Source organism: Camarhynchus parvulus, chromosome 2, assembly GCF_901933205.1.
Source record: "Camarhynchus parvulus chromosome 2, STF_HiC, whole genome shotgun sequence".
Lineage (NCBI taxonomy): Eukaryota > Metazoa > Chordata > Aves > Passeriformes > Thraupidae > Camarhynchus > Camarhynchus parvulus.
Window position 1 is genome coordinate 138,350,363 of NC_044572.1, and position 60,948 is coordinate 138,411,310.

At 39.6% G+C, this 60,948-nt stretch overlaps 1 protein-coding gene across 5 annotated transcripts; it reads right to left on the reverse strand.

Moving 5' to 3' along the window:
• Positions 1–2,014: 2,014 nt before the first annotated feature.
• On the reverse strand, positions 2,015–58,974 carry ENPP2 (ectonucleotide pyrophosphatase/phosphodiesterase 2). Of its 5 annotated transcripts, XM_030966349.1 has the most exons (27): positions 58,407–58,458; positions 58,007–58,109; positions 52,222–52,377; positions 50,065–50,190; positions 48,020–48,080; positions 46,660–46,757; positions 45,606–45,685; positions 44,275–44,394; positions 35,739–35,794; positions 33,492–33,557; positions 32,653–32,725; positions 29,714–29,723; positions 27,830–27,987; positions 24,523–24,634; positions 23,069–23,194; positions 19,504–19,535; positions 18,556–18,683; positions 16,508–16,595; positions 16,306–16,393; positions 15,176–15,348; positions 14,840–14,891; positions 12,306–12,442; positions 11,696–11,831; positions 10,834–10,911; positions 8,157–8,289; positions 7,424–7,580; positions 2,015–2,626 (listed from the first exon to the last, which is right to left on the reverse strand). In XM_030966349.1, exons 1-27 carry the CDS (start codon positions 58,437–58,439, stop codon positions 2,456–2,458), a joined length of 2,751 nt encoding a protein of 916 aa, XP_030822209.1. In that variant the 5' UTR covers positions 58,440–58,458; the 3' UTR covers positions 2,015–2,455. The 5 variants fall into 5 exon arrangements, with proteins under 5 accessions (XP_030822209.1, XP_030822177.1, XP_030822192.1 ...); XM_030966317.1 differs by lacking the exons at positions 27,830–27,987; positions 29,714–29,723; positions 58,407–58,458 and adding an exon at positions 58,548–58,974; XM_030966332.1 differs by lacking the exons at positions 27,830–27,987; positions 29,714–29,723 and having other exon boundaries at positions 14,840–14,888; positions 58,407–58,600.
• Between the last annotated feature and the right edge of the window lie 1,974 nt (positions 58,975–60,948).

A 60,948-nucleotide genomic window follows, 5' to 3' on the forward strand; every position in this document is an offset into this window, starting at 1 on the left:
AGTAACAGTTTCCTGTAGCAGGGTTATTCTAGTTGCACAACTACATTTGAAGAATTTTTCCCAGAGCAAAAGGACTTTGCCAGGTGTGCAGGACACCACAGCTTTTGTCATTGTGGCAGTTGCTCAACTGAACTGCCTCTAACCCATTGAACATGCCTCAGATTTACATCACCAAGTGCAAACAGTTATTACCCAAATCCTCAAAAACAGCATTTGCTTGACAGAAAAATTAAATGCTTGTTCTCCTCAACGGACCTTTTGCTGAAGCCAGAGAAATATCAAGAAAAGGCAACATGTAACAGAAATAAGAGGTATTTAATCCTTTCAAAATGGTCTAACAGGATTGGAAGGCGGAAGGGTTCCTTCCGTCTGCCTTAAGCTAACATTCACCCTGAAGACTACTGGAGGCAAATTACAAGTTTCCTTGAAAATACCTGTTGTTCCTGCAGAGCTAATGTTGCTCAGAGGGATTTGCAAGGCTTTAGCTTTGTATTAGAGCTTTTGTGTTGATAAGGCATCTTTCAATGGGAAAAGTACCCCATGCCATGTGCAAAAGTCACCACAAATATTTCTCAGCAGAGTTGTTTCTGCTAATGCAGTAAAATAAAACAGCAATACCATGCAGGAACGTGGAACCAAAGGCTGAAGAGAAGTAGGTAGGACAGAAGTAAATTACTAGTATTTACTGTCACAGTAAGAAACTTAGTCAAAAAATTGATGTTTCGCTATACACTAATCACCACTGTTTACTGAAACCAAGAGTTAAATTGTCTCTCCCAACCATTTTCAATCACTAGTGACATTTCAGAAGCAAACTTCTTTGAACAAAATATTATTTTTCCAATCTTAAATGTTCTTTTGGTATAAATTTCATGTTATTTTGAGAGAAAATAAAAGAGTTACATAATTTGTTCAATTTGATTAAAAACCCAAACAAACAGAGCCACAGATTAATGCCAAAGCAAAACAGCATTGGTGGTCTTTAGTTTATTTTATCAACCACCACATTAAATCATCACTAAAGTTCATGTTGAAGGAATTAGGTCTTAAAAGAAAGTTCTTTTAAATCCAAAGGAAATACCCTTTGTAGTACCTGTAAGAACATTAAGTTTATCATGGCAAGAAGCCCCACTGAAAGCTTACAGGAAAATATTTCTGTGCTACCAGACAACCACAAGAGACAATTTTTAAGTTGCAAGTATAGGATGTTTCCCATAGCTTTGTGCAGTTATTAGAATTTCCATCCTAATATTTTGGAAGTATTATAAAGTATTCAAGTTTTGTGCTTTACTAAATTAAACAGAATTAGGCAGACAGAATAATAAATTTTTGTCTGGTCACAAGAGCTTTATTATCTATGTTAACATGATTAATTCCAGTTTACTACTTTCTCTTAGATGGATACTACAGGGATGCAAGTTGATGTTGTGCTAGAATAATTTTATTTAGGAGACCTTGGCTACTCATCTGTGTACATGGCTGAGATGCTTTCCAGCCCTTCCCTCTTCCCTTCAGCAGCTGCAATCCTCAAGGAGAAAATAGAGCCAACTTTCACAGAGAGAAGGAAATGTGTAAGCCCAAATGAAGGCTCTACAATAGTGGCATTAGTGGGTTCAGCCTCAAAGGCATTCTAAACAATAACTTCTCTTTTCCATCATCTAGGTACACTAACACTAATGCTCCATAACATGTCTTCTATAAAAAATCCTTTCCACAGTTCTGAAGCAGGGCCAAGTGGTGTCAGGCATGGAATATCCCTGCTAGCTCATGACAGCAAGCATCCTCCCATCCCAGCTCTCCCCTATGGCAAAACCTAAGCAGTAATTACTGCTGTGGGTCTATTTTTTTATCTCATTGCTGAGTATCAGGGCAGGGCACCTGCACCCCTGGCAGTCCTCTTACCAGCAAACCTAAGCTCTTGAGAAGGGCTCTACCCAGTAAGAGATCTGTCAGCACTCAGCTGCCCACAAGCCCCTCTGAACATCCCTGTGAAAGGAAATCAAAACACATTAAAAAAACTGAATGTGTGGTTTATTATATTTAGGATGCTATTTGTCTATAGTGTTTAAATATCTCTGTCACACAGTTATCAGTAAATGAGTGTAATTTTACATGTTCAGTATTTTGATACACAGTACAGGACTACAAGTGTGGTAAAGGAGCATGAGAAATTAATGTTTCCTTGATGCATGCATCAAACCTTGCAGCACCACTTAAAAGCTCAGGGTAAGAACTCAAAATGCAGTATTACAAGCACTACTAAATCAACCAAGAGACATACCTATATTAAACATTAGAGAAACAAAACATATGACACAAAGGTTTAATGTTTAAGATTTGATACAGGATTAAAATACTAATATTTTTAATGTCCTGGCTTCAAATTAATAAATATAAAAACAATATAAAAATATACACCAGTTGATAAAAGGATGCACTGAGTAAGGTTAGAAAGCTAAATTTCACTTTCAAACGTATGCAGGTATGTCTTTAGGGAGAGGATCTCTGTGTAGCTGCGACTGGTCTTTCGGAAGAAGTCCAAGCTAGTGAGCTGCTCGATGTCACGGACACGCGCAGTGTGCATCTTAAGAAGATCTTCAACCCACTTTGACTCATCCTCTGAGCTCTAGGGGGGAAAAAAAATATATATATTTTTATCACAAGTCTTGTCAAAAATCATCTCCAAAACAAATGCAACTTGTCTACACATTTGTTCCAGATTTGAAGAAGAATCTCTGTGCCTTATTCAAGAATGAATAAGGTAAATGAATTCCGAGAAAATAAATTTGACATTTAACGTGCAAGATGATTCCTGCAGTTTTATTTCAGTACCCATTTTATGATGGGGTTGACACAATGACCATAATCATCCAGAAAAAGCTAGCTTCAAGTTGCAGGTGTTTCAGAAGAACAGCTATGGTTTTTCAGAAATCCACTGGACACTCCATGTTTTTCTGTCTCACAGAAAGAACTCCATATTAATCACTTTTGATTTACCAAAGGCCAAACTCTAAGCTGTTTGGCTTTGAATTCTACGCCTACACATTATTTTCAATTGACCATCACATCATCTAACATAGTAATATTTTAATATTTCCATTTTACTTTTAGGGGACCTTTACAATTCATTACACAGCTGGGACAATGGTTTATGTAGGTACCTAAAAGCTCTTGTGATTGGAACATACATATTATTCACTGATAGAAAAAAGAATTTCACCCAGCATTTCCTGATACTTAGAAAAAAATCAGGAAGATTATGCTGCCAGAGTTTTTGGGGTCAGGTTGTGTTCTCTTAGGGGATAGCTGCTGCCTCGTGCCTTGTGCCAGCACCAGCACATGTTGGAGTCATCCACAAACTAAGGTAACTCACAAACACATCAGAAAATCAGCCCTGCAAAACACTGCAGTGACTGGCTGTTTGTGTGCCTTAACCAGCCTAAGCTACATGTGCCACAAGCATTGCACCCAGGCCTGGGGACAGTACAGCGGGGCCCAGACATGGGAAAAGGACAAAGCAAACAGGACTTTTCCCCCTTTGGCCCCTCTGGCTGGTACCTGTACGCCACTGCTAGGGAAGTGGGTTATATGTCAGGTATTTAGACTTCATGTGTGTGGCAGTCCCTGGAAATGACCCCTTTCCTGACTGCCTCAGTCAGCAATGTCCTCCTACCAAATGATCCTCTCATGGATCAAGACTAAACTCCAGCAATGCCAGAACCTATCCAGTGCAGTAGCTGAGCCACAGACCAAGAAGTGGGTCACCCAACAAGAGGCAGGAGGGTGAGGTGATCGCTTGCACAGAGAGGACACGAAGTCCCAGACAGATCACAGCTGGCTGCTCTAAAGCAAACGTCCATGACCCAGTCAGCACCTGTTTGGTTCCAAGCTCTCAGCCCCAACACAGCTTTCCTGTCCTACCACTAACAACTTGAGGACCAAAACCAGATCTGGAACAAGAAGAGAAAGATGCAAATTAAGAGGGAAGAGGAGGGAGTGTGTCCTGCTCACTCCCCTTTGCCTGCAGTGCCGTGCTCTGGGGATGCTCCTGGCAGCACGTGACCGTGGGAAGCCCCTGCTCAGCCTTCAGCCACAACCAGGGGTCTGCAAACAGGCCTCAGCAGGGCTGCCAGTGCAAAGGCAGCCACTGTGACATTTTTCCTTTCTTCAAGCCTTTCTTCTGAGCAGGAAATCTGCAGAGCTCAAAAGGAAGTTATGAGCGAGCCACAAAGCTCACTTTTCTTGAATACAAGCAGTTTGCAAAAGATCTGCAACATGCATAAATCACAGGATGGGGAGGCTTGTTTAACCTAGTCCAGCAAGACAGCATTCCCATGACTCCAAAAAATCAACCAACTGATCTATGTTTTATTTTTTCCAGTCCACAACTGGCCCATGAAGCCTCAGGCCCAGCAGCAAGGATTTTAAATAGTGATCAACTAATACAGTATTACCACATAACAATGAACGAAGTGTATGCATTTAAAATGATGGTTTTCTCCAGCTTTAGTGCTTAGTCCCACCTCAAAAATAAGGAGAATTTTAGAAGGAAAAGTAACAATTGAAAACATGGAGAAAATAGGAAGAGGTGATCAATTAGGAGGCTAGCACAAAATTCAGTGGAAAAAATACCAGATATTCTGCACAAGAATCTCTCTGAATATCAATTGGAAAGCTGAACATGATGCATATAGACAGATGGGTGAGGAACTGACTTAAGAAAAGAAATTTAAATGTTTTGCTGAAAGAGAAAACAGTGGCCTGGAGGAATTTTCTAGTAGTTCCTAGGGTTCCTTCAACTTTGGTCTTAGAAAGGATTTTTTGTAATGTTTTCACACTCGCTTCTTGTGCCAAGGTCATTAGCTGCTAGCAAAATCCCCAACAGTTGAGAACTCCTGTCAGTGCAGAGAAAGGTGGAATAGCACAGTGGAGGATGCAGATGCAGGAGCTCCCAGGACAGAATGAAATTGGGTTATCCAAATTGACAGGCAGAAGAGAAGGACCTGAGCTGTGCACGAATGTGAACCACCATTATAACACAGCTATGGAAAAAGCAAATTATAGGTAGTATCAGAGGAGTTGTGTCCAGTGGAAAGAAAACCATTTTCATTTTGAGATCTAAGCTGCAGTACTTAATCTCATTCATGATCCAGGTGAAAAAAAAGATTGGACTGGATAAGATGCATAGGAAGTCTATTCTACCAACAGTCTCATCCTCTCTTACAAGAGCGAAAAAGATCCTGGGTCTTCCATGAATAGAGAGAAGTTATTTGCCTTGAGAATCATCATAAATCATCTCAAGGGCAAAACCCAGAGAAGGCTATTTAAGACATAGAAAAATGTTGACACAAGAATAAATGGGCATAACCTCACCACAAATAAACACAGTTTAGAAAAGGAACAAATTCAGATGAGAAGAGTGGTGGTGTTCTTCAACAGCTGTGTGAAGAGAATGTGTGTGCAGCTAAAGCAGAGCACAGGGAAAGCTAATATTTCTTCAAATCTTAAAAGAAAACGGTGGAGAGGTTAAGGTAAAATTCCTATATTATCCCAAGCATTTCATCCATGAAGTATGATGAGGTTTTATGCAATCACTTGAATCTTTGAACAAATCCATCTTTGAACAAATAAGATGGAACACCATGTGCAAAAGTAAGTCTGGATTGCAATGATGGATTTCAGTGGAAAAAATTTGCCTAACTGTATTTTCATTCAAGAGCAACATTTAAATATTTTGGAGTGATTCTTTGCTATATAAAATGCATGGACCAATATCTGCTAATGACCTTGCAGAAGCACTGAAGATTCTCTCAAACTGTAAATACATACACCATATGTATTTACAAATAGCATGACCTAGAGAGAAAAGAAACCTGGTTTGAAATGTGAGAAATCAAGGACTAAAAGAGACCATTATTGTAATAATAATTACAATAATGGTCTCTTTTAGTCCTCGATTTCTTATATTTCAAAATTCAAAAAGATTTCAGCAGTTTAAGAGAGCTATGACACACAATATAAGGAGGAAAAAACAAGTTACTTTTTCATAAAATTACATATTGGCAGAGTTACAGGGCAGAGACACTAATAACTACCAAAACAGTAATTTCCGGATCACTAACTGGATCTTGATTCAGAGAAAAGCAGTCCAGGGAAAAGCCACAATGCAATATATGTAGGACTTCCAGAGACTTCTGATGAAAGACATCTCTGCCCAAAACAGCTGAGATCCAAACAGGGCCAGACCTGCTCAAGAGAGAGGGATACTGCTTTAAAAGCATGGGCCCTGGAAGCAAGCAATGCTTGATGAAAGAAAAAGGAACAGTGTTCAAGGTCAATTGTGCTCAGAGTTGGAATGACTATTTCTGCTTGTAGCTGGAATAGGAGTCTTGGCTTTTTTCGCCAATACAAAATTTATAACCTTAATGCATTCATTCAGGAAACAGTTGTTTGACGAGTGAGAAAGAAACAGTGTTCCAGGTGAATTGTGTACAGAGTTGAAATGACTATTTCTGCCTGTAGCTGGAATGGGAGTCTTAACTTTTTTGCCAATACAAAATTCATAACATTAATGCGTTCATTCAGGAAACAGTCTCCTGGCAGCCCATAGTGAAGTGTCTGTGTGCAGGAATCCACCCAGCTGTGTAATGGGAGAATAAGTTCAGGCGGAAGGACAAGGCTAAATACAGCTGCCTGGGAGCTCTGCTGTCCTCATGGAGTGCCAGAGCCCACAGGGGACCCAACATCCTCCTGCCACACAATCAGCTGCCAAGTGTGCACTTTCTGCAGTGCTGGCCAGACCAAAGCCTTCATCAAGATTCTTACAGTAGAGGATCTTGCATCCTAATGGAAGATAGAAAAGAAACCAGGAGGGTATTTGGCCTTCTCTGTAATAAGAAGCCAAACTTTTCTCTTGAATCAAGGTGTTCTGGAAGCAGCAAGAATTGGCACTCTACCCTTGGCAGGTTACAGCATATACTTTTAATACTGTGTGGGTTGGATGCAATCATGCTGACTGATGCACCCAGACTGCTATAGCAGGCAGATTGCATTGTATCTGCAAATGGAAACTGACCTCCATAAAAACATCAGGCTGGGTGCTAGCACAGTATGTTTATGCATACAGACTCCCCCAAATCTTCTCTGAAGTTACACTGACAAAATGTCGAATCCTACAGGCAAAAAACAATACTGCCAACCTACTGTATGTCAGTTCTTCTGGACAATTTTAGGTGCAGTAATAGTTCCATACTTTTGCTGCTGTCATGGAGGAGTACTTTTATCTCATGAGCTAATGACACTTCAACAGAGGCACAACTGAGCTCCCATTCAAGGCATTAGTGAACATTTGCTTCTATAATTGGCTTTCACATGTCTCAGGGACACATTTACCACAGGGCTGCTGCAGTGCAGCTGAACTTACATTGCAGCTCTCATCGTTGTCAGGCCGGTGGGGAAGGATGTATGAGAGAACAGAGAGTGGTCCATCACACTTGTCAGCTGGCTGAGTGAAATCTAAGCAGCTGGTTATGATGGCATAGTAATGTGTTGGAACAGGGATTGCACTGCCTTCCACAAACCTGGGGGAATAAAGCAAATATTTACCCACAAAGGATGAACTTGTTTGGAAGAAGGTTGCACAAACAACATGGTCTTTCCTCTCCTACGTGTGAGGACACACATACATTGTTGAAATGTGTTTGATTCCTGAACACTATTGAAAGTGAGCATCCAATTACCCTACACTGTGCTACTGAAATACCTCATGCAGTGCTGAAAGGCTTCTTCAGTTCAGAGACATGGAAAGAATGCATTGCTGAATTAACAAAGACTTAAGCATGTAACTCAATAGCACAGCCCTTAAGTTCTCCTTAAGTAAGGAGAATTTTAGAGACAATAGACTATATGGAACCAAATTGAAATTGTTTTCATTCTCCAGACAAAGTTCAAAGGTGAATAGTTAAGTGCTGAATTGTCATTTCCTTATTTTAAACACTGTCCTACCTACGTGGGCATTCAGTCTCAATAACTTTAGAAAGAGCTAGAAAATGATGTCTCCTCACAAAAAATTAAATAATGTGCAGGTAATTAATTGTTTAAGATAAAGTCATCATTAAGAGAAGCAACAACAAAGCAATGTAAAGACAAGCACTTACTGTTTGATTTTGTCAGGTGTGTCATGTAAACCATCATAGTCATAGTCAAAGATTGGTCCACTTATAACATTGACTCCATTTCGTTCAGTGGCATATCTCTTCACCAAAACCCTTTGGAAATAGTTCCATACCTCTGCGGGGGGGGGGAAAAACCCCAAACCAACCAATCAACCAAAAGCAATAAAAAAACCCCAAACCCCAAAACAAACAGAAAAAACCCAACCAAACAAAAACCCCACAACACACCAACATTTGGATAAGTCAAAATATGTCAAGATTATAAAGTTTTTTCTTCCTCAAGATAAAAATCCAGAGGATATTATTCATATGACAGTAGGGGAAATGAAAGACTAAGCATTACAGAGTTACTGCAGCTTCATTCAGTTTTGTCAATAAAGCCTATTCAGACTTTGTTCTCTGTTGATTTTTTGCCCCAGCCAGTGATGAAGGAAATACATGCTACCACTCCCAGGACAGCATTGCCATAGGCCTTGCACAGAGATTCTGCTGTTCCTTCACCAAGCTGTAGAAACAGCTATTCACAGGTTTTTGATATCTCTTTAAACACTGCCCTTTGCCTTTGTTATCTGCTTACAGGGAACTCTGCTGGGGTGGTGTGTTTAGGGGGTTTTTATTAATCTTAAAAAGGATACAGTACTGTAATTAAAAGCTAAAACCAAACATTTTAAAAGAAAGAGAAATACAAATTCATTCAGTTAAATTCTCCTTCAATACAAAATGTTTAACTTTCAAACTAGGTGTCATCAAGGATGACCAAAGTCATGTTATTTCAGCAAACTTTGGGAAGAACATGATGCACTTTCTCCCCCCGTGTCCTCCTCAAAAAGTTAAGATTCTTGCAGAGATGGGAAACACACTGGAACTTATCATTCTTTTCTTCTTCTCCTTTTTATTTTAACTAACAGAAGTGTGGGTAAACAAAACTTCTCAGACTTGTGAGAGTTTAACTCTTGTCTTGCCAGCTCAGGCCATTAAGTCCATGGTTCCCTGGAGCTGGTGGCAACGACAGCCTTAGGAAGCCCCCTTGAACACCTTGTTCTAATGCTCCTCAGGGCCACGTGCCCAGCTGGGGCTGAGGCCCAGGGCCCCACCTGCAGTGGTCTAACAAGAACCTCAGCCTAATCACTTGGCAATACCATTCCTGCAGCTGCTCACCCCTCCTTTGCATGTGCTTTATCAATAAAAACAGTCCAAAACCAAAAGACTCTCCCCCTTGTCCCACTGCCTCAAGTTTTGTATCTAAATCAGATTGCAGCTCCACTTCCCACTGCAACCACATACAGAGCAATGCCAGGGCAATGAGGGGCCAGCCCAGGGGAGCTCCAGCAAAGCAGGAGCTGCTTAAGCCAGTCTCATTATGGAAAAAGTGGACAGAGAATTATTGCCAGTGGGGATGGGATGGGACAGTGAACTATAAACACAAAGCAGAGGAGGGGGCCTCTGCAGCCAGCACTACCACCATAGCTAGCACAGCGCAGCACGGCCACCTCCTATTCAACCTGTCATGGAAAAAGATCCATATAATGAGCTTATACTTGGCTCTCAGCAGTGCAACCTGTACACATGGAGTGATTGGAAATTCCCCAGCAATGACATTAGTACCAGAATTTTTTTGCAAGGAATCCGTCACCCACATGTGAGGAAGAAGACCACTAGACAAAATGAGGTGGGTTGTTCTCCTGTGATTAGCATTTCAGCCAAATACTTAGATTAACATTAAGAGCATTTTTATGAAGTGATTCAGGAGTGGGAAATCCCCAATAATTTTTCACCCTTTAATCAGTCAAGTGCTTTTGCTCAGATTTCCAGCAAACATCACCACTTCGTCCTACACAGAGGTTTTTCAGTTAAAAACAGTCTTTCCTGGTTAAAAAGGAGAAGTGTCCTTTTTAACCATAGGCTTTGATGGTTATCCAACCCTCTCTGGCTAAAATCTGAATTGGAAATCTTACAACATGCTCTTGAGATTCTTCCAAGGCTTGTCAATCCCTGCCAAGCCAAAAATGCCACCAGAATAGCCTGATGGTTTTCCTACTTCTTGGCAAGACTAGAGAGAAATGGGATGTGCAGACAAAAGAAATGTTAGTAATATAACCCTGCAGCACTGAAAGTCTCAGGTTTAAATCATCCCTCATTTTCCATAAATTGGTTTTCTCTTCTTTTTTTTTTTTTAACAGATAATAAATATGTTCAGTCTCCTTCCAAGGGCATGGATAGAAAAATGAAATGTAATCACTTGTCCCTGAACTACAAAATACCAAGGACACACTCCCAGGCTTGTGCACACTCTCAGGCTCCAGTTGTTGCCTAAGTATGTTCTGCACTAGCTTGGGCTACAGACAAGAAAATCTGCATGGTCTTACAGAAGGTGAATTACTGTGGCATGAAGAACAGCTGCAGACTTACAGCACGGCCGTGCCATTACTTTAACCCAGCACCAAGGAGATAAACCTTTCTTAAAACTTAAGCCTTTCTTGTGGTATTTTGCCTGCCCATACCAAGCACTATACAGATGTCCACAGGTACTAGCTGCTGGCTACAGGTAACTGAATTTAATTTTCTAAACTTCTCCTATCAATTCATTCCATAATCCAACACAAAGTTAGAAAAAAAGCTTGCTGGTAAAGAGAAGTATAGTCATGGAAAGAGCACTTACTTTTGAAGGCAGGATACATTGGAATGATATTTGTTATTAGAAAAGCATCGTATTTTGCTTCTGCAGAGGAACTTAATTCTGAAAACAGGAAAACAGAAAAATATTAATAAGATGAAAGATACGGATTTCAGAGAATATAGAAATGTTTTGACAATGGCTTCAGACATTAACCAAAGGGAATACCATAATCTAAACAGCAATCTGAGTGTTATATTCAGAAGTGCACACTGCATACACAAAATTTGTCTTTCATGTGACAGCTGAACATGGAAAGGAAGAATTTTATCTTTGCTTCAACTGTCAATCAGTTCAAAATATTTTCATATAGCTTATCTACTTTTGCTATCTTAAAATGCAGAGAGCTCTGCAGGCTTTTGTAAAAGACGCCAAGAATTTCTTGGGAGAGGAGTGTGGGATTATCTTCTAGTTCTGAGCAAGCCTCTGCACCTGTAATTCCATTTCAGAAATCCACCATAAAATATTTCAGCCACTGATTGAGGAAGACAGAGCAATGAAGTTCAAAACTGTGAGACAGTTGTGCCCCTTCAACATTTACTAATCCCAGAAGATCATGGATCCAATACCAAAGCAAAGCAAGCGCATCAGGAGGATTGAGGATGCTTGTTTGACACAGGTTTTCTACTATCACCGTTTCTATAGGATCGTAGAAACTTTTACAGTATGCAAGAAACTAATTCGGATTTATAAATTAAAGATATGTTTATCTTACTGGTGTTTGAAATCAAAATTAGTCTGTTTGTATCTGGTGGGGTTTGCCTGAAGTATGTTCACACCAAAGGTTTTCCCTAAAAAAACAAGAAAGCTACAAAATCCCTAGGTACAAAAAGCTATGTAAACTTACGAGGAGGAAAAAGGAATCCATAGGAGAGATGTTTGTCTCCTCTGTAGGCGGCGCAGCTCTGGCTGTTTCCTGGAGAAATGCGGAGGTCAGGCCTCACACAGCTGGCCAGGTGCTCCGGGACACCTGACACCTCTGCCTGCATTGAGGAACATGGAGACAACACAAAAATGTACTTTCAGCTTTTACAGATAAAAGGAAACTAGGTCATACTGTTGACAGACTACACAGAAGGCCTTGCGCGCAGTACAATAAACCACTTGGCTGTACCACCGAATCCTGCTCCTGCATTGCTGCACAGCCCCTTCTTCAGGGAGCAGAAATCCCCACGAGAGAAAATTCAAATGAAGTTGCTCATAATAAAACAAACTCACATTGAACAAAACTTTAAAATAAAACAGGAGAAGAAATACATAACCTTTCTCCTTGTAATTGTTCTCTCATTAAGGAAAAAAAAATAATTTGGGCATGGTTTAAAATGGTACTTTTACATAATTTCTGGTGTGAAAATTTCCCTGGGGAAGGGAAATTTTAGGACTTCAAGAACACAGATACCAAAGAAATTTTTTCCAAGATTTTTAAAGCACATTTCAAGAGTAGAGAGAACACTAACCTGTTTGGAAATAGTGTAGGATGTCCACAGAGGCATCAGGAATGTTTCACTGTAGCCACTTTCAAAGTCGTGGTGATGCAAGATATTGTATTTTGTGCGGTACAGTACGGCAGGGCGTCCATATAAAAGATGCTTCTCTAAAAATCAAAGGAAATTACATTTACGTTTATCACTGAAAATCTTAAGGATGAAAAAAGAAGAGGGGGTTGGCTTTCCATCAGATGTTGATTTTTTCAGTGATCATTAATGGGATACTGACCCCAAGTAACTACTAAGGAAATCTTTTGACAAAGAGAGTACAAGAAGTGTTAAACTGTTCTGGCTGCAGTCCCCATTCCAGGTTCACAAACACCCTTAGGGATTAAAAGTCCCTTCTACACTTGAAAGCTTGTTTGTGTCACAGGGTGGAGAGAGGATGTTTTCTTCAAAAACTGGAGACTCTTTAGCGATCTTTGTGCCCACCTGTCAGTCACACATGAGGTGATAAGGACTTTCTTTTTATCGCTTTAAATCAGTCCCTAGCCTATCAGTCCTGCCACTGTCAGTGGACTTTCTCTCCTTCCTATGTTTGGGGTTTTTTTTTGTCTCAAAAGGGGGGCAAAAGCGGTCACTCACTCAAAGAGTAGTTTTTTCCCACTTGGCTGATACAGATTTGTTCTGAAGACTGATGCGCTATTTTTTGTCGATAATATCAAAGAAACAAACGAAAAAAACCCTTTTCCTAACTTTGGCTACAAAAAGACATCTCCAGCTCTGTAAAAACAGCTCTTCTTTCTTGGTTATATGTTATGGTTAAATGTCCTTAGATAACTCTGAGAAGCTTGCTTACAAAAAGAAAAAAAAATTAAAGAGATAGAAGAAAAATAAATTTCCTGGACAATGTTGCATTGTCCTGTACAGTCCATTGAATTTGATAACCTTTTGGCAAACACTCTTGGCTTGCTTTTGGAAATTAAAACATAGAAACAAGGAAAGTGGCCTAACACAGTTCCCAGATAGGCATTTAACCTGAAAGAAAAGGGCATGTTTTATTAGTGCTTGAGTACAAACAGAGGATGTTTTTGTAGGGCACAAGGAAAAAAGTAGGAAATGCCTAGTCTAAGGACAAAGATGATAAACTTGCTTTATTCAGGAGAAGCTGAAGTCATCTTTTTCTTCTGCCTGTGAATATCGACATGGCACACCATGAAGGAAAACAAAACTTGCATGAAGCAGAACTGCTTGTTTAAATGACACATCATGCCATTTAACAAAGAATTGACAAATGAGCAAATGCAACTGGTTTAAATGCTTACATCTTAAAATACACCAAAAATACTATTTTTATATTACGACAGTGAAGAAGAATAAAAACCAGAAACCAAAATAAAGATGTTGAGATTCAAATTGCAACAGTGAGGGTGTTTTTTCCTGATGCCATAAATTGCCACAGTGAGGAGTAGCTCTCCATTAATTGAGAAAATCAGTATAGCAAGATGAAAGTTGCAGAAAGGCAATTTAACTCACAAAGAGGAGGACTACGGTCACCTTCTGAAACTAAAGGATAGACTGCATCGCCCTTTCACAACAGAGAAACTGAAAATACCTTCATAAGGGAATTAAAGCAAATCTCCTTAATCATCTTAACAATGCAATTTGAGGGACCTCAAAAAATCTATGCCTAAATTGAAAGCTTCAGAATTTGCTAATTTGGACAATTGTTATGGTAAGGGAAATGCTGTGAATTGTTATGCTGAACTTGGTCACCACTGTGAGAAGGAAAACTCTGCTTTTGTGAGCCTTTCAGTCACTAGAGTTGCTCAGAAAAGCAGTTCCCATCTCCTCCCCTCTGCTCCTATTGCTCCACTTAAATCTGGACCACAGCCCTGATGCAGCTGAGAGTGCAGCCACACAGAAGTCAGTGCTGGCACACAGCAGGAGCTAGTGGCCAGGAGAGCTGGGTATGCTTTCTCCTGGGAATAACATTGACTTGAACACTGAAGAGGAACAGAATTGCACTGAGCAGCTTGAACTAGCAGAGCACTTCTTTCACTGTGTAACCTGCACCCTTAAGCACCAAGCATTAAGACTCACTCAGGGATTGTTAAAGCAGCTGTAGCATCCTTTCTAGGTGAAATCTAAACCTGGATAACTATGGTAAAACCCAGCCTGCAAATACAGCCTGGTTTCTTCCCCATTTACAGCCTGTAGTTGAACAGAGTACTGCCTCATGCACCCTCTCCTTTCCTCTTGTCTCTGCCTTCACACCTGGGCTTAAAATTTCTCGAGATGGTGGAATGGAAACTCACATTGCTTTGAACAATACTTTAGTCCTGCTCCAGCAAAAGGTACTGTGTACCTTCTCAAGTGAGCATCACTTCACCTTGCCCACAGATCTCACCTGTGTCTGTGGGCTACCTTGGCAGGTACTTGAAAAGACAATTTACTACACATTACCTAAACCACATCAGGAGTTGCTCTGGTATTAATTATGCAAAGTAATTTACAAAAGAAAATTAAATCAGCTTTCATTAACTGAGGCACCAGGCTCTTACCTTCTGTTCCCTTGATATGAAAGCGCTTGTTGAGTTCATCCAGCTTGTTCTTCTCAAGAATAAAAAAAAAAAGGAATGAGATTAGGACCACTGGAGCACTCTAACATCTTGTTTACTAGCATCTAACAAAACAAAACTAATGCTATAAGACAGTGAGGATTTTCCTGTCTCCGCTTTTACAAAAACCAGTAATTTTTCCAAGGGGGCATAAAAAGACTTCACAGGGGGACCTGGGAAATTCTTACAGATCAAACCCTCTCAAAATAAATAAAATGGCTACAACTTTACCAAAACTACCACTAATAGTGGAGGCTTCCACAGATCCTACACACCTACCTTATCATCACATGTACATCCTATATCAAAATCTGATGCAGAAGGTAAAGCCACAGGATACAGCGGTTTAGCAACTTCATCTGGCACAGTTGGTTTATAAACATTGGCTCTCAGCAGGTGATTTAAACTTCCATGGGTGCCATTATTAGGAGCAGGCTTTAATCCAAGCAGATCTATGAAAATACCAAGGAAAAATGAATGGTGGTTACACTACAAACATATTTTCGAGCAGCAACTCTATTGAGCCAACATGTTTCTTAGTAATATTGTTTACACCCCACAGCATGTTACTGAAAGCTTTAAATGTAATAAAAACACTGATTTTTTTTGTCCAAATCATAAAATTGTAAATGTCGCACTAATAGTATCTTTGGCTTTATGACAAAGTGTTAATTTTCATCAAGACACTGGAAAAGTTTAAAACTGCAAAAAGTTATTATATACTATTTTATTATAACTACTCCTTCAGCTTCCAGTGCAAACCTATGTACGGTCCATGTGCTGACCTCACTCCAAACATCTGCAACACAGTGATTTCTAAATAAGGGCTAACTACCCCTTAGGTAGTTAAACATTTCATGTTTAGGGAAAAAAGGTGAATTACATCTTTGAAACACCTTAAAGTTTCATTGTGAATTACACCTTGAAAGTTTCATTGTTCTAGAAAATCAATACTAAAGAAAAGACCCTAATGAACATCTGTATACATCATCAGATTCTTCTTCACAGCTTCATTACAAATTCAGGAAACAATCATACAAAGAAATGCCATAGAAAACTAACTGATCAATCTGAACTGCTGCATGAGACCTGCAGATGCAGAAGCAGTCTCTGAACAGAAATCTCCTTCCTAGACTGCTGAGATGTGGACATCACACATTGTAGAGGTGTCCATTTAATCTCTGTCAAGCTGCCAACGTCAAAACTATTGTAACTCCCTTTACTGACCAGCTCCAGAGCAAACTGACACCCCTGAGAAGGGCCTTCAGCCCTCCTGGCAAGTGCTTGGGAAAGGGGGACTAGAAAAAAACAACACTGAAAGGAAGTCAGGGCATAAGCTCATGGGTGCCTAAATGAAGCCCTATTAAAATAAGTTGCTGCTTTTGCAATTTCTCAAGCAGGCAGCTTACCACACATGACATTGTAAAGTTCAATGTTTTCAAAAGGAGGCACTTTGGTCTTGTACTTGAAGGTAGGGCCATAACCTATAAAGACAGTCTTGAAAAAAGGAAAAAAAAAGAATATGAAAGAAGAGCATTAAAATTTAGGGGGCTTTCACTGAATATTTACATTTCAGAGACCTTCAGTGACCATCCCAGACATTGCTCATACCTGCATGCTGTTTATCTTGTTGTCATAGCCGTGGTCTCCATGAAAGAAACATTTTCCTGTTGGTTTCTTGTAAACATCCATGGCTTTCCTAAATTGAAAAAGTATTAGAAATTCTCCTCAAAGGTGGCTGACCTGACAATATTCTTCTGGGCAGGAAGGATAAGGTTACAAGGCAATGCATTGTAATAATTTCTTTCATGAGTAGCAGTAGTAGGGACTTGCAGGCTTATACAGCATCCCCAGGGTTCTCCCTCTACTCCCACTCTAAGAAACAACTCTTATTATTGATAAAACTTCAGCATCTATTATTTTCTCAGATTTTCTCATATCACATAATCTCCTGCAGACTGGAGGTGCTGGACCTCCAGTCCAATAGAGGCTGCTCAGAAAGCACTTTCGTGATGTTACAATGCTGCAAATGTCATACAATGATATAAAGTGCTTTCACCTGTTTGCCTTCAGCCCAATAAACAAAAATGGATAGCAGAAAAAAAGCTGAAAAAAGAAAGATCTTCACAAAGACAAATAGTTGGGAAAATAAGCGCTGTACCATAGGAATGTAATTATCAGCTTGTCACTGAGATGGGTTTTTTTAAAAAATATGTGGAAAAATAAGTATTGCATCATTGGAATTATAATCACCAGCTTATTTCAGAGTACTTCTATACAGTTTTGTAGGGCCACGTGCAGGGAATACATGCAGAGGACCACATTATCCTACAAATTAATTTCTTCATCTGCAATAAGATAATGCTCAGTCAAAGTTTGATTTTGGCCTTATAAATTATTAGAGTTACAGCAATTAGGGCTGTAACTACCATTTTCCTGTAACTACCAGTTACAGTTACACTAATGAATGAATTACTTGTGAATGAGATCTCTGAAAATTAATAAATAAGCCAAAGAAAGACTGATGTAATTAATAAGAAATTACTAAATGTAAATCAACCTGGGCAATCAATCCATTTCAGTACAATTCTTAACACTAAAGCTTTCATAGACCTAAAATTCAGAGTGTGATTCTTTGAAATACACATAACCCCAACCACGGGGCAGCCTGCCAGCAGCCAGTGGAGTTATGCAAGAAAGCAAATGGGGTTTCTCATTCACTGCTTCGGCAGAGTGATACTTGCATAATTCATGGAAAGATAAGCACAGATGTCAAAAGGCACTTACAACACACTGTGTGTTTGCCTGGCAGCTATATGGGCAAAAAATCCTACCATAATTTAAAGCTCATAACAGTCTACCATGAGCCAAAAGCTGTGTCATCTTCCAAGAAGCACTGAGTCAGATTCATGCAAAAAGAGCCCACCATTCTCATACTGTAAAACACAACACGTGGCAAAGTATATTCAAATAGAAAGCTGTGCACCACCCATAAACAAAGGCTACTCCTCTCCTGTTCACTCTATATGTGTATGTGCCAACTGGTTTTTCCTCATACAATTTTTAGTTAACTAATAAACACTGCCCATATTCTATAACCAAAAATTCAGAGTCATGTGGCTAAGAGCAACCCAAACCAGAGTTTTTGCCTGAGCTAAACCATCCTGGCTATCTGTGGATTTCTTTTTAAATGCAATACACTGTGAGCACAGCACTTTGATGGCCACCCTGTGACATCCTTCCACATGTTCTCAGACATTCACCCACTCTGCCAATATCTCTGTTTTCTTTCCATTCACCTACTGCATCCACTCAAACTCTTGTTCCCTAACATTCCTTCACCACATAAGCCTACCCCTTCCTCCCATATTCCCTGCTCCCCTGTTGGACTAAGCTTGCACCTCATCAGAAAAATTTATCAGCTTCTACATTTAAGCTAATCAGTCAAAACCACCAAGCTGCTTGAGCAAATCAGTCTGGGTTTCTACTTTTTATCCATCAACTGCTTTTCCCACACTTAAAAATACTTTGTGTTCTCAAAACTCCTCTTTCTCACAGGGTAGAGGAGCAGGATGTTATCAGACAGGGCCATCCTAAGTGTCCCATTTCTTCAGAAGAAAAGACTGGAACTCAGGATGGCAGCAAATAAAAGGATTTACCTTGCCACGTGCCATTTGCGATCCACCAGTAAATGGACATCCTCAATTCTTCGGTTGTTAGCATAGTGCAAGCGTTTAGGCAGGTGCTGTTTCAGGTAAGGCTTGAAGTGCTGGTCAGGCTTTCTACACTGAAAAATAAATGGTTACAAATAGCACGCTGTCAGTTAGCTTAAGATGCACACAAAAACTTTGACTACAGAAATCAAGCTGTTAAGGTCATCACTGATGGTGTCTGGGAAACAAAGTGTACACCTAGAGTATTTAGTCCAGTCATTTCTGTGCAGTATTTACATGCAGCCAAGGCCCAGAGAGCCATTCAAATATATATTTGGAAAGTTTCATTCTCGTGACAGTCTTTATAAAACTATCAAACAAAATATTACACATACTTAACTCACAGATGAATTATTTTATTAGAACCGAACCAAAGTTTAAGTTCCAGCAGAAACCTGAATGCTCAAAAATATACCTCATCTGCAGATATATTTAAAGCCATCTGATTACAAAACTTGTGGGATTTTGTTTTATTTTTGGTTTTTTTTAATTTTAATTTTAAACATTTTTCTTCCATTAATGGCAAGGTTAGAGTTGAAGGCTATCAAAAGCACTTTTTCAGCATCTTCAAAGTGCTAGTAAAATGTTTACCCTAAAAGATTACTTTCCAATTCTGAAGCAATGAATAAATAGACTCAATTCAGGCAGTAAAGACAGTCCAGGAGATTCTGTCTCTGCCCAAAAAGGTTATAAAAGCTACTAGAGCAGCAAACAGTGGAAAACATGACTAACATTAATCTGTGCTCATGAAGGGCAGCATTTAACATTCTTTATTTTTAATAATGGTTGGTTGATTTTTCTGTTAAAGAGTGAGAAAAGAAAACTGAATAATACCACAAATCAAGAAGTGAACAGTGAAGTACAGATAGATACCTCTCAGTCCTAAATACTTACTGTAAGGTTGGCAACAATCATTTTAGGATCATCTGTAAACAAAGGTAAAAAAAATAGAAAAGATTAAAAATTTCCGAAAGAAAACACAAGGTTTACATAAGCATACTTCCTAATACTTCCCTGACCTTTACTAAAAGTGTTTTCTATTTATCATAGAATCACAGAGTGATTTGGGTTGGAAAAGACCTTTAAGATCAAGTCCAACCCTTAATCCATCACTGCCAAGTCTATCACTAAACCATATTCACAAGTGCTCAATCTTCTAAACACCTCCAGGAATGGTGACTCCCCACTTCCATGAGTGGCCTATTCCAGTGCTTGACCATTTTTTTCATAAAGAAATTTTTCCTAATATCCAATCTGAACCTCCCCTGGTGCAGCTTGAGGAATTTTCCTCTTGTCCTGTCTTTTGTTACCTGAGGGAAGACACCGACACCCACCTGGCTACAGCCTCCTTTCAGGGAGCTGTAGAGAGTGACAAGGTCTCCCTTGAGCCTCCTTTTCTTGAGGAGAAAAACACCCCCAGCTGCCTCAGCTGTTCCTCTCAGACTTGTGCTCCAGACCCTTCCCCAGTTCCGTTGCCCTTCTCTGGGCAAACTCCATCCCCTCAATGTCCTTTTTTGAGTGAGGGGCCCAAACATGAACCCAAGATTTGAGGTGCGGCCTCACCAGTGACAAATACAGACAATTACAGGACCAGGACAGTCACTGCCCTGGTCCTGCAGGCCACACTGTATCTGATCCAGGCCAGGATGCCATTGGCCTTCTTGGCCACCTGGGCACACACTGGCTCATGTTCAGTCACTGCTCCAGCACCCCCAGGTCCTTTTCCAAGGGCAGCTTTCCAGCCACTGTTCCCAGCCTGTAGGACTGCATGGGGTTGTTGTGACCCAAGTGCAGGACCCAGCACTTGGCCTTGTTGTACCTCACACCACTGGCTTTGGGCCACTGATCCAGCCTGTCCAGATCCCTCTGCAGAACTCTCCCACCCTCCAGCAGATCAGCACTCATGCCCAGCTTGGTGTTGTCTGCAAACTGATTCAGGGTGTCCTTGATCCTCTCATTCAGATCATCAATAAAGATATTAAATACAACTGGCCCTGATACTGAGCCCTGGGGAACACTGGGCCCAACCATCTAGAGAGTTTTTTACCCACTGAAGGGTGCACCTGTCCAAGCCACAGTTTCTCCAAGAGAATGATGTAGGAGACAATATCAAAGACTCTACAAAACTCCAGGTAAACATTATCCACAGAAGCAGGTCACCTTGCCATAGGAGACTATGTTGGTCAAACAGGACCTGACTTTCCGAAACCCATGCTGGATGGGCCTGATCCCCTGGCTGTCCTGCATATGCTGTGTGATGGCTTGCTGACATGTAGTTGCTTAGGTAGTGTTCTCACTGTTTTATAATCTCAGCCTTAGATAATACTAATTCTGTTTTCTGCAAACACATACTTTCAAAACTTTTGTCTTTTTAAATTTACTTTAAAATAAAAAATTATCCCCAAACACAATGACTTTCCTTCAAAAAATTTTGAAAGCATACTTGAATGCAACAATGCACTCTGTTAGAAGGAGAAGATAAATATGTAGCATTTTTTGGTCACTTTTTACATTTGACCAGTTTCACAGGCTGCTGCAAAGAAAGTGAAAAGCAACAGTAAAATATTCTGGATTTGGTTTTGAGCTACTAAAGGGACATGCAAGAGGTAGAAAGCCCAAACCCAGTAACAGTCCATACTAACTGTGCTCTTCTTGGGGGTGGGGGAAACATTTTTCAGTTATGAGAGGAAAAATAGGCTAAAAGAACATTATGGGAAGTGAAATCTCTTGTTCAAATACTATTGTTTTGGTTGCTTAAGGCATGATCTTGCTGAGCTTGAGATGACTCTATTGCATCTCAAAACACAAGCTGCAGGCTTTTGCATTGCAAAGGTGTGTTTGCAGTATTGAGACAGTATTATGGAGCAATAAAGAGTAAAGAATTTGGTAATTTGCCATTTAAGGAGGTAAACCCCAGTTCTAAAGGTAGGAAACATGCTTCTTTGTTCCACATTCAAACAGTCAAACTGCTGATTTATAAGCAATTACAAATATTCAAACTAGGAAGCTGCACACAGAGGCCAAAAGAGGAAAACATTATTGTGGGAAAACCAATGGTGTGACTCAGAGGTCACACAGACAAGCTGATCTTTTTGAAACATATTGTCATTCATTCTCTAAGGAAAAATTATTTTTCTCAACAATTTGGAAAGACAAGGATTGAAAGATCTTTAAAAAAAAAAAGGCTTCTCAGAACTGAAATTTGTTCTCAGTAGACTGTGTAGTGTAGGAATTCAGTCTCATGCTAGTCTACAAAATTTGAATAACATGTGCACTATTTTCAACAAATCTTTACACACTCATCATATATTCCTTGAGCATAAATACCTAAGAACTGATTTGTGTATGCATTTATTTTGTTATAAACATTTTACCTGTCAAAAAAAGTTTATACTAAAAAAAGGGAAAAACCAGTATTACGGATGTTTTTCCACATTCTTAAGATTTTTGCTATTATTCTGGAAGTATTTAATCTTCAAAGATGGATCTTTCTATGAAATTTGTCCTGACCCAGAGCGTATTTGAAGTGTTGTGAGGGAAAATTTGGCTATCCCAGATGTCAGATCTTCCCCTCTATCAAAAGTTGTCACTCTTGGAAACATATGGTGCAAAAACCACAGGTACTTATGGGTTATTTATGAGTTACACAGTTTGCATGGTAGCTTAAACTGCTGGCAAAGCCAGGTTTGTCCTTGTACGCCGATCCAGAGCAGTCAGGGCGCTGGCACAAAGCCCTGTCCTGGTACTGCTGCCCTGGAGGCAAAAGGAGGGCAGCTGGTCTGAAATGCTTGAAATTACAGTTAGTTTCACCAGAGGACTCCTGCCTGAGCCCTGAGCCTATTGTCAAAGATGAGTTAATCTCAAACACTAAGTCAGGGTAAACTTCTAAAAGCATGGTTCAAAATAGCAACAAGTTTTACTGACAACATTGGCCCTGGATGCATGTGCTAATCTTCCTTATGTCCTTCAACATCTCCAGTCTGTTGCTGTTTAGAAACCCACATGATCCTCATCTATGCCAAAAGTATGATAAAACTACTGAATTCAAAATTAACAAGTCACTTGTTTCCTATTAGCTGATAAAATGTACCAGATGCTTTTTTTTTTTCCATCCAAGCTGTGCAGTGCTGAGATCACCCAAATACAGCTTTAGTTGACAGAGGAGAAAAGTGCATGAATAAACTCACAATGACATGTAAACTGGCATGTGAAACTGCTTGGAGCTCCCATTCCTCCATGATATAAAAGAGTGGTGTTTGACCCAGAACTTTTAAGCACTCCCCCGACCAGTTCTACCACTGTGGGGTCTGTGAAGGGCAAACTGGAAAGGGAGCGAACAGCTGTCTTCAGCGGGATTCCCTCTGAACTTCCTGCCAACACCCTGCAAATTTATACTCTGTGGACAGCATCATTTCAAGGAAGGAATAGAGTCTAGTTCTCAGGAATTAAACTAACTTACACTTTAGGTTATTACTAGACCTCGGGCGAATTCGCCCTAAAGATCCAGGCAGCAAAATTATATCATCCACATTAGTCAGATAGTTGCTTAAAAATTCAGTTCTTTCACAAGTTGTGTCTTCCATCCCTGCAGAAAGGAAATGCAAAATTAATCCACCCTGAAAATAAACACATTTTCCAGAACAGCAAAAAAAGGAGACCCCAAACACCCTATGTATTATTTCATTTTGGATGGCTAAACTTGTTCTTTACAGCCATCTAATTCCAACATAATACACTGGTGGGACTCCAACTAGGAGTGCCTATGCAAGAGAAATACCAGTCTGGGCATTGTAGAAACAGTCACCACATACAACATGTGTGCAGACTCAACTCCAAACTAAACTCATGGAAAAATCAAAGTCTGTTTCTAGTTTAATGTTCTGCTTTGGGGATTATTTCTTTTTAAACAAATGTTTTTAAGAGGAATAGCACACAAAAGGTATTGTCTGTTGGTGGTCTGTTCTAAGGCAGCCGCAGATAAACAATTTTCTCTTGCAGATATTTGTGGTGGGGAGGAATGTACTGCCAGCCACAGGAGGTTCCCAGCACAGAACTGCCACCCCTGGAAATCCTTCCTGACCCTTACCCTCCTCTACCGACATCCAGAAACGAGGCATATGCCATTTTATTGTTGATGTAGCAGTTCATGTGAGACTGTCAGGAATAAAGACCTCAAAAGAAGAGGACCTTTGGTGGCATCACTAAAAAGTTATGCAAACCCAGGTTTTCCTTTAATAAAACTTTTTTATCTTTGCTAATATTTACTATTTCATATATTGCAAAGTTTATTCTAATGTTTGAGGGAATAAGACCAACCAAATAGTATCTGTGCTTTTAGGTGATGACATTTGATCATGAAATATCTTTTATCTCCTTCCTCCATTATTTTGATTACTTTTCCATCTGAGTGGGGCACAGTCTTATATTCCACAGATATAACAAAGATATTCCAGTCTTTTTTCTAATAGGATAATTTGACCTACTAATTGCTATGGAAGTACCTCAATCTAAAGTCCTATTCTTGTCATGTACAGGAGAACAAGGCTATTAAATTTTTCATTCCGTAAAAACTGATGAGAAGATTACTCTAGGCAAATTATAGCCCTCCAATACATGCATGAAGAGCTACACTTGGATGTGTTATCAGAAACACCAAGATTTGAAAAGCTCTGAGTAAAGAAGTAAATACCCAGATCGCTGTTATGAAAGAAAAGTGTATCTCGATGACAATTAACAGGTGAGCTGAGTGGCCCGTCCACACCAACTGGCCTTTTTGGGGAGAGTTAAACTACCAGAAAAAAATATCAGCACAAAAATATCTTAAATGGAACTTTGATTTAGGTTACCTATTATATTTACAGCTACATTGCTTAAACATTTATCTTCTCATAAATATTATGGTTTAAAATTTACCATGATCACCAACAAATATGACATTGACACATCGATGTAGTTTCAATTGTTTCAGTCCATCCATTAGTTGTCCTACTGTCTTGTCAATCTCTCTCAGGGGATTCACCATCATCTGTATAAATATTCAGAAGGAAAAAAAAATTAATTGTCATTGCAATGTTTCTTCTTCTACAAATGGGGGTCCTTTCGCAAAACTCTGATGGGAAAATCATCCAGGTCAAGAGGCAAAGCCTTGGCTGAGCTATTACTCCTACAATTATTGTACCATTTCCTTTTGTATATCCACACCATGATTTCATTGTAAGAAAGCCTTGTTGAGATGCTGACAAGACAGCAAAGGGTCTTAATGGCTGATCCTAGGCCTCCCATGAACATGTATTCAGTTGATAAAACAATGTGTAGATAGCAGAAAAACACATATGACCTTGGGGTTCAGTTCGTTTTTTATAGATAGAAAGCAGTGCTTTAAAAGAAAACAGTATTTCATGTGAATGGTTTAGTCAAAAAATGAGCATGAAATGAAGTTAGACTTGGGATTCACATGCCAAGGCACTTAATGCAATTCACTTCAAAAGACATCTGATGCCAAGATGACAAGAGGCAGATCACTTGAGTAGCACATGGGGCTTAGAGTGAGTGTTCTTCAGCTTCAAAGCCAAGAGTTTCCAACAGCTCAAATGGCAGTTCTGGCAAAATTGTCAGCAGGCCCCAGAGGACAGATACTGAACTGTGATTTCTTCATTAAAGTTTCTTTTTTATATATTAAAAAAAGAAAGAAACAAAACAAACAAAAAAAAAAACCAACCCAAAGCCCCCCAAAAAACTGAAAAAAGCAAGACACAGGACTATGTTTTCAGCCTTAAGAAAATGAAACATTTTTTTACCACGTGACACAGAGAAGGGAAAAGTAAGATTTTAGGCAGAAGACTCATTTTTGATTTTGAGAATAAAACATTTGTTGTCACTATATGGCAACTTCTTCCTCACTTGTCTGTTTGATTTGGCTAGTTCAAGTATTCACAATAAAAAATCCTTCAAATGACAAAGAGAATGATAAATTCTGGATGAGAAAAAAAATAGATTTCAGCAGAATTTTCTAAAAGAAACACCATGTTAGTGTGACCCAGAAAGAGATGGTTCAGAAATTCTCCCTCTGCCTGAATCATTAAGGAAGAGATGTTAAATGAGTCTGCTAGGTTACGAGACAGGAAATATCAACTCTCATGTGGCACTATAAATACAGAGAAGGGACTTACAGGAGAAGGAATCACGGTGGGGAACAGGAGGAACAATTTCTGCAACATATGGAAGTGGTTCAGACAAAGGGTGAAATTTTGAAATATTTTAATTCAGGAAAGCCTAAGTAGTCATTTAAGTTAAAACTTTGAAACCTTCAAGTTCAGAAAAAAAGAAAATTCTCTGTTTCAGCGTTCTTTCACCCTCCAATACAAGGAGTTTCTTCTACAAATGGAAATTCCATATTTATGAAAGTCTATTTATATTGTGTAAATCATATAAGCAAATACAACTTTTACTCAGAATCCAAAACATATTCAAGGAAGCTGGAAATCCAGACAGATTTCCCAGTAATATTTTCTTTTGTCAGCAAGCTTGAGTCTTCTTTTAAAAAGAAATAATGATGATAAACAGCAACAATAATTCAAGGATTTCAAGTGATAGTTCTGTTTAGCTACCCTCTTCAGCAATCTGACCTTTTCTTACAGCTCCTCCCAAATGTAGATTTCTAAGACTTACTGGCAAACAAATAAAGCTGTAGCATAAACCTTTCTTCACCTATTATCAAGACTTTGGAAGACTGTACAGAACCATTTTATCTTTCAAGATACATGGATTTCTAGGATGGTGCTACAATAAAGAGTTTTGTAGCATTGTGAAAGTGCTGGGTGTGGTACCTGAAACATAAAAAAAATCCAGCTGGATTCTCTCACAAGTTTTCCCATAGAGGAAGTCTGATTAGAAGGAAGAAAGAAAGAAAGAATCTTACTTTTAATTTTTTTAAATAATTGATAGGATCCATTCTGTACAGCATTTCATGGCTGTCAAACAGCATCAAAAGATTAACTTGCAGATATGACGGCAAATATTACATAATAGTGGGGTTTTTTCTGAAATAATGGTGTCAAATTTTCACATCTGACTTATAAGGAAAAATTCTTTAGGGGTAAGTTTGGATGACCTTTTCATTCAGAGAAAGAAAGGCAAAAAAAAGAGCAACGTATGTTCACATCACTAGGAATTTTATTTCTACTCTATTTCATGTCAGAAGGGTATCTCTTGGAACAGCAAATTTGTGAGTAACAGCAATATCATCCATAGTAGTTATTAATTCTCCTCTCAAATAAACCTTAAAACGTTAAAAGCTCTCTGGAAAATTCCTGGGGTTCTATACGTGATTTTTTTTTTTTGCGTGTCCCTGTCTGCCATGTTTTTACACTTAAATAATGTGTCTCAAAATAACTCTTTAAAGTTGAATTGTGCAACAAGTCAAAAAACATTCCCACAAAAAATCCTTTGAGAAAAATGTTTATAGCCTCTTGTGGGATACTGTGGAGTGTAAAGGCTTTTGTTTCTAGCTTAAAGGAGAAATATGTAGAGTGTTAGTGCCAGGTGGATAAAGACAGTTCACTAAGGAATACTCTTTTCATCCACTTGCACTTTTTCCTAATCAAGCAATTTCTAATTGATGTTTTCCTTGTGAAAACAGACTTACACACCACCTCTTGCAAATACACCATTCAGAAATCCTGCAAGAAAAATTCCTTACCCTCCAAAGTCACAAAATGACTTTAAAATGTGTATTTTTAAAACAAATGTTCTTTTCCTTTTAGATTTTATTAGTCACATTTTCAGGATATTTCCACAACCATGATGTTGTGGAAACATAACTAGACACAAAACCTCAAATAATCACCATGGTCCCATGAGCTGGGAGGTACGGAGGCTACAACATATTGCAGAACTTGTAATAGTTCAGAAGGTTCAGCAGCAGTGGTAGTGTCTTCCCAGATTTTTCTGACATTGCCTCCAGCTGATGGCTGGGTTTTAAAAAATAAAGATATTATAAAGATAACTTTCCCTAATGCAAACAGTCTGAAACAAGAAAAACACTGCTCCCAGAAGGCTTGGTCTGGTTTGGCTGCTCTCCTTTGGGTCCTTCAGTAAATTTATAAAAGTTTTGGCTGCAAAATCCCAACCTGAAGCATGGAGAGAACTCCCAAATTGAAAAAAATAAAGACAGCTTAGTGCCTAAAAAGTGGCACTTCCATCATAAATTTTTGGAACTTACTTTCTTCCGACGAGTTTCCGTAGAATATTGATCCACTCTATGTACTTTTCTTCTTTTCTTTGGAGCTGCAACTGGTCTTTCCTGTCTCCTCTTAGGAGGAAGCTTTCTCTTAGGTCTCTTAGGCGGAGTAAGAGGGGAGCCATAACTACTCTCCTGTACTGGCAGGGAGAGATGTCTGGACTCAGAAAAAAAGCCTGTCTCAACTCACATCAGATAGTAAAGCTACCTGTGCCAGATAATCCTGAAGCATAAATGCTATGGCCTTATCAAATGTTTAGGCTTTTGGACAATTTAGGATCTACCCCTTTTTAAGGAGGAATTCACCAAATTGTACTGAAAGCAGAACAGCAGTTACAAGAGCAAACAGCATAAAAGCAAATTAAATTGATGTTTCTAAAGATAGGTGGGGTTTCTGTGTTTGAAAAGATATAGTTATAGGGGGTAATTAGTTATCAAATATTAATCCATTAATATTACTGAGATTTAAGTTAATTTCAATTACAGCAAAATTCACTGCACACAACTTAATGAGTGTCCAGGGTTGAGTACTGGTGGAAATGCAACATTTCACTTGAACAACAGTTCAGGTATGAGTATTAGAGGCTGTCCAGTCTCAATGACTTCTGCAAGGTTTCCCACACCAATGTTTTGGCTGAATTAGTGAAATCAAGTACCTTCATCCATAGCACTAGCAGGTACCACTACTGTGTGCCACACCCTGCACCTCACTGAAATCACCAGAACCCCATTTGCCGCTATTTGGGGTCTGCAGATCAGAGCTATGCAGCTGAGACTCGATTAACATGGAGCTTCAGATTAGCTGGGTGGGCACATTAGTGGAAGTGCCTGAGAAATCTGTGCTGCTACCTGCCTTATTACCAGCTTTATAGGCATTTTGGGAATTTAATTTCCTAACAGTTTCAGAGTGGCATCTCATTGGGTAATGGTATTGTTCCTAAATGCACAATTACCTAGGACAGACTTATGGGAGGAAAAATAAAAAATGTAGAAGGAAAAAACTAAGATATAGCTAGAATAAACTACTCTCCCATTGATCAACTTGCTTGTAATCTTAAACTGTCCCACTCTTGCTGACACAACTCGCAGGCTCTTGGCGCTGCTCGAGATAGTGTGAGAAGAGCTGACAGGTGACACCTACCAGGAGATAAACCACAATCTGCAATGGAGCACGCTGAGTGGGCTGGGGGAGAGTTGGAGATTTATGATGCTATTTAAGTTCTATGTACTTAGGCAGCTTCTCCCAGTTGTTGAGTTACAGAGCTCCATAAACAGGGAAGGGGAAGAAGGAGATGTTACCATCTGCCATGCTGTTTCAGTGCTTCCAACACAAGCAGCTGGAAAGGAGATTCTAGTCCAGTCTCATTCGTCTTTCTCCAGAAAGGCATTTTAATAAAGCAGCACCAGTTTTCTGTTTCTAAAATGCTTCAAGCTTTGTGCAGTCCTGATGAGAGGAGTGGCAGGGAAAGGAAGGACTCTCATTTCACTGTCTCTGAATTGGCTCAGACAGAGCTCCACAATGCCAGAAACACGCGAGCGTGGGAGACCGCGGTCTGAACACTGAGGTGACTGTCTCAAGACAGCATGTTAGAGGAGCAGCAGAAATGGCTTAGCACTGCCAGATTTTGATGTATTTCAGAGCTCTTATGGTAGTATATTTCTAAAATGTTTTATGTAAAAAAAAGTTAGCTAGGAAAAAAAATAAAAAAGCCAAGTTCTTATTAACCAGCCAATTCTTAGTCTTGCTTGAGAAGAGTCAGAACAGAGTTATGGAGGAGGGAACTGAATCCCTCCCCGCTTACAGAACATCACAAGGGTAACCAGCCAGCCAAAGCTTTGCTTCTTGACCTGGATGGACCAACCTACCAGAGTTCAACTGCAGAAGCACAGAGGGAAAGAAAAAAAAAGGCAGAAGTAAATCAAAAGCAAGCATATTATTTTATAACTTCCACAACTGCTCCTGAAAACATAATAGAACCCACTGAAATACCCCCTAAAATGTTTTTAAAGAAAAAACCCCATAAAATGCTCCCACCCCAAAGCAAAAAAAAAAAAAAAAAAAAAAAACCCAAAAAAACCCAAAAAAACCACCAAACCCCAAAACCTAGACAGCCAACCCATTTACACTGAAATTCATGTTAGTGGATATGCAAAGTTACACTTGTGGAGACTAGTTATAATATCAATTCCATTTATATAAAAAACACTGGCAATTCACCAATAAATTTTAAGTGTATCTAAGTCCCTTTGCTTCTTGCCTTAAGATACTCTGCACATAGGCTGCTGTGCATGTGCTGGGAAGATCTAAGAGCCATCTGGATGCCATTAAACTTCTAAGATTTAAATTTATTTAAAATAAATTTGGAACATTATTTGGTATAATAAGCTCAAATAAAAATTCCCTTCATTCTAATAAAGATTTGGAGGTTTTCAAGGTAAATAACTATTCCTCAAACTACTAATTGCAGTAAGAAAAATCAGCATGAAATATTCACTCTTCAAAAGAAGAAATAAGCCCATTGTAAATATAACACAGAGTTGTTACAAGCTTGTTTTCAAACTTTGTTTGGTTGATCTGCCTTTGCATGAAGAAAAAAATGGTCAGTAATACTCCAAATGTCTAACTGCTGCCAGTCATGTACAAGAAAAAAAATGATTTCACAGGGAAGTCATGCTCTTGGTATCAAGGAATTAGCTAGAGGGGATCCTTTTGAGGACTTTCTTCCAGATGATGTAAATTTCATAGCTTCTAAATACTGAAACCAGTGTTAAGAGAAACAATATAAAATGCTTCCTCTAGCTCTTCTATCCCGAAACCAGGCCCCTAGCAAAGCTCAGCATCTGTGTACTTACACAGCTGTATTCATTTACTTCAGTTTCCATTCACAAAGTTTGGTCCACTGTTTGAAATGCAAACCCATACATGCTCTTCTGCTTACTCATCTGTTCTCAATTTGCTAAAAATCAATTTCATGGTCTTCTTGTGTTTAATACAAATGACATGAAACGATCTATTTGCAAACCTTTCATAAGCTATTAATTCACACTTATCAAGAGCTGAAGCTTTGCCTTGCAGTTAGAGATCAACCTTCACATACCGATCCACAAGAGCCCCCCTACAGGAAGTGCCTTTGGCGGCTTTTTGCTTTTATAATGAGTTTTCCTATTTTGAGCACTTTATAATTAACCTGAAACTAGATTGCCACATTGGATGCTAAGCAGATTTGTTAAACACCACCAATTGAAAGAACATTTACAATGCCACTGTCTTAATATTCCCCTTTTAAGTCCATGGACAAAGCTCCATCATTCTGTTCAGAAGGAAGTGGCTGTATCCAGATAAATAAAATTAAAGTTTTCAGTCATAAGGCACATACAGTAATTGCAACATTTCACTAAGAGGAACTATAAAGCATTATTAAGAACTACATCATTAAATCAGAGAGCTCTCATTACCAGTACCTTGCCTGACTGAATCAAACACAACTCCTGAGCCAAATGACAACATGGGCACATATCAATGTCTGTCAATTTAGCAAGCTTTGGCAGATCTTAACCCCTGCTTATCCAGAAAAAGGACTGCTTCTGTCTATCCAACATGGTCCTTCAGTGCTGATTTGGAATAATTCCTCACACCCACTGCTTTAGGACCATGGCTCAAACTGCTCCAACAGGGCTCTACCCACTAAGCTCTGCAAACTGTTTAAACAGCCCAAATAACTCAACTATACTACAAAGTATTAATGCTGCTTCTCTTTGCTCTCTTCTACTGTCAAGAACTGCCAGCAGATATACACCAAACAAATAAGAAACTACTGCTGGGTGCCTGGCTGCTCAAACAGATTGGCATTGCCTTCCAGGGGGTAGGCATCTGATACACTCTTCACTTTTTGAAGATTGCACACATTTGTTTACCCTTTGAAAATCTTACATATAAACTCCTGCAGTCTTGTGATGGGTATCTGCAGGCATGCATTTGCACTGAAGCTAGGGGACCATTGCAAGATGTCAGACGTCATTGGTGTCAGATCCCAGCTACTCAAAGCAGGATATTTGGGTAGAGCATTTACTTTCTCTCCCCACATATCCCAGACAAGTGCCTTATCTCTAAGTTCTTGTCACCAGGACAGTGTTGTCAGGGGAAACAATGCCCATCAGTCCCAGCCAGCTACACAAAGTCAAAGAAGAGGGTAAACTACTGCAGAATGTTGCACATAATTTTTCGTTTAAATGCCTTATGGTGCTTTAAAAGTTTTTCCAAACTCAACAGTATGGTCCTGAGGGAACATTATTGGAAAAGCTTTCTGAACCCCTGTGGGGCCTATATGAAACTGGAACTAGCAGCTTTTTACATTTCCTGACAGACTGGAATCATTACTTTGGCTACTGCTGGCTGTCAGCTTAAAAGAAAGCTTTTTTCTCCTCTACATTTTATCTCAATATTTTCTGTATTATATTTTAATTACTTTTCAGAAGGATAAACTGTTAGAGGAAAGTTAAATTATGTTGTTGCACACAAATATACTTCTGTCTTCACCAAATAAATCTTTCCATTTGCATTATCGTATCACATCAAGAAATATCCTCCTGAAAGGCAGAGGCAGTTTCTTCTCCCAGAAGTGAATTTTACGTGATAAATCCTTTAGAAGATGACTTTGTTTTCTTTGGCAGAGGGGAAGCATACTGCAGAAACAGGTGAAAACAAACTTGCTAAAAATGTTACTCCCGAGCAGCATCAATATTTTGAGGAAAAAAAAAGTATTAGAGACACCTGCTTTTTCTGTAGGAAAAAAATCTGTGCTAACCTCTGAGTTGAAAGGACCATATCTGTGGCCAGCAGCATCTGGTTGCTCGGAGTAGAAGGCATAAACATAAGGCCTGAAAGAAAGAAAGGTCTCGTTCAGGTTAGCTTTCCTTTGACAACACAATAAAAACACGGGCTAGGCGAGTCAAGTCAAACAGAGTCAGCTTTCCAACGAGACTTAGCTCTGTGGAAAAGGAACTGCTTCTCAGTCATAGAATCCTACAATTATTTAGCAGTTCTCTGTTTCCATGGCATGATTAGTTGTTTTGTAGCTTTATTATACCCAAGAACACAAGCAAGGAGGCACATGGGGTACCATCTGAGGACGCATGCTCATTCTAAATCTTGTAGGAGAAATCCCAACAGCAGCTTGCCTAAGCCTTGCAGCAGCATGCGGGAACTTGTGCAGTAAAGCCCACTCATAATTAAAATCTCAACATTTTCCTAGAGCTCGGTGTCCAGTTCTACAACTGCCATTGCCTGTAATGTTGTTAAACCATATTAGGCTCAGTAGGATAAGAACAATGCAAGTTAATCCATGTAATTACATGCTTCTTGGTAAGAAATAAATTCATATCATACATTTATTTGGAAGAATCAAATTGCTGATGGTTTAAAGTTGATATGAAAAAACCCCAAAAAACCCAAACCAACAAGCAAAAAACCCCCAAATCCCAAAGAATTCACACTAAACAAAAAAGCCAAACAAATCCTTAAATCAGTGATGGCTTGTAACAGACAAACATAAATTTCAGAATTAAATTTTTGATTGCTCTTCCAGCTACTTATAAAGAGAAGGCAAACTAGCAGTTATCCAACAGCAGATAACAAGTGAATTACCTTTCATTGTCTGGAAGGGTTAACCACTGAAGTATTGTTAATATTCTGCGCTCATGGGGGATGACACTGGACCACAAAATATAAAGATATAACATGTTATCATGGAATACAAAAGGCATCAACAAAATGCTTGCTATGAACTGAATTTAATATTAATATAATGTATCATAATAGCATAATTTGCTTTTAACGTGCTGTATCTTCTTTGTTGCTTAATACTGATTCTTAATTTGCAAGCAGAATCACATCAGACCTCCTGAATGTTTGCATTCTCCAAAAGAAAAATGATTAAAAGTTTGCAAATGTAGTCAGAACTCAAAGCAGTAAATCTACCTCTTCAAGCAGGAGTGAAGAAAAGATCCACTCTGGTGGCTTTAACCCAGATGTACCTTTATCTGTGCTGCCATTGGATAGCTGGCATGGGTAAAATCCACTATATTGCCCACATCAGTACAGGTTTAAAAAACCACCCTGCTCTGGTAGTATTTCTTTTTCCTGTTTCCAGACACTGGAAAAATTTCATTGCCTTAACTATAGCCACTGAGGGCTGGGCTGGTGTGAATCAGAAGACAGCCATGTGAAACACCAGGCCAGCAGCACAGGGACTTGGGCCCTGACAGCTCCTCACTCTGCAGAACAGATCCATCTCACTTTGCTGTTTGTACAGTGCTTGCTTGCCATTCTCACTTGGCTGCTGAGGCCAAGTTCATGCTATGAGAATGACTAACCCTTAGAAAATGTTAAAGTTCCAAATATCTCATCTTAGGAAAGCTCTGCAGGTCAGTGACCACACAGTCATTTTAATACAATGGCACAGTCAGTCCAGAATCCATTAGCCCAATAGCAGAATCCCAAGGCAGGAATCAGACACCACCATCAGTCACCACAATAAACTGAATTCAGCACTCTTTGGAAACCTCTGGCAAGAGAAATAGAGATGGCAGCAGCCATTTGCAAATGCCTTCATTTCTAATGCCTTGTAGACAAACAGTAGTCCTCAGTCTCCAACTACATGGTGAACTTTGGGTTGTAAAAAACCATAAAAATGAGAATTTATTCTAAAATTTGCAGATAAGGCAAAATTTTAAACTGGAATAATGATTTTGGATACTGTCCAACTTTTGTATTTTTATTACTTGTGCAATATGAAAAAAAGAAAATCCATTAGTTCAATTAACTCATTTCTGACTAAAATATTTTGAAAATTCTGTTTTCCTGAGAAAGTCTGCCTGAAAATTCTCCCAAAAATATTTGTGTACTGAATGAAATACAGCTTTAAGACATACATATTTCAATCATACATAAATTGGCTGCCTCACTCCCTTACTAGTGCCATTCATACAACCTGTCCTTAGCCACCTTTTTTACATTTTGTATCCCCAAGCATACATTGGCCAGGGTGTTTATGTAGACTATGTAGCTATAGTTTAGTTTGTAGAGCACCAGAGTGGAGCTCTGTCAGATTTCATCTTGCAAGCGTAAACCTATCATCAGATTGTGGTGTGTTTTATTATTCCTTCCATGTGCTTTATGACATTTAGAACAGTAAACCATATTATTTCTAAAGTAATCACAAAAGAAAAATAGTCAAATCCCCTTATTACTTCAGTCTTGTAGCTTAAACATTTTCTTTACTCCTGCAATCCTGCCAGAAGCTGTAATAGAAAGACTGATCTACATTAATTCCTCAAAAATTATCAAAATTCATTCATTTTTGGTTGTAAAGATACATTTTAGTAGGAATAAGGGAAAATAAGTTGAAATCATTGAACAAGAGAACAAACAGCAGAGATCCTCAAGGCTGTCTCTTTGGAAAGAGAAATTTGGTATCTTGCTCAAAGGACAGACTGTATTGTAAAATGAATGAATCAGACCTTTAAGTAAATTAGACTGGTGATGTCAATTAACATAAGAGTACAATAAGAATTCTTCCACACTCAGAGGACTAAGAAACATTGCTAGCAATACTAAAGAAGCAAAAAAACACACTTCAGAATGAAAGACAGCATTTTTTCACATAGGAACACATCTTTTCTTTAGACAACTGTTAAAAGTCAGTGCATGAATCTAAAGCAGCAAACAATAGCATCAGTTTTGGTTATCAGAAACATTGCACAAATAGACGGTTACAGATAAAGTCGCCAACCTACCGAATGATTAGAGAAAGGAAAACAACTTAATAAGTACTTATATTGAATTAATTCTGAATTATTAGCTTAAAATCTCCAGAAAACAGAAGGTACTTACATAGACCAGAAGAACGTGCCAGCTTTCACCCCTTGCTTGGCTGCAGTAATCCAAATCTAATGAGGAAAATATAAGAGGATTAGAATGTGTTCAGCTCTCTAATTACTTTCTGAAATCAAAAGAAAATGTTTTCAGGACACATTCTTCTACCCTGAGCCTAGAAGTGAAAATTGCAGTTTTCAGCCTCGGCCCTAATTTGAAAACAAAGAGTGACAAACCTATGCAAACTCTGCAGCAATGGGTTAGCTGCTGTGCTGTAGACTTTCACCCCTAAATCTCTATGTTGCTCTAATTAAAAGCACTAAGTTTCATGGTCAGGAATTCCTTCAGTATTTAATTTCATTTTCAAAATCCAGCCACTACTCACCTGACCCTTTTAGCATTCAGGTTTTGGAGGATACTCAGTTAGAAAGGAACATACCTTAACACTAAGCAGCATCTGCATAAATGTCCCTCTTCTCAGTATCCCACAATCAGTAACCATCAGCAGAGAAGATGTGTTAGAAGAGAGCACACAAAAAAGGCCACAGAGAGTGACACAGAGGCGTTAAGTCTGCAGGGAAGGACACTTTCCTACACAGATGTTTAAGAGCTTCTTGAGCTCACCCGATGGAGTGATTGCTGGGAATGGCCAAAAAATCTCCATGAAATTTTCAAACCCTTTTTTCAATCCTTCAAGTCCCTTGTGTTTTTCTAGCTACAAATCAGGTTGCGGCAGAAAGTTCTGCAATGTAGTCACATCCTTCGTGAGTGTATTTTTAATATTGCTTGGTTTAAAACCTGCTGGTTTTCAGTGGGGTTAGGGTACTATTCTCATACTCCAAAACAGGTTATTAATCCTTTCACTTCCCACAACATTCATAATATTCCCCTCTATTCATTCCTTTTTAAACACAGGTTTATTTGATCTTTCTCAAATGCAATATATACCATACTCCTGGTTATCCTTACCACCCTATTTCTTCTGTCCCATGACTACACAAGGCAGGGGAATGAGAATGTTGGAAAACCAGAAAGGTTCACAATCAAGGAAAGCAAACAATATTTGTAGCTCTACAGAACTAAATTTCTCTTGCAAGGAACTATCCAAATTATCTCAAAACTCATTTCAAAAGTGGCACTGTGTATAGACCTAGATTATTTCCTTCCATTATTTATGCATACTGTAATGTATACACTTAATGAAGCATTAAGACAAAATGTAGCTCACTTATGTAATAATTGCAGGTTTTTTGTTTACTTTAAATCAACTCTTTAAAAATACTACGTCCCTGTACCTTGCTCAAACAGGCACTTATAGACTGTCATCTGGACATGCATCATTCAAATATCATGCCTGAATTATTCACACATCAGGCTTAATTGAAATTGATTTGGCACAGTAATGAAAGATCATTTGCACAATGAGGCTATAGTTAAAAGCAATTCGATTTGGATATTGTAATGTTATTTATGGGAAAATTGGTCATATTTGCATTTCCATTGCCCTGGACACAACCTTTACCTCTCATCTTCTATTCCACCAAATCTGACTGGACTCAGTCAAATTAAATTAAAATTACATCTATAAAAGGTCATTTGTTTTCATTTTATTCTAACTTTTTAGTAATGCTAGAAACCTCTTTTCCAGTGAAAACTACATCCAGAGTAACACTACAGAAAGGATGTTTTACTAAATTCGTGCAGCAAGATCAGAAGCAGAATGGCCACAGGTTTGGAGCCCACTCTTTGTTTTCAGGTGCTTCTCCTGAAGAATCTGACTTCAGGCTCAGTTCACATTTACAAACACTCAAGCTGCCACCAAACAGGGAGTCTCCCAAACATCTCCCCCAGCCTCTGCAGCCCCAGCCTTCCACCAGCAGCAGATGTTGCATGGTGACAATGATCACAAAATGATGTGGCTGCACAGTAACTGCCAAAAAAAAAAATGCTTTGAATTTATATTGGAATTTGGGGGTTATAGCTGAATATTGTTTTCAGTATCTCAGGATACTGAAATTTGAATATCACAGGATACTAGCTCTGATGGGATGGCACAGAAGGATGCAAGTGAACAGGAAAGGAAATGTGCCTACAACCCAGTGACCATGTCACTCAGCCCACACACTGCAGTCAGAAGAATGACTGCAATGCAAGGACGCTTGTTTGTGCCACGTAAGTCAGCACATCGGGGTATATAACCAGCCTAGATACTGTCTAATTAAGGCAGTTATTCATTACATATTCATTAGCGCCTCATGGTATTCACAGGTGAAAAAGGGCCCAGACTTAAAGCAATTTCCTTTGCATTGCAGATTTATTCATAGAGAAAAGCCCAGTCCTGGTACAGAAAGCTGGTCAAAGACACATTCAGCATGAAATGTGTGCCAGCTCCTACTGTTGTTATGCTTGGTCTTGCTCTACTTGGAGAGCCATTTTCCCCACAACAGATTTTTCTTTGAAAATGTTTATGTTCCTGCATATTCTAAATAATTTTGCAGATATCTTTGGGAAGGTACCAACAAACTAAGTCCAGAGAATTCTGTGTTTGGCTTTTACCATCTGCAAACTCTAGTTTGAATTCCTAGTACTTTGGTCCATACAGGCCCAAACTGTCCAGTCTGCCTGGCTGTCTAAATGAGACCAGCCAATTTCGACCCTCAGCAACTGAAGACATCCCGTGCTGCTCCTTATACAGCTGAATTCCCCTCTGACCCTGTGTATTTTAGGCAGGGATTTTAAACACGTGCCAAAAGACACTCTCCCTCCAGCCAGGCAAGTAAAACACTTGTCATCCTGACAGATGAATAACTGGATCATTGGTATATTGCCAAGTAGCAAGCACATCCGTGAGAAAGAGGTTGCTATATTTCTAGTCTCATTGAGCATAGAGTGTGCTTCATGAACATCACCTGAAAACAGCCTGCACTGGGGTAATGCACATAAATGGAGATCACTCCCAGTTGTGCAGTCCTAAGAGCAATAAGTGCAGCCTAAAGGCATTCAGCCTAAAGGCTTCAGAGAGGGAAGAGCTGCACCTGTCAGTATTTCACCTCAGGAATGCAGCCATTTACATTGGCATTAGCAGTTTAGATGAGTACATGTGTCTGCTGCACTTGAAATAAGATGAATTGCTAAGACAAGGATCTGTTGAAGTCAAAGATCAGCAAATCAAAGGGCCCCTATCTGTCTACAACATCTGAGTGAGTCTCAATGACTCCATCCTGACTTTGGCAGGCAGATCCTGATTCATCTAAAGCTTACAACAAATCACTACTGGACCTCTGCTCTCCTTTGTTTTTTAAAAGGAAGGGGAAAAAAAACAAAAAAAAAAAAACCCAGACAGCCCTTTGATTTATTTAAATCCAAATTAAGAAAATTCAACACTATCACCACAGTACCTAAAACTGCTACTCAGCAATATGTTTGTGGTTGTCTTTCAGCATGCAGAGAAGCAGCTGTATTGAGGTGGAAGAACTTCTATTTGCATTGATCAAGCTCTAAATAAAATACTCATCACGTTTTGGAGTTGAGACACTGCTGATGCATCTAGCTGCAGCTCTTTCTAGTAGAGATACCTTTGTTACCCAGACCCCTTAGTGGATAGGCAAAATTAGACAACAGACTGGAGCAACTGATGGGAGCACACAAGTTTATTTAGTACTTTGGCTATAGGATAATAACTTCAGTAAAAGTGTTGGCAGCAAACTCTTACTGTAGTCTTATCACCAGTGAACACCTCTCACTGTCTAAGTTAAGTTAATTAATTGTCTTTCAAGACAGTCTACAAGTTGTGCAGGAGGGTGGGATAGAAAAAAGTTACCAGATGCCCTCTCTACCTTGTCCATTCAAACCAGCTGAAATTAGGAAGCAAATAAGGGTTATTGTTCTGCAAGGTCAGTACTATTTGTGACCTTATGCAATTTATTTGCCATACATAATTTTGTTGGGTTTAACTGTTAATATGTTAGAATTTTATAGTCAGCTGTTTAACCATATCAAATGTCCTCTCCTGGCTTGCACAGGGGACAAGCTTAATTGTACTGCAAACTATATAAAGGACATATTTCTGAATTAATTTGCTTAAGCAGAGAGAAGGGGAATAAATATTTGAAAAATAATGAGATCAACCACTCCATCTTCCTACCATCCCACAGGAAACCAACAATATCCAGCTTTTCCAATATAGAAAGACCTATTAAAATATGCAATCACAAATTCAAACCTAGTACACTGTCATGTGTCCTGAAAAATAGTATACATGCTCTCCTAGATATATATTAAACATATCCTGTAAGTTTAATTACTTTTACTTTAATATCCTTTGTGTTGAATGACTACAATTCTTCTCCATTACTTATGGATGAAAGTAGACAAGGCTAAGCAATAAGTTAGATGTCATATGGAACACGGAAGTCCCAGGTTCTCCCTTCTTCTTACTGCTAGACACACTTGCACACAGGTGTGCAAGCACTTAATCCAGAGTTATTCAAGATAGCTGTGGAATGGTCTTTGAAAACCTGCACAGAAAGTAGGACACCTCCCTGGTTTTAATCTTCCATGAATAAACAAGAGCCCACAACTTCACAAAGGCTGACACATATTTGATGTGTCAGATTAATCAAAGGCTGATGTAGCAATGAGAAATCCCTTCCAGATCTAGGCAGAGGTGGGAAGGAGGAAATCACAGCATTTCCTAGTAAAGAAATGTGTACAAGACTGGTGCAAGCATGTAGAATTAATAACATTCCTGCACCATTTGCTATTTGTTCTGCCAACAAGGTAAAATGTGGAGTAGCCCCTTCCACACTTCTTACATGACAGAAATGTTCTCCCAGACTTGGCAACTGAGTATTGCCTTCTTGCCCAGACAGAAGATTTTTGGTACAAGAAGTCTATTAAATAGACAGAGTCCTATTGCTTGTTCATGGGTCAAGCTGGATAAAAAGAAGTACTTATAAAACAGAATTATAGACATCTCTCCTGCTTCCTCTACCAATCAGCAAAGTGATTGCAAGACCTGTTCAGGATGGAAAGGCAGATGACAGCATTCTGAAGCTCCATCTGTAATTATTAGACAAAATCAACAAAATTCCAAAATGGTTTTATTCTAAATACTGATATATAAATTCGGATGAATCAGGAATATCAAGTTAAGATGCAGGGTGATGATAGCTAATGTCCACAGGCATACCTTGAAAACTACCAAGATAGCTTCACAACATGCTGTCTGATACCTAGGAATGTCATGGCCATGTTTAAGGATTAATATCTCAAGATAGGCCTTTTTTGAGGGTTGTAGCCTTTAAAAGGTTGATAGTGAATTTAAAGCTACATACAAGGCACCCTAAACATCCATCAATACTTTTATAATTATGATATTTCTGAAGTGAAAGACATCTTTTGGAGCCAAACTCAAATGCAAGCCTGGTTACCTTGTGAAGGAGCCTCTCTGTCCCCTTTAATCAGCAGTTGTATACCTTGCCTCTTCTGACCTTGGAGAGGCTAATAGGTTATTTCTAAAGATGATGAAAGATCACTTTAAAAAACCCCAATATGTGCAGTGTAAGTTTAAACTCACTACATCAAACTAAGACATGGAAAACTAGTGCTTAACAGAAGCCAAAGACAGCTGGGGCCTAAATTTAGTGCCTAAAGTTACTTGGGATGAAAACAAGAATGTCAGTGTCATGAAAAATGAGCAGTAAACTTAGTTTCCCCCATGGGCCCTGATGCTCACCATTTCTGTGAGATGCTGTTGCAGTATGAGGAGTGGTTTTATGGCTGTTTCCTATGAAACACTTTTGTTTTGCAAACAAGGTTGTTTTAAGCTTATATAATAAATCAACATTGTATGCTAAATCAGGAAGTCCCATAACCAGCTAGGGTACCCTGAAACACTTCCAAGCTACTTTCTCCCCCTTCTCCCTTTCCTAATGCTATTAATTTCTCATAATTCATGGAGTAAAAGCATCCAGATATTCATCTGCCAAATCCCACTGATGTCTGGGGTAAACTGGCTGTTTTTCAGCAAAAGACTGAGTATTAGAACAATTAAAGAAAGAAGGAAAGACCACCAAACCCCTCTACATTTTCATAGAGCCATATGCAGTAGGCCAGTTTCCAGGAGCAAGAAAATATTTCAGAAATTATCAACGTTAAATTACATTATCTTCTAGGCATTTTAGCCATAATACAAAGCTGGGAATCTCAGACACTTTTTCTGCCTTGTTGCACAGAAAAATAGTAATTTCCAATCCTGTAGAAACCATATTCCACTCTGCAGGTTTTGAATACTTCAGTTTGAGACCCAGGACATAAAAAGAGCCAGCTGAATATGTGATATGACAGACAGGATTCCTTTGATACACAGACCAGGTATCCCTTTCTACCCCCTTAACTGAACTCTCTCATCTTCCAATACCCAGCTATTTTGGGCAGTCTATGTCAATGTCATTTTTAAAGAAAATTATAAAAAGATGTTAGAAACTGACTGTATCTAACCAATATATAGACAGAGATAACTTCTCTTATAAAAATCTGCAGTTCTCTTATCAAATGTGCAATTCTTGCACATGCAGAGAGAGTATAATTTATATCATATTTCTGCAAGAGATCTATCATCTCCTTATCCAGCTATTGTGGCCACTCTATCAGGTTTACCCAATTTATGTGTTTCCCTCATATTATTGTGTACAGGGATTGAATTATAGTCCTTCCTCTGTGCATTTGCTTCCAATTTTCCAAAGACATGTCCAGTTTATTACATGATTTGTGTGTTTCCTTTTTAACAATTCTTCAGAACAACTGGTTTATTTTATCATCCCTTCTTGGGTATGCAACACCCCCGCACACACACCCCATCCTCTGAGGATTTCATCCAGCATAAGGTCACCCACTATTGCATAACTTTCTTGAACTCTTCTGAGATGAAATTTTTCATCCAGAAAATCTTTTATTCCTGGAGTAGCATAGGTGTGGGAATTAACAATATTCCCTACACAACACAGCAGGTGATGAAGTCTTCATAGACTTAATATTGTACTTCTAAAATATCATATTTTAAAAGTAGACATTTGTACAAGCCCCAAAAATTAGTTCTCCACTAACTCCTACCTAAACATGATTTAGGTAAGATGCAGAATTAAATTTGCAATGCATAATTAAATTCCAACTGCTTAATGAGTTGTCACACAGCAGTTGAGCCACAGGATTATCTAGGAGCTCAACTCCAGACTGGAGCAGGTTTTAACTGTGTGGCTCTGGCTGTAGCTGAGATAAAGAGGTTACACACTGCTGCTCTTTCACTGCTCCTAGTTTTGATCCTGATTCTTTGCTTCCATCTGGAAAGGTAATAGCTATGTTCCTCACCCTGTCTTCTCATCACTCATGCCAAAAGCTAAGCCAGGTCATAGCTAGCTAAGGGAGTGCCTACACTCACTGACAGATTTTACAACAGCACAAATACCTCATTCTGGCTCAGCTACAGCCAGACACATCTGCCTGTCACACATCTGCCTGCAGCTCTAAATTACCTCATCTCACATTTGTTGAAGACCAAATGACTTGCAGACAACACAGACACTTACTAAGCCTACAACTGTCAGAATAACTCCCTTTAGCTTCTTGGGATATTTCTACTTTAAGAGATTTGAGAGATGATATCGATCAATTTAGCAAAGAGAAATGACAGATTATGGTGCTCCCAAACCCCTTCTGATTTCCTTACCTTTACCATCTCACCCTTTTGTGAGGTTAATTCATCAGAGAGCATTTAAATCATAGTTCCCTAAGCAATCAGTGCAATGAAACGTGCATGCACCTTGGCTTCCTGCACTTAAAACTTACTGGTTTTGCTTTTGTCAAAGCCGCCACAGCATGCACCAGTGGGGAAAGTGCAGCAGAAGCAAAGGGACTGTCTTTGCTGTAGTAACATGGAATACTTGGAAGGACTCCATCTCCTTGCCTAGAATAAGAGTTCCGACCTAGACAAACCAAGTCCAACACTAATCTAAGAGACTGGACCAGCCTCTGCTGCTGTGCTCAAGGTAGAAATTAATTCTCAAGTTTCCACAGCCTCTGGAACAGTGTAACAGGAATCAGGTAACAGTGATTACTTGTGGACTTTAATAATAATTATGAAATTATGCCATACTATGCTGACAAAATATTTACACTAAAACCTCTCAAGAACATTACTAGGACAAAAACCTAGGAAACCCATAATGAAAAGGAAACATTATGCCACAGTAACAAAATCACAGTGTTACACTGCTGCCTCAAGTGAGGGTTTTATCCTAGCTGTGTCTAATTAATATGTATCAGTGCAAGGACCTTTCCCTAGTCAATGGATTTATTATTCTGAAAAGCAAAAAGCCAACTCAAAACATTACATTAAACTGATAGACGGAGGGCCAGCCGGAGGGGAGGGGGTAGGGATTAGGTACAAATTGTTCACATATGGTTTTTTTAATTATTATTATTGGCTATGTTCCACAGCACAGGGGGAGGGGAGAAAAGGGAGGAAGAAAAAAGTAGGAGGGAATCTGAAACTTACTGGTTGACCTCCCCACCATCTGTGATTGAATTTCTCTCGCCCTCGAAGACTGAAGCTGGCATCAAACACTGGGTCATACATCGAATTGCCAACAATCCCATGTGATTCAGGATAGAGTCCCTTTGTGCAGAAGTAGATTAATTAGTAAAACTCTAATGCACACAAGTGCAATGCTTCCTAGCTATCTGAAAGTACCACTAAATTATTTTAAAATAAGTATCTTTGTAACTACATAATAGAAAAGATTTTTACTTTCAGATAAGCAGATTTAAATCTGGCTGTAGTAATGAAAGCAGTAAGAGATGATTGAATTGTGCTAAAAAAAAAAAAAACTCCTGTTACTCAATACTTTCAAGTTTTTCACACTGTTTAAAAGTTAGTTTGGGGTCATCAAAGAAAAAGTATATATGTATAAAAACAAGATCTGTTTGTACTTTCAGTTCTTTATGAATGCCCTTTCTGGACACCGTAATTCATTCTCTGGTTTCAAGAGGAACACTTAGCATTTCCATTTTATACTATTTTTATCTTCGTGACTGCTTCTGTTAGATAAATTATTTCCAAGAAAAAAAGTTGAGGCAGGTCACGCAAAGCCATGGCTTTATACCATAATTTGTCCTGCAGTAAAAGCAATTCAGAGAGAAGAGCAGAAAATTCTTTTCTCTGGGCCCTCTCCCCTCCCAAACTATTCTTTCTCCATAGCTCCTGTCTCATCCATTTCAACATTCTTGCAGTGGCTGCACACACACAAAAAAAAAAAAAAAAAAAAAAGGGGAAAAAATTTCAGCTGAAGGTGGAGAGTCCCTTATGGAAGCTTTTGGAGCACTACCACTACCAATGTCACACAGGTGTGGGGACAGCCTGGTTGGCAGCCCTGCCACCGCAGCACAGCGATGGCTCCTCTCTCTGCAGGGCCAGCACAGACACACTCGGCAGCTGCACACTGCCCCCCCGGCTGCTCCAGCAGAGAAACAACTGCTGGTTGTATTCAGGGCAGCATTTCAGGGGTGGTTTTTTTTCCCCTAGGAAAACTTTGACCTGTAATTATGCAGCAGTACAAATAACTGCAAAAGCAGGCACAAGAGAGCATAGGAAAGCTGTGACAGTGTATAAATGGTGAGATACAATCCATTTCACCACTTCAAAAAAAAAGAAAATACTTAAATAATATTCTTTAAAATGAAGAAAATACTTAACATAAATAAATACATAAAAGGATGGACAATGAAACAGTTACACATATATATATTTTTTAAACCTTGCTTCCCATAACACATACTTCGACTCCAATGCAACATTTTATAATGAAAAAATCCTTCCCAGGAACTTACAGTAGCAAGGGTGTACAAGTTGGGGAATGTTTTTGTAGGGTAAACAGGTCGCATATAAGGAGAATGTGTACCACAAGATCCTGAAAAATCAAATGCAAATGTGAGGAAGCAAAGCTCTTAGACATGGAAAACCAAACAAGAGAAAGTAATTTCTGTGACTCTAAATGATGCAGAAACTAGTTAAATTTTAACTAATTTAAATGAACTTTCGGCTGCTTAACAGCAGTCAGCAGTATGGGCAGTAGTAAATCTATTCATGCACTCTTTGTACTTCACAACTGACAACCGAAATAATGCCTCCAGATGACTACAGAACCAGCTATAGTCCCATAGACTCTGTTTTTTTCCTGAGCTAGTCTCCATCTGGAGTCATTAGAAGTGTCTTTTAAGTAAAACAACATGAGAAACACAGGTTTATTTTAAGTAATAAATACACCAAAGCTGCAGTTTCACGCTGGGCTTTGTGGCCTTTCAAGATCATTGAACCCAACCATAGCTGGCTACACAAATATGAGTGCCAGCACAAACACAGGGGAAAAAACCCTGACACATTTCAAAGGTACAGGCTCACACAAACCACCATGCAATACAGAAAGGCTCAAATATTCAGTGCACCCAGTCCTCCACAAACCCAAGGGGATGCCCATTCCCAGGAGGATGAGTGCAGGGCATGTTTTCAGCCAGTTACCAGGCATCCAAGTACAGCTTCTGCAGCCACTTATCCATACCTCTGACATTTCTGAACCAAGTGGAAAATTTTGTGGGCACCTACCAACTAGCCTGTAAGCATGCATGATATGTATCATGTACTAAAGATTCATTTCTTTGCTGACAAAACCACATAAAGGTCGCTGATTCTGAGCAGCCTTTCCCAAAGCAGCGGCTGCGCGCTGCATTATTCAGGGTGCCTTCAAGTCACCAGTAGATACCACCTAATTTAAAGGGGACTTCTGCCATTTCATCTCCATGCTGACCCTTCTGTTGCTCAACAAAGAAAGCAATTGAGCTGCAGGAGACTGTCTTTCATTTATTGACAGAAAATAGAGGTACTCACTCAGTTTTTCAATATTGGGCATGACCTTGTTCCCCTTCTTCATATATGATGCACGGAAACCATCCACAGAAAAGATGATCAAAGGAGGACGAACAAAGCTAAAGACAAAAGCAGCAGGAATATAAAGCAGCATTTCAAAATTTTAGTTTTTTTAATTTCCACTTGCTCACTGAGCCTCTAGGAAATCCAGAAGTTCAGTTACTGTATAAACTATATACCTATAGTCTTTTACATACTTAAGAGATCATGAGAAACTGATAATCCTCACACTTAGTAACAGCCAGTGCTCACTCACAGCCAGTGAAAGGGCTGATATCCAACATAAAAGACATCTTCCCTGAGCTAAAAAGATATAACCCATAAGGCAAATGCTTATAGAAGGTGATGGAGAAGGAAATTTACCATGCACAAGTACCCAGTCCAACACACAATCTCTAGTTAAAAACCACATATCTCATGATTGTTGGTCTTCTTTCTCAAACAGAAGTCCATGGGCCATTTGGAACATGCTCTGTGAGGCACAGTTCATTCTAACATACTAAAGATGACAGTATTTCTTATCACTTTATTACTTTTTGAATTTATTACTGCTACTGAAAGTCAAGTCCAAGCAGGCAGATACATGCCATGGATGGACACATCTGGACTTTTAATGTCATTTGCTACAGAGGTTAGCAGCTGTCACTGTCACCAGGAGAAGCATCTCCAAACTATCCTCCTAACAGCACAGGCTGAGCTGCAACCCAGCACAGCACCAGAGCAGATGCTTTCTTTAGGGATAATAGTGAGACAAATGGTTTCAAAAGTTACTTACTTTCTCCATATTACTCATATGCCCAAGTTCCTCACTAAGTCTGTACCCCACTGCAGTTTAGAAATCCTTTCATTTAAGGGCATAATGTTAAAAGAACAAAATTACGCTTAAAAAAAAAAAAACAAACGGCCTGAACTGTGCTCACGTATGGCTTAACCTGAATTTTACTGAAAGCAGAACAACCTAGGCCTTTCCACTAACTTCAGAGGAGTCTGGCTACCTTCTCTGTGCATGTAAGTGAAGCAGGCAAACCCAGCAACAGGCGATTGAAGACCAAGAATTCAATATCATCCACCCACTACTCATCCAGCAGCATAAAGGCAAATGCATGACAATTTTATGAACCTAAATTAAGGCAAATATATTACAGTATTATGAGCCTAACTTTCGAAATGGTGAAGCCCAGGAAAGCATCCAACCCACAGTTATTCAGCCTGCATGACAGAGCCAGTGCAGAAACGTGATGGGCAGAGGTCCAAGGCAGAGCTGGGGACCACTGGCTTTGCCACATTTGCCTTTCCAGATGCAAGCAAAACAAACACTTACCCTGCTGGACATTCAGGAGCCTTTATCTCTTCACAGTCATCATCCACCCAGTGGGTTTCTCCTACCAGAAAAGTCACATTGGAGTTTCAAAAAACAAAAAAATACAAAACCTGTGGATACAGCTACAGGTTTCACAGAAAATACACGTAAAAAAATAAAGTCTAGCTCCAGTTAATGGACTGAGTTGTCATACTTCCCATGAGCAATGAGAATGTCTTCACAAAGCTGAAGTGATCTGGTTGTATTCTATTCAACAAAAATATCCAAACTAGCACTTCTACAAGCAGCTCTTAAAACTGAAGTTAAAAGTGTCCTTTTGACCACAGGAGGCGCTGGTAATGCTTTAGACACGGTGGTCATCTATTTTAATTTTTTTTATTTTTCATCTGTGAAAAACAGGTAGTGCTGCTTCTGTCTGTGAATTCCCACCCTTCTACCATCAGTTCTCATGGCTCCATGAGCTGATTCAGCTGGCTAAAGGCATAGAACAAAATTCATTCTGGTGAAGAAAAACAACTCTAAATAGTTTCCAGCTGGCTTAGAGAGGTGATCAGCTCATGGATCAGGTGACACTCAAGCTAAAAAAAGCATTAAATACTCTTTCAGAGCTACATTAGTTAAAATTACTTTGTGTAATCAACTATTTTCTTAAGGTTTTCACTGCTGAATGCTGTCTATAGAGTGGCTCATGACTTGCATTTTTACAGATCAGCTGGAAAAAAACCAAATTATTAACTAACAACCCTACTTTCTGAACCTGGCACTATTAGAGGAACTGCAATTCAATTAAAAGAACGAAACAAAAAACATCATAGAAAAGACCTGCTGGAAATGTGTGCTGCAGCAATTCCAACTGACCATGACAGGAGGTGGATAGACAAGTTCCAAGGGAAAAAAAAAACCCAACACACTATCCTCAGATGGGCAAAGGCACAAATAAAGAGGAAACACTGTTCTCACATAAGGCTTAGTCATGTCAGTGTTCCAGGGTCGATGAGATAGTTTGTTATTACCCAATTAAATGAAGATTATGTACATTAAAGCTAGAGACATACTAACTCCTCTGTCTTGACCTTGTGAGAGGAAGCTCACAAAAAAGACAGGAACTGGAATCTATACCAGTATTTAGTGGTCTCAGCTTCTGGTTTATTTGGGAAGGGGAAGGACAATCTACAGGAATTTGTTGGAAAATACACACTCCATTTGGATTCCCAACAGCAAAACCCAAGCAAACAAAAAGGCCCATTTTCAGTGTATGGATGGATCTGGACAACTACAATTTTGTCAACACATGCGTTTGCCCAAAATGGTGAAACAATTTCAAACTGTAACCCCTGCCCCCGCAAAGTTAATGAATGAAAAAACCTAAGAACTAGGCGAGATACAAAAGCAAAAACCTGTAGAGCTCATTACGAAGGACCAGAAGACCTGCTGTCAATGACAGACACACTAGACAGGCATCCACGCTCTAAAAGAGCAGAGCAGTGATGAAAATAAAGTCCTCAAAGCCCATCCACCCACCAGACAGTGCGGGCTGTTCTGCAGCCATGATGTGTCATGGTCACCTGAAGCCCAGCAATAGCCCTTGCAACTCCTCTTCCACAAGAAACAGAGCCTACAGATATTACGCCAAGTGGTTTGAGCAGGAGCTTTTGTGGTGGGGGTGGAGAGACGTCTTTGGGACAGAGATAACATATCTAGGAATGCTCCATTCCTTCTGGGATCATTAAATATCCTTGCACACCCTGTGATGCAGAAAACGCATCTGAACACTTTAGAGCTTTGCTTTAAACTCTTCTTCACCCACCTCCACCTCTTCTCTTCCTACCATTACCTCTACAGGCAAAGATAACATCCTTCAACCTATTATTTACCTCTGCTAGCGCCCAGAGAAAATTTACAAGTGTGATTACCCACTTCCCCCACCTCCTAAAAAAAAAAAAAATCAAAGCAAAACAAGGAGAGTTCCTCTTTTAGATGAAGACTCTTTACCCTGCCTTCTATTGGGCTTTGAAAGATAAGAGGTAGAAAGACCGAAGACCCACCTTTGCAAACGACTTGGTAATTTGTACAACAATCTCCTCTACTTAAGCAATCTTCAGAGCAGTGACAAGCATTGTCATCATTCCTGGTTTCTCCACAGCGATCTTTGGTACACTCCCAGCCCCGAGCTAAAATATTCAGTGTAAGCAAGATTGAGAGATTGCAATCAAAACAAAAAGTATTCATTCATGCTATAAGGAAAACACGGCTAGTCGTTAAAGTAGGTATGTCAACCAGAAACAAAAAGGACCCTCATCACTTGCAAGTGCAGGAGAGCTCCTCCACAAACACGTGTGTGAGTATTTCTGCTACCCTCAGGTGTTGTACTCCAGGCTTTGTACAATCTGAATGCCAGAAAAAAAGTGGAAAGGAAAAGACAAAAAAGGATCTTCACAGATAAATGGTGGAACCTAAAGCACAAACTAAGAATTCTGGTGTTTCTTGGGTAACCTTTGCTTTTCCTCACAATTACTGCAGTCCCCCGTTCAATCCCCAGGAAATAAGAAAGTAGAACAGAGATTACATTGATGCAAAGTGATGCCCTACTCCCACCATCAGTTCCTCACCCACAGGGCAGATCCAGCACCAGCCTCAAGGATATGAAAAAGCAAGAGCTGCTCTTCAAGGAAAAGCAAGGCATGGCTGCTGTGAGAACTCCATCTTCTCTTCTCTTGCAAATGAATTTAAGATCTGGCCTGTGTGAATTAGATGCTCTCTCAAGGGTAGTACATTGCTTTGGAACAGGGCCTATGGTTTTAAACATAGGGTCTTCCACAATAAGGCCCACACAAGAAACTATAAAAATCACTTTAGATAACATGCACCCAGTAAAAAAAACACACATCAGAGTAATGTCTTTTATCCCCTTTTCTGCTTCATCTGGGGCTTTTTCCTATAAGTGTGTAATATTTACAGATCACACATGTGATAATTGCCTGAAAAAATGCCTATGGGAGTATATGATCGCTAACACAACAGCCCCAGGGGCTATACAGTATCCATATGCATATGTGAACAGATGTGTCTGCTGTGGACAGGAGGGTAAGGAACTGAAATTCTGCCTTTTGGTAGGAGACATTGTGCTGAAAGTCCTCAAAAAGAGCCTCTCATTCTGCAGCCATTTACAGCAGGAGCAGAATAGCATCAGCCTCAAAATCAGAAATTTTTGGCCTGGAACCAAACTTGTCTTTCATACTAGATTAGCTCATTCTTTCTGGGTAACAATTTTTGAAAATTATGTAATCATAAACAGAACTGAGGAAGTCAGGACTTTCAAGCATGGCACATCCATGGGCACTGATATTTTCAATCATGACATTTTTCTTCTGGCTGCTTATTAAGTACAACTTCAATAAAGCAAGAACAAGTTCAATGGCAAAAATAAAAGGCACCTGTGTCAACTCTCACCACTGTGCAAACACTGAAGGAGATGGGTACAACTAATAATTTAAATGCACTATGCTAAGAAGTAAAATATAACTCATGTCCCTCTTTGAAGTTTTCCTTGCCTATGACTCATGGAAAAAAAAAAGCCCAAACCAGAAAATGAACCTATTGCTGTATTTCCATCCCCCAGGGTCCAATGAATTGAAGTCAAATGTTTCTACCAGCGCAGTAATATGCATCCTAACACCTGGAAATCAGGATCTGGGACATGGGTAGCAAGACCTGGCTGTCCCCTGGTCCAAGAGGACCTGTACCCCTTCAACAATCCCAGCTTCCAAGGCAGTCTCTCAAATGAGGTTGAATTGCTCCACTATTAAGTTAGCAGTTGGGATGAAAAAGGATGGCTGACACAAAATGACCAACGTCCAGTTTTTACCATGGCTTTTGATTATAAACTAGACGTCAGATGGGTGCCTGAACACTGATTATTGCTTTTAACTTTGTGTTAGAAGATCTGCTTTTCAGTGTGGTATCAAGAGTACCCTGCTTTTTCTGCTCCCCACAGTAAGGAGCAATAGGTGCACAGTCCTGCTGCTCCTTGCAAGGAAACCTGGGCTGCATTTTGGGCTGAGCTGAGCCTGCCCAGCCAAAGCAAGGTGAGGAAGAGATGCAGGTTATGCCAAGGAGTGCTGGTTTATCATGCAGGTCCTGACCACTGGCAGAACCCAGGTGTCATCAGGGCCTGGCAGTGCAGGGCAGGAGACCCATCATACCTGTCTTTAAGCACAGCTCATCAAAGTCGAAGCAGCAGCTGTTGTAGCTCTTGCACAGGTTGTCACAGCGGCAGCCAGGAGGCTCTGCCTCTTGAAGTTCAAAGCATCTGTTTTTGCAGGAGCCAGAGGTATTGATCCAGGGGGAATCTGACAGGACTGTGTGGAACAAGAAACAGGGCAACATCTGTCAGGCTGGCAAGCGATGGGACAGGCAGCTCAGCCCTGAGCCACTCGAACGAGCAAGACCTCAGATGCTTGCTCTGGGAAAGGGAAGGGAGAGCAGAAGAACTGCTTGAAGAAACAAAACAAAAAAAGAACAAATTCAAAAAAAAGTTGTTCTTTTGGGGAAAATAAGAGGAAGCAGCATGCTGTGATAACATCCTGCAAAGAAACAGCCCTGGCTTTACCTCTGTAACAATCAAGAGATCATTAGCAGAAATGTATTGAAGTCTCCAAGGCCCCATTCCAGGAGCTGCAGCTATTCCACAGAAGCAGGCCTTTGTTTTCAGAAACCAAGTGACATTTTCATGGCTGGCTGGACAGTTTACATAGGAAAGGACTCCAATTAATCTACACGCAGACAGCAGGACTTGGTCTGCTACACTGGAAGGTGTCAAATCAATGTGAAGCATGAAAGAATACTTTAAAAAATGCTCTATAAATTAATGGAAAAATAAAGTACGACTTTTTGATGGGCTTTTGCAAAGCACTAAATGATAAAAACTTTTAAAAATACAGAAGTATTTAGAAATCAATAACTATTACATATATAAGTAAATGGAGGTCTGCCAGTCTGCAAACCATGATTAATGTCTTAGACTTCAATAATCTATTTATTAGTAAGGGCCCTTAATGTCAAAGCTGATATATGTTGGCTCTTTGCTCAAAACTTACTATTTTATACACTTTATATATTTTAAAAGTTTTTTCTTGCAGGAGAATCCTACATAACAGCTTATATGAAGCAGGAAAATTGTGTGCTGTTCTCTAAGCTTAATTGTATTTTATGAAATAAAGTTAGGAATGTATGTTATCCTTTAAATATAGAGGCGTTCCAAGGAAAATTTCACAATGCCTTTTGCTCCTTGAGAGACCTATTAAAATTAAGTATTTGAAATTGTCTTCTGTTTTGTTTTCTTTTAGGCCATAGTTTGGTTTTGGGTTTGGCAAACCTCACCATGGTTAGGAGTATGACTTTTAGAGGACTGACGCAATGGCACTTTTAGGAAATACTTGGTCTGATATTTTCTTATGTATTTTCCCCCCTACACTTTTACATAGCTGAGAGTTTAGTTTCCACATAAACTGAAGGGAAACCTCTTCCCAAATAAGATGGCATTAAGTGAACACTGTGAGAATGGATGGAAAAGATGATGAAGGGGGCGTTTGGAGGTGACACTGTAGCAGCTGATGTGTCACCAGCTCTCATCCCATGCACTCCACCACTTGCCTTGGAGTGGCACTGACTGGACACTAGCACAAACCAATTCAGGGAGTAAACCTGTCAGAAAATCAGTGCTGCAGCAAGATCATAGGTAAGAAACCCAAATGTATCATGGTTGCAGTCGTGGCTCATACCAAGTTCAAGGCACACTCCTATAATGCTGGAAAAGGTAGTAGCAGACAACTCCATCTCTCTGGTTTTGTGGGGTTTTATTTCAATCAGGTCAGCAGTGCTCAGGGTGAGAAACATCATACACACAGTGAAGTTTCACACTACAGGTACCTACCCTGCAAGCATGCTCTTAGTGAGCCATTAGGATTTTGGCCATCTGAAATTCCAAGGAGATAGAGTGTGCATCTATGCTGGCAATACACAGATCAGTATTTTCTTTGCTTACATTCATAAGTCACAAATCTATGCTAGAAATCAATCACATGACAAGCGTTTCAAATCATTTTAGCACTCTAATTTTCAGAGTTATAAAGCTGTGGTCCTTATTTTTGATGACAGCTCTTTCCTATCAAATGTTTCTGAAAATCTACTACCAAAAATATTTTCATGTTATTGAATCTCTTCCACTACTTTCTTTTTTGGAAGGTAGGTAATATCTAATCACAGATCCAGTAAGCTGCAAATCAAACGTATTAGAAACTTGAAAGTATTACATACCAGCACATAAACCTTTACCTGGACATTATCCTTTTCATTTCAAAGGGCAGAGAGGGAGACCTTTTCAGAGAGCCAAAAAAACCCCCAAAACCAACACATCAACACATGTTTAGGAAAGAGAAGGTGTAAATCTGACTGCAGATTATGTAAGAGACAATTGACTGCATTCTAGGAATGCCTACCTGTTGTAAAGAGCAGCTCATTTGCACCAAAAACCACCCACAGAGAAGCTGCGCAATCTCAGAGCTTGAAGATTCTGAAGAAGTGCTAGGGATCTAGAAGATCTGTCAGAAATACTTCTGTAACAACTGACCAGGTCTTGGGATATGGAGGTCTACATGGCTGTTCAAAATCCCTTCTAGTTCCATCTTCTATAACTGCAAGAAGGGTTTCCATATAATGTAAGAAAGGTTTAGCCCACCTACCTTGTCTAATTTTTTCACATCTCTTGACAACCACCTCATTAGTGATGTAGTGAATTATCCCAAATCACTTAGCAAATTCAAGTCACACATCCTGAGTCAATGTAGGACACTTTCCATATGGCATCACAAAAGAGAACTTGTTGAATTTCTCCAAATACATTAAGATCACTCCTTTGTTTCTCATGCTTGACCTTGCCTTTGCAGCCAGACCATGATTTTCAGGTCGTGCACAATGCCATGGCACAGGTACTGGTGCATGCAGAATAGTTTGAAAATATGTCATCAGGAGCTCTCTCCCTGGTGAGCACTTTCAAACTAACAGAAACCCTTGTATAGAACAAACTTAGACAGTTTAAAATGATTTTCAAAATTCCTGCATCTCTCCACAGCTCCTACAGTCAGATGTTGCAGCAGGCACTGGGACCTCAGCCTGAAGATCATTCCTTCAGTATTTCATACATAAAGCTTTTCACACTGTTTTCCATCCATTCCTTTTATTGCCACTAAATTCAAAACAGCCATCTAATTGTCTTCTATGTGATAGGTTAGAGAGCAAAGCTAAATTAGGGCAATAGTGCCTTTGTGATTCAGTTCAAGGAAGCTGTTACATTTCCATTTTAAAGGTGTTATATTTATCTTAGAAAGTGCCATATCGAACTATTTCTTTTGATTCTGTCTGATTAGAAGGTTTAAAAATAATGAAATCAATTTATTTACAGTAGTGTTTAAAACAGGATTACACAATATAGACATGCTTACAGAGTCATTATAAAAAGGAGCCTACATAGTAAAAAATTGCCATTTTGGATCCCATAGGGAACAACCAAATACTTAAAACATCTGGAGTGCTAGTTCTGCTAGATGATATGCCTATTATGAACTTGCTTTTCATCTTTGCAATGAGTTAAATCCAAATGGAAAGTCAGGTAAGGGAAAAATACAAGTGTTCCAACAGAAGAAAAGCATTACTCCATTTTTGATTACATGCTTAAAACTACAGTGAGAAGAGAGAAAAACAACGTCTCTCCTTCCAAAGCATTAAGTTATTCTACTGTGATCAAGAACCATGCTTCAAGAGATTACTAAGGCAATTTTCCCTGAAAGTGCTTTAAGAGATGGCTAAGAAAATCCCTACAGCATGTAACGTACAAAGTTAAGGAAAAATGTAAGCTTTGGTTCTCTACTGTATCTTAAAATTTTGAGTAAAAAATGTATTTCAATTAAATGTGGTACTTTGGAGTGCATTTACAAGGGACTAGGAAAAAACCATGATGATTTTGGCTCACAGCAGAGTTCCATGCTAGATGAAAATTTGCTTACAATCATGGCATACCTCTGGAGAAATAACAAACTGATTTCTACAATAATACTTGGTAAAGAAAATGTTTTGCCAGCATAAAATAATTAATTCTCAACGTCAAGACACTTGGGAGCAAATAAGCTAAAGAATAGTGATGTTGAAAAAGAATTTATACTAACCTTTTTTCTGTATATTTCATTGGACTTCTAATGAAGTATAATTGGAAGTCATGCAGTAAAGAGTGACTAAGGTTCTTTGATCACAGTGCTTTCAGTTTGCTAAAACCCTGTACATCTCCAGTGTAACTTTTTACTGTTTATACTGTACTGTAACTATATACATTTATGTTTTGCTATAATTTTTTTTCTCCTGCAATAAAAGTAACCAAGCTATATAAACACAGAATGGACAAAATCCTCCATTATTTTGTCTCTCATTATTGCGCCCTTGACTGTACTACTTCAATGCCAGGTGCTGGGTCAGTCCCACCTGTGAACAAATTTTCAATACATTTCCAAAAGTACCCCATCTCCTGCCCTTTTCAAGAGATCCTGTGTTTCTTCCTACTTTACTGGCATGCTGAGCTAATCACCCTGCTATTGGAAAGAGCACACAGCTACTGTTCCCAGCCCTGGAGGTGTTGAACACTGCTGGCTGGCTCAGCGGGGTTGGCACCAATCAGCTGCCATGGGACCCCAATATCAGACCTCTGGGTCTTTACGAAAAACCAGCTGAGCCCTGCCCTAGACAGTCACCAGTGAAAGCAAAGCAACTGCCACTCAGCTGTAGAACACTTGAAATGCAAATCCTTCCCATCCCTATTACAGACACTACACATCTGTTCTACAGTTAACATCCTAGAAGATTTTTAGAAATTATTTTTCAAGCAATTTTTCTTTTACGGCTTAAAAGATCAAAAGCAACAGCCACTATCTTCCTGATTACCTAAAATGCCTCTACTCAGTGACCAGCAGCCCTGACAGTGGCTGTGATTAGACACCAATTCCTCAAAGAGGGAGGACAGGAGGACACAGATACATTACCAGGAACACAAAAATCTCTGGCCACAGCAAGCAATCTTATAATTAAACTTCACACGCTATCATTACAGACAGGCACTGCAAATGAAACCCTTTTACTTCAGTTACGTTAACCAGCTCTAAGGCAATGACCATGAGTTTCCCTTCTCCTGCCAAAGGAACAGAGACACAACTCAAGCCTGCTTTTTCTTGAATAAAAAAAGACTAATTGTCTGGTTTATACATTTTTCCATTTGGACTATGCTTGAGCTCACAGAACCCTATACTGCCCCACAACAGTTCCTCCTGCAGCATGTTCTTGCTGTCTTCCAAAGAATAAAAGTAGCAGGCGTAAGAAAAGCAGAGGACGCGGTGACAGCACATCTGCACGAACACCTGCTCTCCTCTCCCAGCCCTCTCCGCTTTCAGATGTCTGCCGTCTACTGTTCACAAACCAGCATGACCTCAGGAGCCACAGAAATCCCAAAAGCTTTTCTCACCAGTGCCTCTTGAAAGCATTAATCAAGTTTCTAGAAACCGCTTCAGTGCTACCAAAATAAATCCACCACCTTTAAAGCCATCAGGGAGTTTCTCTTAGCGCTAGAAGGAAGCCGTGCAGAGTACAAAACACAGCAAACACTTCACAAGCTGAGGAGACCGGTCTCTGTGAGACTGACAGTGCTCAGTCCTAAAATAAGCTACATTTTCCATAGTCACATGCACACAGAGCAAAAGTTTAAGTAAATAGGAGACCTATAGGTGAGTCCCAAAGGTCAACTGACTCGGGCTCAGTGAGTTATTTATTCTCCTCTATATCCTAGAGGGAAAAGGAACAAGCAAACTACTGTTACAGAGTAGGAATGGTTTCTAACCACAGTCTATAACATAAGGGTATATGGTGATGTACAATTTATGTTAGTTACTGTACCTGAGACGGGGCCCTCATCCCATTCTTCAGATCTCCTAAATCGATTTGTTGTAAATCCCATGCAGACATTTACTCCAAAGGCAAAAGCAAATAAGGATATAACCTGCAAAAGTAAAACAGCAAAGTAAGCAAAGTGTGCAAGAAGCAGGACTTTTGCACTAAGAGCATTATGCATAAAGGGCAGAGATGGTCCTCAGTACATTGGAGCTCCCTAGCACTGCAGTTCCCATCACTGGAGCAGCAGCTGACAGCGTCACCGTTGGAGAGTAACACAAACCAGAAGGGGTTTATGAATAAAACATCTCTTTCTGGAGCTGAAACGCTCCTTTTTGTAGGAACTTATTCAGGAGAGACGGGCTACTCCTCCTCTAAAAGCAAACACGCTCCTCTCCTCTCCTACCTGGTGCGAGTGGACGCAGCCCTGCTTAGCCATACCAGGGAATTCTTGAAAAGCCTACACCGCGTTGTCGCCTTTTTTTATAGTGAGCGCGGAGCTCTGTTTGCTCGGGGAGTTGAGGCTATTAGCTACGAGTAATCCCACCTGGTGAGGTTGACAGGCTCGTGTGATTTGTCCAGGGGGTGATTTCATCATGTTTCACTCACAAATCGCAGCTCCGAGTGCAAGAAGCTCCAGGCATCATCGCTCGCTACGCCCTCCCCCCAAACGCGCACCCGCGCGCTTTTATGTGGTTTCCTCTGGCAGAGCAGGGCTCGCTTGTGCTGCTGCGGCCAAGAGCTGTTCCTGCTCGTTTTATTCTCCTCACAAAAGTAACATGCTTAAAAGAGAAACCAAATGCGGCTCCATCTGGCTCAGAGAAGAAGAGGGGGGAAGCTCGCTGGGGGCTGCGCGCTGCAGATCTGCCGCTGCCGCCCCCACAAGTGGCCCGGCCGGTGTCAGGTGTGGCAGCCCCAGGGGCTCGACCCGGAGCGCGCCCGCCCCGCTGCCCTGGCACGGCCGGGCGGGTTTGGGGCTCGTTCTCCGCGGCTGCTCCCCGAGTTCCGCTCTGCGCTGCCGAGCAGGGGCCTCTCGAAACTGGAGACACCTTCAGAGCGGGGGGCAGGGGGGCATTATTCAACCGTGTTCTCCCGTGCTGCTGTGGCGGGGCAAGGCTCGTATCGATGGAAACACAAGCAGTTTCATCTGAATAGCTGGAAACCCCAGACTTCCAGAAAGGAAGTGACACGTTCCCTCTGCCCCACATTTCCCCATTTTCATCAACAACAGAAAACTTGGCTGTTTGGATAAGCACTTTTATTTACAAAGCAAATGATAATGCTGAACTGAATTACGGTTCAAATCAGTGGCTTAAATATTATTTGCCAAGGCAAATTATTTACCACTGTAGTTTGCCACTTTTTTTTCTCTGATGAAAGCTTCTTTCATGAAAGTGTTTACTAACAATTACATTTAAAGGGACAGAGTCAAGGTTTGTAAGCCCTCGGGTGGACTGAGCTTCCCTTGGGACCTGTCCCGTATTCTATACTGGCATTGAAAGACACAGTACAGTTTTCTTTAAAATATTTTGCAGTATTACACACATACAATTTAAAACTTTGTTTAAAGGCAACTTTTACCTGCTGAAATAACTCCCCCACCGTGTAGCTTTACAAGACAGAGTCTAAAAATCCCTTCTCTTTGCTGCCCAAGTGTCAGCCTGCCAGCCTTTGCTAGGACCTGATCCTTTTTTATGCAGTTTCTTAACCGAAAGTGGCTCCATTGTGCAGCTGCAACTTTGCATTGCAAGGCTCAAGGCAATGTAATTAGCTTGAAAATTCCTACACAAGGACATTGTATTCGTTTTCCTTGCACAAACTGAGACTATGTATTCAAGACCCATCTTCTAATGTTCACTTTATCACTATCTGGGCTGAAAAAAAAGAAAAAAGTTGCAATAGGCACTATTTTTCTAGCAAAAAGTTGTTGTGTAGAGGTCTAAAGAAAAGTAATCATCAAAGGTTTTACTATCAAATTCTTTGCCCTTAGCCTCTGGTATATCCTGTGGTTAAACAACTTCATCCCCAAATGCTAGGTAAGTGCAGCAGTGTGTGACCGCAGCAGAAGGGAAACATAGAGTGTCACAAATGAAACTGCTAACAGTGTTGCATATGTATCTTAACTAATGGAGTTCATGGTTTCAGAGCAAAATATGGGAATCAGCAGCTCCTCCAGTCTAGGACCTTCGGATCACCAAGGGACTCCGGCAAAACTCAACGGACTTTTCAAATCAGGTGGCCAATTTCGTGTGCTCAAACCAATACGTGAAGTCTCTGAGATGCTCTCAATTTCAGAGCCTTTGCCGTTCCTGCATATCTTCCTAACACACAGGTCCTCAGTTTTTTTGGAAAGTTCCTACATATGTTAAAAATGGCCATTCAGAAAAAACTCTTAACAAATAAAACCAAAAAATACAGCATTATGAATGACTTCTACCTATTTAAACATACATATTTCATTCTTCCATTCATGTAACATCTCTGGAGCTTGTAAACTTCACAGTTTTACATAAATGGAAGAGCTTATTTTATGTTTCCTAGTCCATGCTACAAGTATATTAAATTAATTAAGCTCATTTGTAATGTCCTTTAGAACTATAGATGATGATTCTGAAATGGCTAATCTTTTTCATCTGTGTTATGTAAGACATTTTCTAGTAGCTCTGAACTGAACACAGTCAGATGCACAATGTTCTTTTTGTCACAAGGGTTGTGCCTGAAGCTATCCCGCAGATTCAAAAGGAACTTATTAGCATAAACAAGGTCTAATGATTTTGTTCAGGAAAAATTTCACTGTTGGGATCACTGGCAACTAATTTTTCAGCAACTAATTGCCATTTTACTAATCAGAAAAGAAAGGACTAATGCTGAAATAATGTATTCCTGGCCCACGAATTCAGCAATTCACTGGAAGTTTTAAGGCTTAAATGAAACACGTTAAAAAAAAC

Excerpts from the sequence above, each read along its gene's own strand:
- ENPP2 (XM_030966349.1), bottom strand. The coding sequence starts at position 58,439 with ATGGCTAAGCAGGGCTGCGTCCACTCGCACCAG. Across the intron at positions 18,684-19,503 it reads TGATTGTTGCCAACCTTACA|TGTAGAAAGCCTGACCAGCA; the intron begins GTAAGTATTTAG and ends TTTATTTTTCAG. Across the intron at positions 8,290-10,833 it reads AATGTATCCTGCCTTCAAAA|AGGTATGGAACTATTTCCAA; the intron begins GTAAGTGCTCTT and ends CCCCCCCCGCAG.